Source organism: Balaenoptera borealis, assembly GCF_965194805.1.
Source record: "Balaenoptera borealis genome assembly, chromosome: 8".
In the NCBI taxonomy this organism is placed as follows: Eukaryota; Metazoa; Chordata; class Mammalia; order Artiodactyla; family Balaenopteridae; genus Balaenoptera; species Balaenoptera borealis.
Genome location: NC_138865.1, coordinates 64,680,796 through 64,752,884, shown reverse-complemented (window position 1 = coordinate 64,752,884; position 72,089 = coordinate 64,680,796).

Genomic DNA, 72,089 nt, shown 5'->3' with positions numbered 1-72,089 from the left:
TGGGAAAGCATCTTTTGTCTTCCCAACTTAGCGGTTTTGATATGGAAGTCAGTGCGAGAGCATAAATATCAAACACAACATTGTCATTTTCACAATCTCTTTTGTGACTGTACTTTAGAAAACACCCACAGTAAGACAACTGAAGTGGTTTTTTTTGTTTGTTTGTTTGTTTTGAGCTGCTGGAAGAAAAAGAAACGAAAACTGCCCGAATCCCAAATTCATGCTTAGGAAAAGATATTATTTACAATAATTATACTGCATTTTCCACACATGTTGAAAGACAGATGATGATTTAACATTCAAAAGGGAGAGGAAAAAACCTCATTAGGAATAATTGGTAACACATAAACCCCTCTGTGAATGCAGTTTGGGTTTAATTAAAATGCATATGCAGTGATATATTTCAAAAGAAGAGAAAGTACTGGATATTCAGGACGAAAGGTGTCAGGGATTCTTTTCCCACCCCAGTGAGGGGCTTCATAACATACCTGAGAGAAATATTCCTTGCATGTAGGTAAACATCTGCTATTAGCTAGATAAAGAAGGTAGACAGCAAACAATACCATGTAAATAGAAAGAGATCCATCTGAAAACAATTCTTAGGTATACAGGTAAAGAGATAACATTAGGAGCGACCATCAGAGGGGCAGTGCAAATGGACAGATTTTGGTGAAGAAATACACATAGCTAGAAATATTTTCTGATTTATATTACGAATGCCAGCCTTTCAGGTTATTGGCTAGTGCTCTTACTTTTTTTTTGTATTGTCACAGCTAGTCCCAGTAAGATGGAGTGAAAAGAGAGAGACAGCAAGAGAGAGACAGAGGCAGAGAGAGAATATCTTTCATTGATTCCAAAGAACACAAAAGCATGAAATTTTATTTAAATATTACTTTCCAAAATGAGAAGAAAATTAAATCAAACAGGATATTTAAGAAAATAAAAAGGCAATGTGAAAAATCTCTAAAGTCCACACGATTTCTTAGCATTCCTCAAGAGAGTGTGATATTGGTAGGGAGATAAGAGGACTCCAAAACAAGAATTCACTCACAGTCAGCTTAAGCTGGTTCTTGGCACCCTTAAATCCTCATCATTCTCAAGTGTGCAGAAGGAATGCTTTAAATAACTCGTGAAAATGGCAAAGTAGAATTTCAGATTTCAAAACATTTCAGTGAGAAGCAACCCAAAGGAACAGCTCAAAATCATCATTCTCTAGCAGTATTTCCCCTGAGATCTGTGGCAGTATGGTAGGATACAACCCAAAGCAAATGAGACACATGTACTCCTGCTTTTTAAAGACTGCACCAATTATTACTTCCTTTTTAAATTGTGAAACTAAGTCAAGCGTCCTATTATGGACTGGTAAAACAAAACTCTGAAGATAAATAAACTTATTTTTATAAATAGTAGGACAGTAACAATGTTTACAAGATATCCAATGGTAAGACCCATTTTAATGACAAATTTCTATAGGAAACTTGGTAGTGCTAGAATTATGTTAACTAATCATTAATCTATAAGACATTATAGTTATTCAGTATGCACTTCAGAGACATTATTTATTTATAGGTAGGTTAAAAAATGAAACAAATTGTTGAGATAACGTGTTCACTGCTGTAGGGTAATTTGAGAAAATGGCTATAATCCAAAGTAGTATTGATTATCTAACTTTTCCTAGGTCAGCTGATCTCAGAAAGTGTGACTCCCAAATTCTGTCTGTCATTACAACAGAATTAAGTGGATGAACCTGAGCCTCTATTACAAGTGGGAAATCCATGAGGGAAAGTCCGAACTAACTCATTCTGCGAAGGTAAGTTGAATTTTCACTGTCTGGAATAGAGCCATGGGTCTGAATTCACAGATGCTGTGGTACTGTTATGATTACTCAACTCCCTAGGTTATAGTGGCTCAAATTCCGCCACTGACATTTTAACCTGTGTCCCAACTGTTTTATTTGTCATTTTGCCACCTGTGCACTCAGACCAAAACAGGCGGGATGGCTAGAAGCCATAATATTGATGGCTGAAGTCAAAAAAGTCATGAAATCCCACTGGGCTGCCGGTGGAAAGAGTTCCTATCTCTGAATTCATCTCAAGGAATTAACTGTCTTCTCAATGAAGAGTTTTAACTATACCCTTAAAATATACACTTTCGTACAATAGACTTATTTTTGCTGCCAGTCACTGTTTTAACAAATGCGGTCTCTTTTCATCTGTAAGCAGCATTAACCACCTGAGAAGACACATTTGCTGTAATTCCTTGAACTTTGTATATTTAAGCTTGTGACCTAATCAATGGATTATAGATGCTTACTTAGATAAGATACCTGATCAGATTAGAGCAAAACAATTTCTCTCTGATTCAACACTGTATAATTCGTATCATCATTTTTTAAATAATATATGGTGAATGGAGAAAAATATAAAGGGAAATAAGATTGGGGAGGCCTTATTTTGACTTGTATCTTATGTATGACGTTTTGGAATATATAAACCTCTAATAAGAAAAAGGATCTTGGAGTCTGATCAAAATATGAAAACATTTATGGTTTCTTATATAAGACTAACTAGCAAAGTTGGCTCAGTTGCAACACATACAGTAGGAATAAGGTAAGTGAAATTCATCCTCTACACTATCTTAAGGGTATGTAACAAAATCCAGCAACAGAGAACATCTTGGTAGCGATAAACATTATAACTGCTCCCTGTTAAATTTACTTTTTTTCCCCAGAAAAAATAGAAAGGTATTTTGTAAAAGAGGAAATTTTATGATGAAGGTCTTCTATTACTTTGGGCGGTCTTGAGCAAAGCACCTTACCTCACTGGACCTCAACTTCCATATCTATAAAGCAAAAGAAATTTCCCTGTTTGTCTCTGAGTTTCCTTTTAGCAGGGAGAGCCCTTGATTCCAAGCCGTTGATTCCAAATTTCCAATATAGTATCATACTGCAGAGAAAACAATAAGCACATATAAGATATTAAAATAATACTAATGCTTTATCTCCTTGTGACTTAGCCATTGTCTCTGACAGTGGATACATGGCATTCTGCGTGTATATCATAGATACTTCTAATTGCTACTCCCTGTGACAGAAAATGGAATCTCTTAAGGCTATCTTTAAATTCAATTATTTATCCTTGGTAAATAAAACAGAGGTTGGTATAGGTGGTTATTCTTTGTCAGAAGTAGGTATCAAATCTATCTTTTGGTAAAAAGTCAATGGTCTAGGAACTGGTTCTGCATCCATAGGCTAAACTAAGAGATGGTTTTGTTTCAGTGACACTTAGTATCCTGAATTAAAACTTAGATTACTCTGTATTTGGAATACTTATCAACATACTAACTGCATATAAAATCATGCTGAGAATGTGCAGAGATTTCAGCCAAGACTAATTTTCATTGCATGATTTTTTTCCTTTTTGTCGAAATTCTTTGAAGATTCTAAATTGGCTCTACCTCCTATAGCACAGTTAGCATGTGTTCATGAGGTCAGAAGGGATACCATCCCTAGCCCTGCCCTTCAAAGCTAGTAAATATCAGAGCCAAAATGAAGTTAGCTAAGGTTTGAGTGGTAAAGGGACTGACTGAGATAATCAGTTTGTGTTTGTTGTAAGAAGCAAGTCTAGTATAATTCTCTGAATGGTATACTGGCTAGAAAATAAGTAGCTAGCTTTCTGGAAATTGCAAGCAGGGCTGCATTTGCAAAGCCTGTAATGGGAAAGCGAATGAATAGATTTTTTAATGACACTTTTAATGACCATTTCTGCACAGTTCCATAACCCCCATACCATGAATTTAAGCCAAGGAAAACTGATATTTCTACCTTAAGCAAGCTCTATCACTTTGCTGTATAGCAGAAATTAACACAACATTGTAAATCAACTATACTTCAATTTTAAAAATTGATTAAAAATAAAAAGCTCTACATATTGGCAAAACTCTTCTTGGAACCATGACATCTTTTTGCCCCTTTTGAAAAAGGAAAGAAAAAAGCAACCTACTAGCTGTACTCTAGGAGAATAAATCATGATCTGATTACATAGTTTAGCTGGCAAATAAATTTGTGAATTTTCCAACATTTTTAAAAGTACCTGTGTTGAAGTGCTGAACTCCTGCCCCTGGTGAAGCTTTTAGGGCCTTTTTGAGACACACAGATACAGAGAGAAAATATGTAGAATAATGAGAATCATTTTCATGATATTTAGTGATATCTGCTCTCAGAATTCTATTAATTTAAGAGAATGACTTGCAACTGTTACTGCATTAAGAAACTTGGCAAGCACTAGGGTATAATTATTTCTGCTATAGTACTGACACACACAAAAGAAAGAAAACCATTCATGGAATGTGTGTATGCATTTATGGCTATTCTTATTTATGTTATTGTGCTTTACAGTTCCCAGAAATTTGCCTCCTTTCTTCCTCCATGATGGAGAAGGAAGTATAGCCACATGGCATTGCATTTCTGACAATTGGTATTCTCCTGAAGAGCTAGCCTAAATAGGAGATGCTAATTCCTAGGAAAGCTGATAATGAATTCTTAGCACCTACCTTATGGATATCCCAAAGATGCAGCTTTTCCTTGGCAGTATTCACCAGTGTTTGCTTGGTGGCTAAGCAGGACAATTCTTCACTGTGTGAGACTGTCCTAAGCTGCTTCCCATCTCTCACTCCAGACCTACTAAATGCTAAGAGTCATTGTGGCTCCATATCTAAACACTTTTTATAAACCTCCATTTGAAGATCACTGCAAATAGATGAAACTTTAAGAATGACCCTCAGGTTATCCTGGGGTGGTCTGGGGAAGGGCTGCTATACTAAGCTCTCTCTTTTTCAGTGGAAGCATAGTTGATTTACAATATTGTGTAAGTTTCAGCATATTGTGTACAGCATAGTGATTCAGTATTTTTGCAGATTATGTTCCATTATAGATTATCACAAGATAATAGGTATAATTCCCTGTGCTATACAGTATATCCTTGTTGTTTATTTTATATATTGTAGTTTGTATCTGTTAATCCCATATCCCTAATTTGTCCCTCCCACCTTCCCTCTCCCCTTTGGTAACCACAAACTTGTTTTCTGTATCTGTGAGTTTGTTTCTGTTTTGCATGTATTATATCCATTTGTATTATTTTTTAGATTCCACATATAAGTGATATCATATAGTATTTGTCTTTCTTTGTCTGACTTATTTCACTAAAAATAATATTCTCTAGGTACATCCACGTCACTGCAAATGGCAATATTTCACTTTTTTATGGCTGAGTAATATTCCATTATCTCTAATAATTATGTAGAAGGTGGAAAACTCAGAATGCCTCCTCTCCCTAGGACCTTATGCAATATGCCTTATATTTTTAAAAAGTAATTGCTCTTTGCCTGGTGGGTTATGACTAAGTTAAAGAAAAGCAAAACAATAGCACTATCTTTACTGACCCAGCTGGCTGAATCATCTTACCTTGCTACCTCCAAAGGACTTCCCTAGGAAGAGTAAGATTGAAGAGTTATTCCCAGAATATCTATTCATCAGGACACAGATATATGTTGTCCTGAGGACAAAGAAAGACTAATGTGATGACTCTACTTCCCAAGGTGTTTTTGGAAACTGAGTCAGCAAGCCAGAAGTTAACTAAGGGACACATGGAGACAGGGATCAGTTTAAGCTCAGCTCAGCTCAGCAAACTGAATTGACAACTAGCAAAAATTTAGGTTTTCCAATAAAGTCTGGCATTTAGTTAATAATAATGTACCAGTGTCAGTTTCTTATAGTGCTAGTGGTGTGTATAAATCAGTACATTGTTATTTCTGTGAGATACTGTTTCAGTTTGGTGTTCTACATGTTATATTTTTGGCAAATATATTATAGTTATGTAAGGCATTAACAATGGGGCAAGTTGGATGAGGCATAGACAAGGACTCTGTGCTATATTTGAAACCTTTCTATAAATCTAAATTTGATCTAAAATAGAAGAAATTATTTAAAAAAATACTCTCTACACTTATTCCTTTTATTCACAGTGCCTCATCCCTTCCTCTTCTCACTCATCCCCCAGTCTCCACCCTGCTCCCCAGTTTCCCCTTCTCTCTAGAATTCCAGCTCTACCTGTTTTCCATCTTGGATTGCTGCAGAAGTCTCAAAACCCAACGTCGATTCCCTTCTGAGGGTCTGTTTCTCCTGCGTACTGCAGTTCTAGCCCTCTTTTTCTTGTTTGCTTGCCTTTTTGTATTCTCTCTTGTTTACTGTTTATAAATTGTATAAATAAATTGTACAGGTTTTTATAGTTTCCAAAGCAGCTTCCCATGTACTCTGTCGTTTGATCCTCATAACATCCCAGTGAGTTAGTCATAATTATTAACAAATGGAAATGAAAATAATGTAGGTCCAGAGAGGCTAAATGATGTAAGTGATTGGCCCAAAATCATCCATCATCAACAGCAGAGTTGGGACTTAAATTCAGAAGTCTTGACTCCTTCAATTATATCACATTGCCTAGAAGATAACTAATGATTTTATTTCTGCTTCTACATTTTCCCACTACTTTTTGAAGTTTGGGAGAATTTTGCAAGGAAAAAAATGACTCAGATAATCTAACATTTTTTTTTAAAGGCAGACTGCCCATGCAGCACCTCAGTTAGATGTGCCTGGAGTCTTGAAAGTTTGACCACCCTACATTTCTTCTACAAATGGACCTTGAGAGCTTGTTTGGAGTTTCCAGCAGCAGAGCTCAGCTATTCACATACCCTTGACTGAAAAACGGTCCTCCTCTATTGGGGAAGGTCATTCCCATCAACTGAGTGCACACCTTCATGTGGAACACACATGGAGTGGTGAGGGAGAAAGAGGACATTCGCCTAGTCAGCCAGATCAGCCAAATCAACACTGGTGCTCAGTGGAGTGACACATGTTGCAGCCAGATTACTCTCATATCCAACAGCCTCTTGATACGATGCACAACACAATGACAGGTAGACAAAAATCTTAAATTACTAAAGTTAAAATAAACTCAATCCACTTGAATGCCAAAGTGAGGTCAGATTCTCTCATTGAATGCAATACTCATAAAAGAATAGAATTGGGAAGGCTGTTATCATCATCTAGTTGACCACACACCTCACAGATAAGGAAACTTGTGGCAGAGAAAATATGAATTCACTGAACTATTTTAAAGTTTTCTTGGGCACACAAAAAGACTAATTTGCCAGCCCACCTTGAACATACTTGGTACTGAATTCTGTCCAATAGGATGTAGGCCGAAATGATGTACATCACTTCCAGGCCTGACATGGAATGTCTTACACAATCTTTTACTCTCTCTTTCTTCCCAGTCTGTGCAGCTGGAAGGGAAGGGCTCCTCCATTTCAGAGAACATTGGAAGTGAATGAGAAACCAGCTCTTATTGCATTAAGCCTTTGGGATCATGGGGGTTATATAGCCTAGCTTATCTTAATAAATAAACTGAAGTCCCTAGCTACTGAGTAGCTTGCTTAGGCTTACTCAGATAGTAAACTATTTCCTACTGCTGGTGATATTCTCTATAAATATTTGTCTGTGTCACCATAAACCTAGCCCTAGAAAGATTCCTTTTTTTTCCCTTGATCTAACTGTGGATGAAATCACTCCATTAAAATTTTCAGGAATCCATTGTTACATATATATGTATGTTAATGCATAGGAAAAAGCTTATAAATAGTGGTGGGGAAAGAAATGAGATAGAGCTGAGGGAAAAGGATGAGGGAGGCAAAGGAAATAGAGATGCTTTAACATTACCAACTGTATTATTTAAATATTTTTATAATAAAATGTATTCATGTACTACAGTACTTTTAAAATTTATAAACAGAGAAATTAAACAACTCCCAGGTCAGCAAACTACTTATGCAACTGCTCTGCTCAGTCTTTCAATATCTGTTGAAATCCTACCAACCCTTTAAGGCTTATTCAAATGCTTTCCCCTCTTTGGATGCTTTTCCTAATCCTTTCCAGAGGGAAGGATATTTCCTTCCTCTGAACACCTAAAGAACTCAGTGGTTGCTTATTCACATGGTGCCTTTGTCTTTGTCTTGTATTTTAGTTTCATGGGCACAAATTCTATTTTCTTTTCTTTTTTTTTTTCTTTCTATTTTCTTTATTAGCTGAAACTTTTCTCAAAAGTAGGGATTAGCCTGTTCTTCATGTAACTTGTCAGAAAAATTACACCAAGATAAAAGTCAGGGGATTCTGGGAATGACAGAGTGAGTAGCTTGGCAAATCCTCTCTCCAAAAAACAGTGATAAACTGGAAAAGATTACTAAAAACAACTATTTCAGGACTCTAGGAATATACCATATTTAGAAGCATTATTCAAGAAAAGCTACTGAACCTCAGATAAGAATAGTGGGAATCTGTGATGTTATAACCTGGAGGCACCATCTCTAACTCTACAACCATGATAGTTTTATCAGAATTGACAAATCCATGAAAACCAGCAGCTTGACTGCTAGAGAAGGCTGACATCACTTGGACCTAAGTATGGCAAACCCCAGAAACAGCCCAAGTGCCCATTAGATAAATAGACGAATATGAGGAGGTATATCCACGTATGTAATGGAATACTTTCACTGATAAAACGGAATGATCTATTGACACATGTAGCAACATGGCTGGACCTCAAAATAATTATATTAAGTTAAAAAAAGACAGGCAAAAGAAAAATTCTGTGATTTCATTTACATAAAATTCTAGGAAATGCAAACTGATCTGTCGTGACAGAAAGCAGTTCAGTAGAGATGGGAGTGGAGAAAGGGAATGGAGGGATTCCAAGGGGCATGAGGCAACTTATGTTCACTATTTTGTGATGGTTTCACAGGTATATATATTTGCCAAAACAAGAAATTGTGCACTTGAAATATGTACAATTTGTTGTATGTCAAGTATACCTTAATAACAGGTGTTTTAAAAATTGCCTTACCCCCAAAATTATTGAGTTGCATTGATCCTCCCCCAAATTTATGTCATGTATAGCCTGTAACCCCATTCACCTTTGATATAAAGTTTTAAGCCCCTAAGGGTATGTAAAACCTAGAAGAAACACAGATTTAGAGGAAATAGACTCACTGCACTTAAGAAATAGTGTTTCCATGATTTATACCTGTAAAAATGGAGTGTTAGAACTAGAGCTGAAACATCTAGTCTAGCCTTTCATAATATACGTGAGGAAACTGCACACATGCAGAGAGAGAAAGGGACCTGGCTGAGGTCAATTGTCAGCCAAGTGAGGACTTAAAGACATGCTTCTTTGCTGTAAGATAATGGAAAACACAGGAATTTAATGTTGACTTTATCATTAGGAGAACCACGTGACAAGAATGACAATAAAAATATCAATTCTTCCTCAACTCTGATTGACTTGCAAAAAATGCAAGCCAAGCCAAACCTGTATTTTGAGATGTTATCTTTCACTTAAACATTCTTTCCCTTTTTCATTCTGATTGTTTTCATATAGTTTAAATCTTTGCAGAAGGTTCTTTGAATCTCTGACAGCCGAAACCAGCTGTGTTTGCTAGTGAGGGTGGAGACAGAAACAGTATTTACTAGCAAAACCTAAATCAGACTTGAGGAGGGAAAAAAAATCAATTGGCAGCAATGGAAAGAAGAGTATTGGTAATCTAGAACAGTTTTAAAACTCTAACACTGACTTTACACTGGGCTGAGGAGGTCTGAATTCACACCTCCAAGAGGGGAGGGGTCATTGCATGTATATTTCTAAAGGAGAGCTAAAAAGAGGCACACGGAGGAAGGCCTCCCCTTGCTCTGAAACTGAGGCATCAATAATGGTGCTGTCTTTTCTTCCATGGCACAGTGGGAAGGTCATAAGCACTGAAGTCAGACAAAACTGAACTCAACTCCTAAGTCCTCCACTTGTGGATAATTTTCTCTCTATTTCATGGTTTCCTTGTCTGTAAAATGGAGGTAATACAGTGTCTACTTTATAGTGGAATTGCTATATAGTTTAGAAATAATATATGTAAGTTCCATTTTACAGTGCCAGACTAAACATAAGTGATGTGTGGGCACTCAATAAGTAATAACTGTTACTATTTATTATTTTTAAATTTAACACATAACCAAGAGAAAAAGATACTGCTGGGAGGAGGAATATACCAACTGCATTTGGCAATTCTTTTTAATCACATGGGAGCTGCTGATATTTGCCCCTCAGCTTCCAGCTGTTTCCTTCTGTTATACCTGATGCAGTATAAGAAAATTTCTCTGCAGGTTTCTTCAGAGGCAGCCAGCACTTAGGTTGAGAATCTTTTCTTTAGTTGGGTGAGAAATGGTTTTCCTCCTTTCATGCCTAGAAGGACACACTGCTCTCTCAAACAACAGGGAAGAATTTAGCTGACTTTCAGACCTTGATTAATTCATTTAATTAATTTTTCCTTCATAAATTAATAATAAATTTTACACAGGTATAGTTATTCCCTCAATTGTGTTTCCCTAGCCCTTTATAAATAGTTTTGGCATGGCAATTATCACAATGTGTTATGGATGTTAGCTTATGCTGCTACTAGTATATGTATCCACAGCTGAATTTTCAGTTTCTCAAGGACCAGGAATATATTTTTCCTTTGTATGTTCACAGCATATAATTGTGACTGCACATAGTCGAAATTCTATAAATGTTTGTGGAGTGGAATATCAGAAATCTCATACTAGATCAAATCAGTTTATTTCTCCTTAACAGTATTAGAAGTATCTAAAATTTCCCAGTTTTTATGTCTAAAATACTATGACAAACATAGGGCTCCAATGGCTTCCCTTAATTAAATAAAGCAGATTTTGGAAAATGACTTACTGAGTTTGATTTTAAGCTTGAAAGAGTATATTTGTTTCTTTGAGGAAGTATAAGCAAAGATGTGTTAGGATGACAGAAATGATAGAATACTACACAGTTAAATAGTATGTCAGATGTGTGTATGTGGAGAGGGTACAAATCCCCAAAAGTTAGTTTGAGGAAACTGAAGAACTGGCAATAATAATTAATCTATCACTTGCAAATCACGTATTATTCCCAAATAGAGCCAGGCTCTATTCAGACGCAACTTTGTCAAGCAGATATTTGATTACATAGCAACCCATCTGAGGATCTCATAAAAATTAGTTGTGTGTATTTTAATGAAGTGTGTCTTCTTAAGGGTTCCTTTCAATTGGAACTTCATAAAACAGAAGAAGTTTAGCTAAAGAAGGCCTGAATCTACCCACTGGGGTCCTGTAATAAATCAGTAGTTAACTTTTGTGTAACTAGTTTAGTGAGGAGTCTGAATTTGTTAGGTACACAGGAATAAAATGATTTTATTCTGCTAGTAAGAGCTACTAAATGTATTCAGTCAAAGCCTCCTTTCCAGCTGGTGGAAGATTCCCTTAACAACCTCTCATCCAATTCTTTTTCTTTTTGTGTTTCTTTCAATTAGTAGAGGACCCTCATTTTAGATCTTTAAGACTCTGTTGTGTTCCTTTTAATACTTCATTAAAAGACATTTGCAGTTTGGGACTCTTCTCTTTCTCTTCCGCATCTCCCATCTCCTCATCAGCACAAGCCAAATGCAAGCCTCAGTGTCTTGTTGCATGGGTGAGATTCTGGGCTCCCCTTCACCTTTCCCTCCCCTGCATGGTCTGCTTGGAGTAGGAGTGCAGAATGAGGGACTTAGAAGGCAGTGCTTCCTTCAGTATGACTCCCAGTGTCAGATACTATTGGAAAACTACTCCTCCAATATAAAGGTTGAAGAAGCTAAAATCTTTCCTACATCTCTTGCAGCTGCAATGTCAAAGTGATCCAGTTTTGGCTAATGAGATAAAAGTGTGCTATGGAGCTTCTGAGAACACTTTTATTTTCTTGATAAAAGGAACAGACTTAGATTCTTTCTCACCCCCAGACTTCTTCCTTCCTTAAATGCAGACTGGATGCCTAGGGTTGAGACAGCCACCTTGCAGCCATGAGGGAAAGGCTGAGAGAATTTCAGAATTGTTACAATACAGAACCAAGGCCAGCAGCAACTTCCCATCTGATGATATCTTATTATATGAGAAAAATAAATCTCTATTTGTTAAGGCCACTGAAAAGTAGGCTTTGCATTACTTGCAGCCAAACACATTTCTAACAAATACACTGCCCTGGGTTATACTGCAGTTACTTCCTTGATTGGCCATACCTCTGACCTAGCTGTCCCCCATGGGCTTTGGATAGAAAGAGTGGCATTGCTAATTAACCCTGCTCTTGCCTTTCTGAGTATTTTAGCAATGCCCCTGGGTATTGGTGGCCCCTTGAGATGTTTGTCCATATCTGCCAGCCAATTTCCGGCTGGTAGCATCATGCCTCATTCCTCATTCCTCTATTGTCTATGCTATTCTCTATGACTCTATGATGTTTCCCACATCTTATGCACTTTCAGCAACCTCCCTACCCTGGAGCCTGCAGGCACTGGAGAATCCCATTTTCTATACCTCTGGAGCACATAGAATGGAGACAGTCAATCCTGGCCCACTCTACACCATCTCTCCCGTGTTCTGATGGAAAACAGGCGATAAACAAGATCCAGAAGCTAAGTAGACGTTCAGGCTGCTGGATAAACATGAGTGTTCCTGCACTTACATGAGTGATTTTCCTGGGACCTTCCTCACACTCTTCCATCCCCAACAGGGAAGTTAGGGAAAGGAGTATCCTTTCTTCATGAACATTGCACTGCCCTCTCCTTACCTGCCCGGGACCTCCACATCTCTCACTCAGCCCTCTTCTTCCATCTACCAGAGTAGGAAGGAAGGAAAGATGAGATGGACAGCCGTGGCAGTTTTGGTGAACTGGCATCTATCAGCAAACCCTGTCAGGAGGGGCCCGGCCCCATAAAAATGATGGTTTCTAAAGTTATAATGTGCACAACTTAGTGGTTTCTGTTTCAGCTGTGTGCCTTAGTCTCCAATTCTGAAACTCAGTACCTTATACCATCATAAGTATTCACAGTATATTATATATTTTTTGCACTTGGATCCTGGATAATTCTCTGCTTCTACTTCCAATACTTCTTCAGATTGTACTGCATTTATCTTATATCAGAAATGACCTGTTAGATGTCCAGTTTGCAAGATGGTAGAGTAGAAGGACGTGCTCTCACTCCCTCTTGCGAGAGCACCGGAATCACAACTAACTGCTGGACAATCATCAACAGGAAGACACTGGAACTCCCCAAAAAAGATACCCCACATCAAAAGACAAAGGAGAAGCCACAATGAGATGGTAGGAGGGGTGCAATCACAATAAAATCAAATCCCATAACTGCTGGTTGGGTGACTCACAAACTAGAGAACACTTATACCACAGAAGTCCACCCACTGGAATGAAGGTTCTGAGCCCCACATCAGGCTTCCCAACCTGGGGGTCTGGCAACGGGAAGAGGAATTCCTAGAGAATCAGACTTTGAAGGCGAGCGGGATTTGATTGCAGGACTTCGACAGGACTGGGGGAAACAGAGACTCCACTCTTGGAGGGCACACACAAAGTAGTGTGTGCATCGGGACCCAGGGGAAGGAGCAGTGACCCCAGGGGAGACTGAACCAGACCTACCTGCTAGTGTTGTAGGGTCTCCTGCAGAGGCGGGGAGGGGGATGAATTGGGAGATTGGGATTGACATATATACACTAATATGTATAAAATGGATAAATAATAAGAACCTGCTGTATAAAAAAATAAAATAAAATTCAAAAAAAAAGGAATGACCTGCTAATTAAAATTCAAACGTCTCACTCAACTTGTCTTCAGTTGCTTGAAGTTCATTTTTGAGTGCACATAGTCTTCGTGCTTTACAGAGGGACTGTTATTCAATTGTAGGTCTTTTGCCCTGCTCCTGCCAGCTATATCGTGAACCCACAAAATGCTACTTCATTGCATACATGCTTTTCTGTTGTCTGCTATGAAAAGTCTTCTGTAACATGCCCACTGCAGCCTCAGGAAGCATATTTATAGACCTCCTTGTCTTCAGGTATTTAAAAGATATATTTCAGGATACATGCAGCCTGAAAGACTCTCTGACTTGAGGTTCTTTCTCAGTTTATTTGTGTTTAGTGTGTTTGCTGGATTTCCTCCTCTCTTACACACTGCTTCCATGCAACTGTTGGGTGGAATTAAGAGTGTGCCTCTTTCAGCCTTGCTGAGGGTTTGCTGGGAACAATTTCACGCCCACTTATGTTTCCTCCACTTATACCAGTTAATCTTTTCACTCATAAACCAGTCAGACAGCAAACACAAGAATTCAGATGACAGCAAACAATGAGAAAAAAACTTTTTTTCCATGAAAAAAAAAAAAAGAATTGGTGAATTCAGTTAGGACTACAATTGAGTACTTGAGCCATCCCAATAACTTGAAAGCAGTTTTTCACAACTTTGACCATTTTCAAGCTCCTTTTGAACTGTTTTCTAGGCACAGTATTGGATGTATGTTTACTCCCCACCAGGAGATTATAGCTCATCAAGAATTCAAGGGGTTTCCCTGGTGGTGCAGTGGTTGAGAATCCGCCTGCCAATGCAGGGGACACAGGTTCGCGCCCTGGTCCGGGAAGATCCTACATGCTGCGGAGCAGCTAAGCCCGTGTGCCACAACTACTGAGCCTGTGCTCTAGAGCCCACGAGCCACAACTACTGAGCCTGCGTGCCACAACTACTGAAGCCCGCGTGCCTAGAGCCTGTGCTCCACAACAAGAGAAGCTACCACAATGAGAAGCCTGCGCACCGCAACAAAGAGTAGCCCCCGCTTGCTGCAACTAGAGAAAGCCCACGTGCAGCAGCAAAGACCCAACGCAGCCAAAAATAAATAAATGAATAAATTTTTTAAAAAAATTTTAAAAAAATTACCAATGACATCCAGAAATTCTAGTCATCAATATGAATATGTTTCACATTCTTCAATAAGAAATATAAAGAAAGTAGCAGGAACTTCTTTTGAATTTAGAAAAGTTTTATTTCCTCTGTTATGTAAAACAAGACCTGATCATAAAATCTAAATCTTACCCAGGCCATTCAGCTGTTTGCTTAGACGACAATGGTGAATAAATATTTGTCTCATGTTCAGAAATGCTGGATTTGATGCTCTAGTCACATGGGAATAGTTGTTTTTATTCTTTTATTTTTCCCTTTTTCAGTGTGAATAATTACTTGTTAATTTTTCTGTTTTCTCCTTCTCCTTTAAGGCAGAACTCACTTATACTAGTAACATACTTTGTGGTAGTGTTTTTTCTCCCTAAGCTTTTGATGTGAATACACCAAAGGGACAAGAGTCCTGAGTGAGGTTTGCTGACAAAGAAGTCAATGACAAAGCAAATGTTTCTGGTGTCACACACACTATGGTTTGTGAGTCATTATGGCTTCCCAAATTTGTATTTTGGTTGATCCAGTCTAGACAGCTTGACTGTCTCACTCACTGACAGAGCTAGCCATGGTTTATGTGGCTCCTAGAGTATTTGCCTGCCTTCTTTATGCTCTCTGAAATCTTACTCTAATATGTTCATTTCTTCCTTTAAGGACTTTTAGCTTCATTGCTCTGAGTAGGAGTGATACCGTTAGTATTTCTAGTCTTTTCTTCAGGTCATCTATGATAGTAGGAAAGCATACCACACAAGTCTTTAAAGGAGACCTTGGGTGTGGGAGGTGATGCTTAATGGGAAGATTGGATGCCACTAAAGTGGATTTGATTTCTTCATTATTTTGCCCAAATCAGATGATGATTGGAGTAAGAGACATATAAATGTTGTGTCTGATCTCTCTGATTTGTATATATAGAATACAAAGGAAAAACCTGACAAGGCAACACTATAAAGCAAGTCCCTAAGAAGAAGTCACTTGGTGAACATAAAAGATCAGAGGATTTAATCTTACCTGACAACCCATAGAAGCAGAATAATTGAATCTCTCCCCTGCTTGGTTCATCCACTTTCCTTATCTGCCTTCCATAGTCTTCTCTTAGCCTTGACTTGGCCAATGGCTATTTTCTAAGGTGAGCACTAAAGAATTGAGTCTATAACACTAATTGCTCAAAAAGTTCACTAATACATTCTGACACATGTCTATTTAAAACTATATGTATTTACAAAAGCATGGAAAACATCCAATAGAGGTTAATGAGATGAGGTTTTTAAAGTGTGTTACATTCTCTGGAAGAAAGATGTCTGGTGAAAGCTCCACATGGTTTACTTCTTTGACTTCACCTTCTTTTCATTTTAACTTGCTCCCGCCTGATAAATATCAGCAATTCCCTACTCATGCCTTCAGTTTTACCGCTCTGTTGGGACATTTGCAAAGCAGCTGTGTAATGGACCAAAGTCAGGGAGAAACTAATGTTCACCTGATAGCTTTTTTCATGTTGAAGGTACCTCCGGGCTTCTATTTGTTTCCCTATCCATTGTGCAGGGTTAAAATAATAGGAGTATACTTTCAAATGCTTAAATTATTCTAAGGATTGATTTCTATTCTGTTTGGGAGAAAATACTGGTGATTGTTGACAAGAGTTGAAATCTAACTGTGGCACAGTCCCTTTAACATTGTGTGTTTAGAAATCTTTGTTTTATTCATGCTCAAGTCCAAATACAGTTATCCAGACCAAAAATAAGGCAGAAACTGCTGGTATTTGTGCTTTGAGAGAGACTGTGAAAGCTCATCCCTGACTCATTATCCTTCCTCTCCCAATTGTCAGGTTGTCTGAAGTCCCACCATGATTTGTTCCTTTGGTTCCTTTTTGGCTAACTGGTTTTCAAGAGTTTCCAATTAAAATGCAACTGCTCTTGGGAGGATTAGATATTAAGTTTTTTTTTTTTTTTTAAACATCTTTATTGAAGTATAATTGCCTTACAATGGTGTGTTAGCTTCTTCTTTATAACAAAGTGAATCAGTTATACATATACAATATGTTCCCATATCTCTTCCCTCTTGCATCTCCCTCCCTCCCACCCTCCCCATCCCACCCTTCTAGGTGGTCACAAAGCACCGAGCTGATCTCCCTGTGCTATGCGGCTGCTTCCCACTAGCTATCTATTTTACATTTGGTAGTGTATATATGTCCATGACACTCTCTCACCCTGTCACATCTCACCCCACCCCCTCCCCATATCCTCAAGTCCATTCTCTAGTAGGTCTGTGTCTTTATTCCCGTCTTGCCACTAGATTCTTCATGGCCTTTTTTTTTTTTTTTCCTTAGATTCCGTATATATGTGTTAGCATACTGTATTTGTTTTTCTCTTTCTGACTTACTTCACTCTGTATGACAGACTCTAACTCCATCCACCTCATTACAAATACCTCCATTTCATTTCTTTTTATGGCTGAGTAATATTCCATTGTATATATGTGCCACATCTTCTTTATCCATTCATCTGTCGATGGACATTTAGGTTGCTTCCATGTCCTGGCTATTGTAAATAGAGCTGCAATGAACATTGTGGTACATGACTCTTTTTGAACTATGGTTTTCTCAGGGTATATGCCCAGTAGTGGGATTGCTGGATCGTATGGTAGTTCTATTTGTAGTTTTTTAAGGAACCTCCATACTGTTCTCCATAGTGGCTGTATCAATTTACATTCCCACCAACAGTGCAAGAGAGTTCCCTTTCCTCCACACCCTCTCCAGCATTTATTGTTTCTAGATTTTTTGATGATGGCCATTCTGACAGGTGTGAGATGATATCTCATTGTAGTTTTGATTTGCATTTCTCTAATGATTAATGATGTTGAGCATTCTTTCATGTGTCTGTTGGCAATCTGTATATCTTCTTTGGAGAAATGTCTATTTAGGTCTTCTGCCCATTTTTGGATTGGGTTGTTCGTTTTTTTGTTATTGAGCTGCATGAGCTGCTTGTAAATCTTGGAGATTAATCCTTTGTCAGTTGTTTGATTTGCAAATATTTTCTCCCATTCTGAGGGTTGTCTTTTGGTCTTGTTTATGGTTTCCTTTGCTGTGCAAAAGCTTTTAAGTTTCATTAGGTCCCATTTGTTTATTTGTGTTCTTATTTCCATTTCTCTGGGAGCTGGGTCAAAAAGAATCTTGCTGTGATGTATGTCATAGAGTATTCTGCCTATGTTTTCCTCTAAGAGTTTGATAGTGTCTGGTCTTACACTTAGGTCTTTAATCCATTTTGAGTTTATTTTTGTGCATGGTGTCAGGGAGTGTTCTAATTTCATACTTTTACATGTATCTGTCCAATTTTCCCAGCACCACTTATTGAAGAGGCTGTCTTTTCTCCACTGTATATGCTTGCCTCCTTTATCAAAGATAAGGTGACCATATGTCCGTGGGTTTATCTCTGGGCTTTCTATCCTGTTCCATTGATCTATATTTCTGTTTTTGTGCCAGTACCAAACTGTCTTGATTACTGTAGCTTTGTAATATAGTCTGAAGTCAGGGACCCTGATTCCCCCAGCTCCATTTTTCGTTCTCAAGATTGCTTTGGCTATTCGGGGTCTTTTGTGTTTCCATACAAATTGTGAAATTTTTTGTTCTAGTTCTGTGAAAAATGCCAGTGGTAGTTTGATAGGGATTGCATTGAATCTGTAGATTGCTTTGGGTAGTAGAGTCATTTTCACAATGTTGATTCTTCCAATCCAGGAACATGGTATATCTTTCCATCTATTTGTATCATCTTTAATTTCTTTCATCAGTGTCTTATAATTTTCTGCATACAGGTCTTTTGTCTCCTTAGGTAGGTTTATTCCTAGATATTTTATTCTTTTTGTTGCAATGGTAAACGGGAATGTTTTCTTAATTTCACTTTCAGATTTTTCGTCATTAGTGTATAGAAATGCAAGAGATTTCTGTGCATTAATTTTGTATCCTGCTACTTTACCAAATTCATTGATTAGCTCTAGGAGTTTTCTGGTAGCATCTTTAGGATTCTCTATGTATAGTATCATGTCATCTGCAAACAGTGACAGCTTTACTTCTTCTTTTCCGATTTGGATTCCTTTTATTTCTTTGTCTTCTCTGATTGCTGTGGCTAACACTTCCAAAACTATGTTGAATAATAGTGGTGAGAGTGGGCAACCTTGTCTTGTTCCTGATCTTAGTGGAAATGGTTTCAGTTTTTCACCATTGAGGACAATGTTGGCTGTGGGTTTGTCATATATGGCCTTTATTATGTTGAGGAAAGTTCCCTCTATGCCTACTTTCTGCAGGGCTTTTATCATAAATGGGTGCTGAATTTTGTCGAAAGCTTTCTCTGCATCTATTGAGATGATCATATGGTTTTTCTCCTTCAATTTGTTAATATGGTGTATCACATTGATTGATTTGCGTATATTGAAGAATCCTTGCATTCCTGGGATAAACCCCACTTGATCATGGTGTATGATCCTTTTAATGTGCTGTTGGATTCTGTTTGCAAGTATTTTGTTGAGGATTTTTGCATCTATGTTCATCAGTGATATTGGCCTGTAGTTTTCTTTCTTTGTGACATCTTTGTCTGGTGTTGGTATCAGGGTGATGGTGGCCTCGTAGAATGAGTTTGGGAGTGTTCCTCCCTCTGCAATATTTTGGAAGAGTTTGAGAAGGATAGGTGTTAGCTCTTCTCTAAATGTTTGATAGAATTCACCTGTGAAGCCATCTGGTCCTGGGCTTTTGTTTGTTGGAAGGTTTTTAATCACAGTTTCAATTTCAGTGCTTGTGATTGGTCTGTTCATATTTTCTATTTCTTCCTGGTTCAGTCTCGGCAGTTTGTGCATTTCTAAGAATCTGTCCATTTCTTCCAGGTTGTCCATTTTATTGGCATAGAGTTGCTTGTAGTAATCTCTCATGATCTTTTGTATTTCTGCAGTATCAGTGGTTACTTCTCCTTTTTCATTTCTAATTCTATTGATTTGAGTCTTCTCCCTTTTTCTCTTGATGAGTCTGGCTAATGGTTTATCAATTTTGTTTATCTTCTCAAAGAACCAGCTTTTAGTTTTATTGATTTTTGCTATTGTTTCCTTCATTTCTTTTTCATTTATTTCTGACCTGATCTTTATGATTTCTTTCCTTCTGCTAGCTTTGGGGTTTTTTTGTTCTTCTTTCTCTAATTGCTTTAGGTGCAAGGTTAGGTTGTTTATTCGAGATGTTTCCTGTTTCTTGAGGTAGGCTTGTATTGCTATAAACTTCCCTCTTAGCACTGCTTTTGCTGCGTCCCATAGGTTTTGGGTCGTCGTATCTCCATTGTCATTTGTTTCTAGGTATTTTTTGATTTCCCCTTTGATTTCTTCAGTGATCACTTCGTTATTAAGTAGTGTATTGTGTAGCCTCCATGTGTTTGTATTTTTTACAGATCTTTTCCTGTAATTGATATCTAGTCTCATAGCGTTGTGGTTGGAAAAGATACTTGATACAATTTCAATTTTCTTAAATTTACCAAGGCTTGATTTGTGACCCAAGATATGATCTATCCTGGAGAATGTTCCATGCGCACTTGAGAAAAATGTGTATTCTGTTGTTTTTGGGTGGAATGTCCTATAAATATCAATTAAGTCCATCTTGTTTAATGTATCATTTAAAGCTTGTGTTTCCTTATTTATTTTCATTTTGGATGATCTGTCCATTGGTGAAAGTGGGGTGTTAAAGTCCCCTACTATGATTGTGTTGCTGTCGATTTCCCCTTTTATGGCTGTTAGTATTTGCCTTATGTATTGAGGTGCTCCTATGTTGGGTGCATAAATATTTACAATTGTTATACCTTCCTCTTGGATCGATCCCTTGATCATTATATAGTGTCCTTCTTTGTCTCTTATAATATTCTTTATTTTAAAGTCTATTTTGTCTGATATGAGAATTGCTACTCCAGCTTTCTTTTGATTTCCATTTGCATGGAATATCTTTTTCCATCCCCTCACTTTCAGTCTGTATGTCTCTCTAGGTCTGAAGTGGGTCTCTTGTAGACAGCATATATATGGGTCTTGTTTTTGTATCCATTCAGCCAGCCTGTGTCTTTTGGTGGGAGCATTTAATCCATTTACATTCAAGGTAATTATCGATATGTATGTTCCTATTCCCATTTTCTTAAATGTTTTGGGTTTGTTATTGTAGGTGTTTTCCTTCTCTTGTGTTTCTTGCCTAGAGAAGTTCCTTTAGCATTTGTTGTAAAGCTGGTTTGGTGTTGCTGAACTCTCTCAGCTTTTGCTTGTCTGTAAAGGTTTTAATTTCTCCATCGAATCTGAATGAGATCCTTGCTGGGTAGAGTAATCTTGGTTGTAGGTTTTTCTCCTTCATCACTTTAAGTATATCCTGCCACTCCCTTCTGGCTTGCAGAGTTTCTGCTGAAAGATCAGATGTTAACCTTATGGGGATTCCCTTGTGTGTTATTTGTTGTTTTTCCCTTGCTGCTTTTAATATGTTTTCTTTATATTTAATTTTTGACAGTTTGATTAATATGTGTCTTGGCGTGTTTCTCCTTGGGTTTATCCTGTATGGGACTCTCTGTGCTTCCTGGACTTGATTAACTATTTCCTTTCCCATATTAGGGAAGTTTTCAACTATAATCTCTTCAAATATTTTCTCAGTCCCTTTCTTTTTCTCTTCTTCTTCTGGGACCCCTATAATTCGAATGTTGGTGCGTTTAATGTTGTCCCAGAGGTCTCTGAGACTGTCCTCAGTTCTTTTCATTCTTTTTTCTTTATCCTGCTCTGCAGTAGTTATTTCCACCATTTTATCTTCCAGGTCACTTATCCTTTCTTCTGCCTCAGTTATTCTGCTATTGATCCCATCTAGAGTATTTTTAATTTCATTTATTGTGTTTTTCATCGTTGCTTGGTTCCTCTTTAGTTCTTCTACGTCCTTGTTAAATGTTTCTTGCATTTTGTCTATTCTATTTCCAAGATTTTGGATCATCCTTACTATCATTATTCTGAATTCTTTTTCAGGTAGACTACCTATTTCCTCTTCATTTGTTAGGTCTGGTGTGTTTTGACCCTGCTCCTTCATCTGCTGTGTGTTTTTCTGTCATCTCATTTTGCTTATCTTACTGTGTTTGGGGGTCTCCTTTTCACAGGCTGCAGGTTCGTAGTTCCCGTTGTTTTTGGTATCTGTCCCCAGTGGGTAAGGTTGGTTCAGTGGATTGTGTAGGCTTCCTGGTGGAGGGGACTATTGCCTGAGCTCTGGTGGATGAGGTTGAATCTTGTCTTTCTGGTGGGCACGTCCACGTCTGGTGGTGTGTTTTGGGGTGTCTGTGGCCTTATGATTTTAGGCAGCCTCCCTGCTAATGGATGGGGCTGTGTTCCTGTCTTGCTAGTTGTTTGGCATAGGGTGTCAAGCACTGTAGCTTGCTGGTCGTTGAGTGAAGCTGGTTCTTGATGTTGAGATGGAGATCTCTGAGAGATTTTTGCCGTTTGGTATTATGTGGAGCTGGTAGGTCTCTTGTGGACCAGTGTCCTGAAGTTGGCTCTCCCACCTCAGAGGCACAGCCCTGATGCCTGGCTGGAGCACCAAGAGCCTTTCATCCACACAGCTCAGAATATAAGGGAGAAAAAAATAGAAAGAAAGAAAGAGGAAAAAATAAAATAAAATAAAGCTATTATAATAAAAAATAAGAAAAAAATTATTAAGAGTAAATGTATTCAGAAAAAATTTTTTTTTAATTTTTAAAAATAGATTTATTAATTTTTTATAGTAAAAAATAAGAAAAAAATTTTTAAGAAAAAAATTTATTAAGAAAAAAATTTTAATTTTTTAAAATAAAAAATATGAAAAAACTTATTAAAAATTTTTTAATTTCTAAAAATAGAATATACGGAAAAAATTATTAAGAAAACATATATTAGGAAAAAAAAATTTTTTTAAGTAAAAAAAAAAAAAAAATGGACGGACCTAACCCTAGGACTAATGGTGAAAGCAAAGCTATACAGACAAAATCTCACCCAGAAGCATACACATATACACTCACAAAAAAAGGAAAAGGGGAAATTAATATATCCTGCTCCTAAAGTCCACCTTTTGAATTTGGGATGATTCGTTGTCTATTCAGGTATTCAACAGATGCAGGCACATCAAGTTGTTTGTGGAGCTTTAATCCGCTGCTTCTGAGGCTGCTGGGAGAGATTTCCCTTTCTCTTCTTTGTTCATACAGCTCCCAGTGTTCAGCTTTGGATTTGGACCCGCCTCTGCATGTATGTCGCCTGAGGGCGTCTATTCCCCGCCCAGACAGAACGGGGTTAAAGGAGCAGCTGCTTAGGGGGCTCTGGCTCACTCAGGCTGGGGGAGGGAGCAGTACGGAGGAGGCGGGGCGAGCCTGCGGCGTCAGAGGCATCGTGACGTTGCAGCAGCCTGAGGCGCGCTGTGTGTTCTCCCGGGGAAGTTGTCCCCGGATCATGGGAGCCTGGCAGTGGCGAGCTGCACCGGCTCCCGGGAGGGGCGGTGTGGAGAGCGACCCGTGCTCGCACACAGGCTTCTTGTTGGCGGCAGCAGCAGCCTTAGCGTCTCCTACCAGTTTCTGGGGTCCGCGCTGATGGCCGCGGCCCGCGCCCGCCTCTGGAGTTAGTCCAGGCGGCGCTCTGAATCCCCCCTCCTTGCGCGCCGCGAATCAAAGAGGCAAGAAAAAGTCTCTTGCCTCTTCGGCGGCTGCAGAACTCCTCTCCGGCTCCCTCCCGGCTCGCCGCGGCACGCCAACCCCTTCAGGCTGTGTTCACGCCGCCAACCCCAGTCCTCTCCCTGCGATCCGACCGAAGCCCGTGCCTCAGCTCCCAGCCCCGCCCGCCCCGGCGGGTGAGCAGACAAGCCTCTCGGGCTGGTGAGCGCTGCTCGGCGCTGAGCCTCTGTGCGGGAATCTCTCCGTTTTTCCCTCTGCGCCCCTGTTGCTGTGGGATCCGCGCTGATAGCCGCGGCTCGCACCCGTCTCTGGATTTCGTTTAGGCAGCGCTCTGAATCCCCTCTCCTTGCGCGCCGCGAAACAAAGAGGCAAGAAAAAGTCTCTTGCCTCTTCGGCAGCTGCAGACTTTTTCCCCGACTCCCTCCCGGCTAGTACCAAAGCCCGAGCCTCAGCTCCCAGCCCCCGCCCGCCCCGGCGGGTGAGCAGACAAGCCTCTCGGGCTGGTGAGTGCTGGTTGGCGCCAAGCCTCTGTGCGGGAGTCTCTCCGCTTTGCCCTCCGCACCCCTGTGGCTGCGCTCTCCTCCGCGGCTCCGAAGCTTCCCCCCTCTGCCACCCGCAGTCTCTGCCCGCAAAGGGGCTTCCTAGTGCCTGGAAACCTTTCCTCCTTCACGGCTCCCTCCCACTGGCGCAGGTCCCATCCCTATTCTTTTGTCTCTGTTATTTCTTTTTTCTTTTACCCTACCCAAGTACGTGGGGATTTTCTTGCCTTTTGGGAGGTCTGACGTCCTCTGCCAGCGTTCAGAGGGTGTTCTGCAGGAGCAGTTCCACGCGCAGATGCACTTCCACTGTATCTGTGGGAAGGAAGGTGATCTCCGCGTCCTACTCTTCCGCCATCCTGCCCCTACTCCCATTAAGTTTTTAATATTAGATACCTTACCAAGGCCTTGAGAGGTTGAGACCTAACCTTGTCATGTGAGACTGAGGGTGAACAGGAGAAGAGTGGTGGAAACAGAAGTTTGAAGTTGCCAGATTCATGTTTTAAAGGTGCCACTTTCAAGTTTTGACACCTCACGAAATTGTTGAGAGCTCATCCAGCTTTCAGTATCTTCACACAAACTAATATATTTACTGGTTCAAAAATAATCCATATGTGAATTCTTTGATTAATTCATTTATTTCAGTTTGATTTAATTCTCTAAATATTTGTTAGGTTTATTCTATGTGCCAATGAGCATGCTGAGTTCTAAGAAGATAAGATAAGGGAGACAGGTATCCTGCCCACAAGAAAATCACACATAGAAGAGACAGACATTCGAAAAACCTAATATTAACTTATAAGGCAGACCAAGGTAAATGCCAAATAGAGATAGTGACAGCAAGCTATGGAGAGGGGGAAAAAGCTGTTTATTCTTTGGCAGATCAGAAAGACACTCACAGAAGTGATGGCATTTGATTTCAGCTCTGATTGATTAGTAGTTAGAGAATGAGGGGAAGTATATTCCAGGCTGAGGCAACAACATGGAGGTAAGAACTGTAGGTTTAAAAGTCTGCAGTCTCTTGAGAATGATCTTTTATCTGGTATGGCTTCAGTTTTGGGTATATGGAAAGATGTAGTGGAAGAGATCATTCATTCAATCAACAATTGTTGGTTGTTTTTACCCATAAAATGATACAGTATACGTAACAAGTAAGTTACAAAGCAGTAGACACACACACACACACACACACACACACACACACAGGACAATCTTCTTTCCTTACAACTTTCTATACCACAGCAGATATTTCCCTTCATCTTTGGAGCTTCTAGAAGTAGAAAGGACAGAAAAATGAGTAGGTGGATAAGGGTGACCTAGAATGGGCTCACGACTGGGGCCCAGTGTGCTCCACAGAGAAAATCATGGGAGGTAGCTGAATCAATGGCCTCAGAACTTCCCTACCCTCTCTGAGGGGAGTCTTAGAAAAGTTCCAGGGAGATGCACATCAAAGTATAGGTGTTACTAAGCCAAAACTGTCTCCAGTCAGTTAATACAAATATAACACTGCCCTACTATATTGGGCTCAATGCTGGGGACAGAATGGTAAATAGAGACTAGAGTCATGATAGGGAGAAGCATATGCAAACCAATAACAGTAGTGAGCAAGAGCAATAATTAAAACACAGGGTACTCTACCAGCTCAAAGAGTCTTTCCTTCTGCTTTCAGAGGCCAGGAAAATTTTCCTAGGAATGCTGATAGGCAAACTGAGTTTTGAAGGATGAATCAGGTTTTTTCACAGCCACGAAGAAGGGGAGGACATTGCATACACTCTTATCACAACACCGCATACCTGCAAAAACAGACATTGGATGGCTTATACAGTACAAGGAACTGCAAGTATTTCAGAACAGCTGAAGTGATAGAAAATAGAGAGGTGTGAAGACACAAATAAGGATAAGAGATAGGTAGTGGTCAAATCATGAAGGACTGTATATGACCAGCAAAGGAGTCTAAATTTTATTGTATAGGAAATGGGTTTCATTAGGTGGTTTTAAGTAGTCAGGCATTTGTGTGAGCCGGGTTAACTTTTAGAAAGCACTCACTAGCATCTTGCGGAGGATGGACTGAAGAAATCACTTTAAGGAGATAAGTATGAGTCTACCTGAACCAATGGAGTGTCAAAGGAAACTTTAAAAGGGTCAGATGCAAGAAACATTTGAGAGGTAGAATACATGGAACTGAGGACCGATCAGATGGTGGAGAAAGTTTGAAGAATAGAGAGCGGTTTAGAATGGCTAATCTTTTTAAACTTAAAAACATAGAAAACCAACTTCTAGATATACCTCTGAACTTATATTTTTCTAAGAGGGCTTGTGTGTGGTTCAGTTTTTTACTTCTCCACCTCATCTTGAATCTCACCTTCTAGTTTAGCATTTCTCTACTTCCTCCCAAAGAGGTAGAAAAAGTAAGTCCATCCCCACTGTATGCCAATTTGGGTAGTACCAGAGAAGTTTATTTTAAATGTATACAAACTCAGTATATGTCGGTTAGCGTCCCTGAGGAAAGCAGCAAGAAAATTCAGTAGGTCAGTAGAGGGATTTTAAACCAAGGAACTAATTATACAGGTCTTGCACGACCAGAGCAAACATCAACAATAGCAGGAAATCACTGCTGCCCCTGTAAGGCTGAAGGAACAAGAAGAAAGTGTCTAGTCCACTTACTTGGAGAACTGTGATGGGGAGCTTCCCTGCAAAGGGATAGACGCCCCATCTGGTGCTGGCACGAGGCGGGACATTAAGCCACTGCTGACGAAGCCACCCAAAGCAAAGAGAGGGAGGAAGAAACATCCTGGATATTCCCTTTGTTTCAGCTTCTCATATCCTGCCAGGGCCTCCTTCTGAATCTGCTTGTTGAGAGGGAAGCTGGGAAATGTAGTTTCCAGGAATCAGGCTCCTGTATAAAGCTAAGAGGGAGAGGTCAAGGGATATATCTCAGAGCAAGTAGATAACTGGCACATACACAGATGTGTTCATTTACCAGTCAATGTAGAAATATAGTTCACACATGAAAACAGACTTATAGATTATATGAGCTCAGATAGAGAAGATATATTCTTTTTCTCCAGATACTGTCAGATATTGCCAGGCAAGTGTAAATATTTTATTCATATTTCTTAGTATTTATCTGCTACATAAATTCAGAAGAGGAACAGAGTTTCAAAATTTTATATAATTCTTGTGAATCAGTTAGTAGTTATCTCACTTTCTCCATAATATAATCCAATATTTACTCACTCCTTTTAATCTAAATTGTTGCATGGACTCATTCCCTGTATTATGTAAGTGCTGATGGACTAATAGTCTCTCTTTCTTTACTTATACCCCTGAGTACCCAGCACAGGGCTCTGCACATGGGGGTATTGAATAAATACTGTTCTCTAATGAATTCATAGAAGTAGAGCTTGCAAGGTGACAGTTTATTTTATTTCTTGTTTCCACTTACTTTTCTTTCCACCGCAATTCTCAGTAACCTTAGAAATGTATTCAGTGTGAAGAGTTTTAACGCTAGGTTAATTTGTGGCAAGATGAATGTTTTTCCTTCATCAAGCTACATTTACTTTAAAGTCCATAAAATAGTTTTATTCATGTTGCTGTTAATTGCAGAACTCTTGGTAATCTGCCAAGGATAATGACGTTTGCCACTTTTGATCAGTGCTCTGCTATAGAACAACTTGTTCAGACCCTTGCTGAGAAAAGAAAAAACTTATTAAACAGATTACACCTCATTCATCGTATGTCGAGTACCAAACTGAGCTGAGATCAGAGAGTGTGATAATGTCATGATTCATCTTTTATCTCAGAAATAAAGAAACACTCAAATACATCATGACTGGGAAGTTCTTCTTTACCCATGTATTTTTTTCTCAACGTTCTAGCAGCTCATCTTAAACCAACCATGAACTTAACTGAATATTTCCTATGCCTTTTACTTCCATTTGAACTTAAGGGTAATAGCTAAATCCAGAGTCACAGATTCATAAAGGACTCAGGAAGATAACTTAGAGGAGTGAAGCAGGCTGTGGCAAACAGAACAACACATGCCCTTTCTAAAGAAAGCAACTGCTTCTCAGTATCATTCCACACTTAGGCAACAAATTACACCTGCTGTATACCAGACCCTGTTCTAAGTACTGGGAATATAGCAGTGAATAGACAAAACTCCATGCCCTATTGGGGTTTTATCTTTTAGTAGTAAGAGACAGATAACAAACAAATAAGTGAATACATAATAAGCTAAATGATGACAAGTGCTGAGGAATTGAGCAAAGTAGGGTAAAGGTATATCAGATGCTGGGGAAGGGAAATTTGCAGTTAGGGTAGAAAGTGAATTACCTGTAGCCATCAAGGATATTTGAAAGGGAAGGATAAATCTTTCAGGCAGAGAGAATACTGAGTTCAAAGGGTCCTAAAGCAGTTATTCTCAGGTTTTTCTGGACATTGGAAACACCTGTGCATCTTAAAAAATCACTGATACCTGGTTCCTACTCCCAGACCTTCTGATTTAATTAGCTTGAGGTCCAACCTGAGCCTCAGGAGTTTCAAAATCTCCCCAGGTAACTCCAATATGCAGCAAAGTGTGGGAACCCCTGCCCTAAGGCATCAGCCAGTTATTTCACATAGAATTACAAGATTACAGTGAACTTTTAAAGAATGGTCAGCAATCCAGTTTGGTTTTTTTTAACTTTAAATATAGGTCTTTTCATTTTTTTCTTTATAAATCTTACAAGCCAGTGAAACTACCTCTGAACCAAATTTAGCCTGTGGGCTACTAGTTTTCAATTTCTGACTTGACAGAGTGAATCCATAGATTGCCCAAAAGATAAGAATATTCCCTGTATGTCAGGGTGCAACACAAAAATATGACAGCTTTAAAAGGGACAGGTGTGTGTGTGGAGGAAGGCCCAGCCTATACCCACCACAGCCCTGAATTAACAGTGGAGCACCGCCACTTGACCTTGCCCCAGGGCTGTGCCTCTGCCCTCTGCTATCTCTGCCCCATCTTCTCAACTCAGTTTGACTTGGGTCTCAAGCAGGCATTTGTTTTGGCTGTTTGACTTTATGTGTCTTTGGTGTCACTGACAAAATTGGCCCCACTGGACTCAGTTGCATAATTGGTAGCATCTACCATTTATACCCTACCTGAAAAAAATCAGATTGCAAAAGAGCAACGTGCAGTAGAACGTCATTTTAAATAATATGTTCATATAGATATCTTAATAGATAGATACAACAGTCTGAACAGATATACCGAATGTTATATTTATCTCTGAAAGGCAGAATATGAGTGGTTGAACTTCATTGCTGTCAATACTAAGTGTGACTTTTTAAATGAGCTTATGTTACTTTTAGAATCCAGAACATTTTCACATATTTGGCACTCCTAGATAGAAAGGAATTGTGTCTTAGTCATTTTATGTAGATCTAGATACATCTAGAGAGAAAGAGAGAGAGAGAGGGAAACCTGACACTTGACTCATTGTAGGTGCCAGATAAATAAATGTAAAATGAATTAAAGGAATTAAGAGGCATAAGTTTTAAGCACAAACTTTTTATTTGTATTTAAGTGCATTTTAAGCACAAGCATGTGCCAGGGTTCAGTGAAAATTTTCTTGTTTTTAACTGTGTTCAAAGCAAGCCACTCTCCCAGACACAAAAATGGGGGAAGGGATAAAAGAGGGTGTGTGTGGTAGAGATGGACCAGGGCATGGACATTCTCAGTGGTTTCTCCACTTTTTTTCCCAAAATTCAAGTTTGTACCACTGCCCTTTGTCCTGGTGGACTGCCCACCCCCACGTACTTTAGCTTATTCTAAACTATAGCTCTGACAATGAGATATCATTGAAAAATACAAACATGGTCTATTTTTGCATAATTCAAAGATGTGTTACTTTTTAAAATGTTAATTTATTACTTATATCCTGTCTATTTGGGAAGTGGGAATTTAGGCAGCAGATTTACATTTTGTGATAAACATTGGCTATAGGATATGGCATTGCCTTTTAACCATATCAACATTATCTGGATAGAAAAGAAGTTGTAGACAAGAGGTGTGATGATTGTTCAGTACAGAGTCCCAGCTTGTTAGAGCCAGGGATGTCCTTAGGATTTTCCTTGCCTAGTGATTCACAAACTTTATCTTAGCAGTGGGACCATTTTTTTTTTCCACCAGGAGAAATCTGACTGCAGTGTCACTGCATAAAACATATAAATGCAGCATGGCTTTAAAGTAGAGGCCTGAGACTTCTTGTTTCTTGAGGTAACCTGAAGGACTGTCTTAGAACCCTAGGATTCCTCTGAGCAGTTTTAATATCTGCTGAGCTAGTCTAAGGTTCACATTCTACAGATACTGAAACTGAGCCTCAGAAAGGCTGTGACTTATATTATACTGTCAAGTTAATGTGCAGAAAAACCACCTCTTGAATGTTTAATAGTGATGATGAGTGGATTCTTAATGACCTTATCCAGTTTGTGGATTAGTCTTGCCATCTGTTTCATCTATTCTTCTCTAAGGCTGTCTGCCCTGTGGCTATTTCACACTCATTAATAGCTCCATCAGTGATCTAGTAAAGGGAAAAGAAGATGGAAAACTCAAATCCCTTATTAGATCTTATCTAGAAGAGGAAAGATTGAAACTAATGAACATGGCAGGATTGTGTGTCAGCTCTGGTTGGGTCAGGAATGCTGTCAACCCTGTTCCTGGTCTGTTTCAATACTTCTTTCTGTAGGCATGTGTTTCCCCTCATCCCAATGTTAGCCAGACTTCCCTCCTGACCAAATATGAAACTTAGGAAAGTTTCCTGCCCAAAGCAAAGACTAAGTTCAATATCAAACTCAGTATTACTTAGATTGAGACTGAATGATAACTGGCACCAGACTCCATCTTGGTTCTCTCTCCTCTTATTTACAAATTTTGATGGTTTCAGTATCCTGCTCTCCAGCTGCTCTTTCTGAATTTTGATACAATTGTTTTCTCTATTTCAGTTTTTTTAGGAGCTTGGTTTTGGCCTCCTATCACAACTTGGTCTCCATCATCAGCTTCCAGGCTCAGCTTTCTGGGACTGACCTGTTTTACCCTGAGGGAATGGCCTCTGGGTTCCTGGCTTGACTCCCTAACCCTAGAGCATGACTACCCATTGCCCCTGCTATGAGCCCAGTGAGAATTTAGTGGTGCCTCATCTTTGCAGAGTTCCTACTTTGCTGCTACTGAATTAGGACCAGTGGTCCTAGCTTAGAGCTGCAGGCTTAGAAATGAAACCAGCAGCCCTACCCACCTAACATCAGCTTTGTGAGTTGAAAATGGCAATCTCAAGATGAGTAGGCTACACTACCTACTAAAGACTACCACTGCTTTAAATATAAGTCTACATCAGGACACAAACTGGAAAGGGAAGAGACACTTAATAAAACTGAGTATCAGCTGTGTACAAAACATTCTGCTAGACACTTTTCCACATGCATATTCCTTGAGTCAACTCATTCCTTCCTTCACTTAAATTCATATGTTTACACACATATATACATTCAGACATATAATTCATATTATATATATTAAATGTATATAGTTTATATATATATATATATATATATATATATATATATATATATATATATATATATATATGAATTAGTTTGAATCTACTTTTAGCTGCTCTGCTGTAACAGAGACAAATAACCTTGGCTTAAATAAGAAGTTTTCCTCTTTCAAAATTTAGGCCTCAAAATTGTACACATTTCCTGTTATTGCCAGTTATTAACTGGGATACTTGTGTGATCCTCTCTCCTGGAAGACCCTGAGAAGTAGTATTGTTTTACTGACACTGAACTTTTCATAGTACACCATAGTCTGCTGCCATATATAAAGAGTCATTTAACTTGTCTTACCCCAAATAGCTCTCTCTCACTCAAGCATAGCCAATACATTTCTTCTTTTCCTTTGGTAGATTGTATGCTCTTTGAAAGTGGGAATTGTGTCTTCTATAATTTACCTCAAAAGGTCTTTGGATGTGTAGATGGTGGCTATTAGCTATTTGCTGTTACCACAAAGGACGGAACAAAGGAGAAATAGCTTCAAGGGAAAGTAAATTATCAGATAAGTTGGTCAGACATTGAAGATGTTTATTGGGGAAACTCACTGAATCTTCTTCCTTGAAAATATTTTAAATAGAGTATAAAACTATGTGCCCAGACTGGTTTGGAAGTAGTTATAAAGACTGGGTATAAGTGCCTACATTTTGAAATAAATGATTTTCTATAATTTGAATTAGTTCAACTGTGCTATTTACCCCTCCATTAGCCAAGAACACATAATGCTGTTTATAAAACGTCATTGCACTTTTCTGAGCTTAGACCTCTTCATTCTCTATTCTCTTGGGGTGAACTGATGAGAGTCCTCCATCATGATCCACACACATTATACCATTTTTATGAACACATTCATTTGGTTAACACATATTGAAGGCTTACTATACCCAGGCATAGGTATTAACTGCAGAACTGTGAAGAGAGGAGAATTATCCTCGATGGTGAGACTGGTGGCTGGTGGACACTGGTGACATAAACAGCCCCTCTACCTGCCAAAACTAAATGAGCCACACAGCCTGTGAAGTTCAAGCAAATGAATCCCATACGTTTTTTTTTTTACCTGAGAAAATCTCAAATTCCCTATATTCCCACACCCTAGTGGCTTTAGGAGTTGGAGGCTAAGAAGTGTTATTGAGATACTGTTATATTAAAAACCCAACTCTGAATGCCTATCCTATATTTTTCTTATACTCATCTACATGTCCGAGTGCCCAGATTCTTCCCTTCAGTGGGGGTTTTCTAGGTAGAGTCTGATTCCCCAAAGTCATAATAAAATGCATGTTTTGTCTCCTTTCCTCCATCTCATCAACCAGGGAAGAGTGGAAGTGCAGTGGGACAGATACTCAGAAGCATGAGGGGCTTGGTCTTTATGCACATTCTCAAAGATAAGTGCAGGCCCTCATGTCCTGTCTCCCTGACTTAACATACCTTCACCTGAAGGGGGAGTGGAGAGCAACATCACCACTGAGGATCCTAAGACATTTCTTTTTTTTTTTTTTTCTTTTTTTTTCACACACACACACACTGTATTTTATTTTTACAAGAGATAAATAGACTGACACCAAGCATTGTACATGGATGACCACAACAAAAGCAACAATGATTGCAATTACCAAACATGAAACACACTCATACTATGCTAAGACATTTCTAAGTCTCCAGTTTTATGATTGATTCCATTTTTAACACCTATATGCCGAGAACTAAACCAAATGCCTCTTAAACCTACCTTTAATCTTTACAACCACCATAGAAAGCATTCTCTTTATCCTTCGGAGGAAAAACTGAGATTCAGAGAATCAAATCTTATTAGTTAGAGTGGGCTATCTGCTAACATATAAAGACCTAGAAACTAAAGAAAGAAGTTGGTGCTTGTTCTGTTACTCTGCCAGGAGACACAATAATTCCACAGAGAGCCAGCTTTTGGCATTCAGCAGCATCTAAAGTATCAGTGGGTAAAACAACCTGCAGGTGGGGAACTCCTGACTGTGCTTTCTTGAAAAAAAATCTGTGTACTCTTCTGAAAGACCTGTGGTCTCCAACCATATCACTTCTGTAATTCCTCAAGTGCCCAGGAAGCCCTGAAGATGTTCATGAAGGAATACAACTCTAGCTAGAAGACCCCAGCTAGGGAAATGGTTAACCCATCAGAAAAGAAGCTAAGTCAGTCATGGCAATAGACCAAAAGCAATGAGCCACACAGCATAGAAGGTAGAAAAGAAATGTGTTTAAGACGATTATAAGGACCCACTCTGGGGATTTCTGGGGTGGTCCAGTGGTTAAGACTCTGTGCTCCCAATGCAGGGGGCCCGGGTTCAACCCCTGGTCAGGGAACTAGATTCCATATGCTGCAATTAAGACCCAGCACAGCCAAATAAATAAATATTAAAAAAAAAAAGGACCCACTCAAACAAATTTTTCATCCAGAAACATTAAGACAGTCTTGGGAGACATAGTGGGATTTCAAGGGAAAAATATTTGACTCTTGTGGGATATCATGCTCGACTTGTTGTTTTCTTTCTATGTAAGTTTCACGTTAAATTCTGGTATGTTTATTAGTGGGTATCAGTTCAATATATTGTCTGGAGGCAAAAGTTCTTCAGGTTTGGGAAAGAGCATGGAACAAAAGAAATGAGTCATATCTGTAAAATAACCAGAGCCCCAGGTGTAATGGGCCTCATAGCTACCAGTGTTGCAAGTATATAAATACCATAGGAGCATCTAAAACCAATTTATAAGAATTAATTTCCAGAAGTATGTAGTATGGGAGAGTAAGACCTCTGAAACACGCTTCTTATTTTATGTTTATAAAGTCCAACTGCCTCTTAAGTCAATACGATAAGATTTATTTACAGGGAAAACTCTCAATTGGTAATTTTATGGTATCTTTTTTTTTCCTCTCTAAAATTATTTTTGTATTTGTCTATATCTGTATAGGAAATACATCTGTGTTTCTCTGTTTTTCCTATGCCTTTATCCATTTTGTGCTATTAAGTTTCTTCGAGGACCAGAGTGACATCTTACTTCCTAACACCTGGTAGTTGTATTGCCCTCAGCATGCAACTATGCAGATGGAGACGAGCCCGCAATAACCCCAGCTACACAGAGTATATGGCTGTCTTCCCGGCAAGGAATGCCCAAACTTTTCCCCAAAATGGTTCAGTTTGTCTTTAATTAAAACTTAAAGCATGAGCTTCTTGGCTCTGGCAAGGGCTCTCAAATGAGAACCTGCCTCACACAGATTTGTCTCCCTGCAATCTGCCTCACAGCAGGCCCCTTAGATGGCTGCCATTGGCTTCTGGGATGAGAGAAAGCTTGCAAGCTCACAGAGCCACAAAGAAAGGCAGTTAATGGCCAGAAGTACCTGCAGCTCCTTTCAGTTCATTAACTAAAGCTAACTTGGGAATCATTATTGGAGGGAGACTAATTTGGCAGCTGTCAGCATGGAGGACATAGATACCACGATGACTGCAGGCCACGTGGACCCAAGGCCCCACACCCATCAGCTATTCTTTTTCTCTCCCACACCTCAAAGGTCAGCCACAGCTCATGAATAAAGTTTCTCCTTGTCTTTACCCACACTTACCTTTTGTTCCAAAGTAGACCTGCATTCTGATCTAAAACTCTCATAGGATCTTTAAGAACGTTAACAAGCCAACTAGCCTGTTAACTAACAATTATTTATTATTCCCACACTCTGTCAAAATTTGTTAGGAGAAAAAAAATTTCAAATGATACAAGTGAACTTATGTATACAAAACAGAAATAGACCCACAGACATAAAAACAAACTTATGGTTACCAAAGGGGAAAGGGTGGGGGAATAATTAGGAGTTTGGGATTAACATATACACATTACTATATATAAAATAGATAACCAAGAAGGACCTACTGTATAGCACAGGGAACTATACTCAATATTTTGTAAAAACCTATAAGGGAAAAGAATCTGAAAGAGAATAAAAATATATATATATAACTGAATCACTTTGCTGTACACCTGAAACTAACACATTGTAAATCAACTATAACTCAATAAAAAAATTTTTTTTAAGTATTTAGGGGTATAAAAGAAGTAAAAGATATTATTTTTATCCACAAAGAGCTTTCAACCTAGTTGTTGAAGTAAGCACATAATGGATAAGTTAGCATTATACTCAAAAGTATGAAATTTATATCTATGAATTTTTTTAAATGATATGTGAAATTACATGGGGAAGTTCAATAAAATTTTGGAATATTGTGTGATGCACAGAGTAAACTAAGAACAAGAACAGTTCAAGAAAGGAAATATACTCAAATGGTCTTATTACTATTTTGTCCTCTTTCAGATTAACTAAAAAGAGTTGATTAAAATATTTGATGCATGTACAAGAAGTAGACATTTACATTACAAATGTGTCCTGAATTCTTTCACTAATTTATTTAATTCGTATCAGTTGTTCCCAACTTATCAGTAGAAGAGCATAAGAGATTCTCAGATATTGTAGAATCTGTAATTCCATATACCTACATAATAATGTTTGCAGGCAGAATAAGCACCTTATTATTGAAACATATTCAGTGATGTTGCTATAATTAATGAATTGTAACTCATTAAGGAGTGTTATTGAACCCGTAATAGCTCTTTGTAATTTTTTTTCTGTCATGGGACTATTTTTACAACTGCTATATATGAAGTGTTAGATTTTACCCAAATTCTGACTTTTGGAAATTCATTGATAATTTTCTTAAAGCTTTACCTCCTCAAGTACAGAATTCTATTCTGAACAGTTCCAACTTGTAAGTTTCAGGTAGTTAGTGCTGAGAAATATTTTCTTTTTTTTTCTTTTTTAATTTTTTTATTGAAGTATAGTTGATTTACAATGTGAATGTATAGAAATATTTTCTTTTTTAAGTTAATTGGCTTATTAGGTGGCTATGTGGAGCCATTTTGATAGCAGGAAAAAATTTACTCTTTCATGAAAATCTCTGTTCTCACTGGTGAGGCTTTCTCACTGCTCAGAAGGATACCATCATCGATTGTGGCCTCTTAGTTGTTTTTAAGGTTTTTAAGCTTTTCAGCTTGTTAGACACTATTAAGAAGTGCCTAATAATAACAGCTACCATATACATCTATATCATCTATCACCTACCATATTATCTAATTTAATCCTTTCTCAATCCTTTGATATTAATTACTTTTTATCTATACGTTATGGATGAGTCTTGGAATTAACTAATAATATCTGGCCAAGGCAGAATCTGAACACAGGTATAACTGACTCCAGAAACCACATAGTTTTCACTATACTAAAAGGTACCTTGAGACTGTTTGGGCCTGCAATCTAAACCCAGTATGTCTCTGCCATTCATATAGGGATGGAAAATGCATAGATTTATGCAAAAGAAGAAAAATGTATTATTGTATTCAGGACCTATATCAGGCATGATTCTTTCTCCTATCTTCCTAGCCAAGACTTTGTTTCCTGCATTTATTCTTTCATTTCTAGAGCACATCTATGTGCCGGGCATGGGAATACAATGAGGAGGAGCAGCAGGCATTTCCTGCCCTCGCCCTCGTGTGACTTGGACATGAATGGAAGTCAGTGAAAAGGCAGTTCTGATATAGGTGTGATAACGGCTAATTTGAGATAAGCTCAGGCTACAGTATAAGGAAGAAGAACCTAACCCAGCCTGGGGAAGAGGTGGGAGTCAGTCATTAAGAAATGAGTAGGTCTACATATTTTTACCTTTTAGAAAAGTCCTGGGAGTGGCTGAGAAAGTTAAAGCATCTAATTGAGTCTTTTCATTGAAATAAAAAATAACTATTCCACATAATCTATGCTTTTTACTTTTACCACCATCAAAGCAGTCTTAAATTAAAGCACATTAGTGCATCTTTTGTGGCGCTCTAATACTTTGGATATATCTGCAGAAGTCTCTAACCTGCGGCATGCACGGTGATGGCTGCAAACGTTATGCTCGTTATTACAATCTCCAGTCCACACTCACAGCCAGCATCACTGGCCAGGCCCCGGTATCTCCTGCCCAAGCCATGACAAAAGCCCCTGAACTGGTTTCCTTGTCATCTGACTTTTACTTTTCCAGTGCACTTTATGTCCAGTAGAGTCATCTTCCAAAAAACACATTTCTTTGCATTGCTTCTCTATTTAACAGGCTGACTCTTATCCAAAATGAAAGTCCAAACTCCTTATTAACATGGTCCTCAAGGACCTTCACAATCTGGTCCCAAAACACCAGTTCAAGTTTGATGACCCAGTACTTCCTACCATATGTCCTATGCTCTGGCCTCTCATTGCTCTTTGATCATAGCTTCCTTCCTCTCTATCTGACCAACACACTCTCCCTTAAAGGCTTCTCCTCTGACTTCCGCAGAGCCAAGATGGTCACATTTTTCTTTATGTCACCATGAGTCCTGGTGCTACCTTTATCATAGGACATATATCTCTTTGTTACAACCACATGACTCCACGTCTGTCTTCACTGCTAGACTGTGAGTTCCTCCAGGGTGGAAAATAAATATTGTCCACATTGTCTGTAATTGTGACCAAAGTGCTTAGCACAGCACCAGTCTTATAGGTGATACCTTATAAATACTTGTCATTTATTCATGAGTCAGTATTTACTGAGCAATTTCTATGAAACCTTCTGTTATGCCTAGTCTGTTACATGTATTATTTCTGTTTTTCCTTAAAACCTATCCCTTGATAAGGCACTACAAATATTCCTCATTTTACAGATCAGGAAACTGAGGCTTAGATTTGGTAAATAATTTGCCCAAAGTTAAACTGAAGGAAAGTGGCAGATATGAACTGGTCTCTTAAAAACTACAGTAAATTGTTGGATGAATGAATGAATGAATGAATTGGAAAAGGCAGCATGTTGCTGTTGATTAACTCTCTGATAAAACTAGAAATTGTGATAAGCCTGCTCTCTTAAATGTTTTGTTAGGTCTCCTCTCATAATAAACTTCTAAAATAATTTAGGTAGGGCTTTAAAGTATGTCTGTCTTGTCTCTGGGGAAGTTGCAATGTCTGGGATTTCTTGTTAGTCCTAAGTAGGGATAAATGATTCACACCTTGGAAATTAAAAAAAAAAAATGTATATATCAACATAAAGTTGTAATCTGAGCAAGCACTTGAGAGTTCATTGCAGACAAGTAATGAGTAAGACATTTAAGGAGAGAAGTAACATGCAGAATGTAATTTAGAGAATGGCTAGCTAGACAGAGAACATTTAATAATCATAGGTTTTTAAAGGGAGCAATGTCCTTAGAGATCCGAAAGTATGACTATAAGGTACAAACCAAGAGCCAAGAGTCAGAATCCTGTAGTCTTCTTGCCGTGTGACTGGTCAATTTTTCACTTTCTCCAGGCTCCTCTTTCCTCAGAGGCAAAATCAAATTCAGTGAAATTCAACAGGTCTTTATAGACTGGAAATCAGGTCCAAGAAGTTGGCTCACCTGGTCTTGAAGTCTTTCTCACTTCTCACAACCAGTGACTCTGAACTTCTCACTTCACTTCTTAGATGAGGACCTGGAGTCCCAAGAGTGAGGTGTTTTGCCAAGGTTACATGACTAAATAATAACAGAAGACAGGTCATTATTACGAACTGTCATTTTATACCACGAATGTACTGTGGGCTAACTGCCCTCCCCCGCCACACACACACACACACACACACACACATATTGAGTGTAAATTTGTAGGGATTCATCACCCATTATCCTCAACAATGTCCGGAATCATCTCTGCATAATTTAAGAAATGTGGAATATTTGGTAAAATTTCAAAAAGAACCTTAGGAAATGAGAAAATGGTGTCATAATATTACCCACTAAAACAAATGAAAGTTCCATTTTTCTTCAAGAGAAAAAAGCCAGAAATAACTCAAGTTGAATTCCAGTTCTGTTGCATACTAGCTACGTGGCCTTTTCCTCTGTGAGTATCAATTTCCTCATGTCTACAATGAGACGAGATGTTTTGGCTCTCAAATAAGACAGTGTATGTGAAAGTCCTCTGTAAACATTTAAAGCACTACAAAAATATCCACTGCTATTAACTGAAGGTACTTTGCTGAGAGAGGTTGTTATAGTTCTCCATCTTTTCCCAAGACAGAGAAATTGCATTAAGTAGAAGAATTTCATCTTGACTAAAGAAAAAAAATCACCCTTCTGATAATAAGAGCTATTAGATTTTGGAGGGATGGGAGGGGCGTACAATAAAGGTATGTTAAAGCAATATGTTGTCAGAGAATTTTAAGACAAAATGTATAGTATAGTTTTTTCTTTGAAGCAGCAAGAAGGAATAGATAATCTCTGATAAGGAATATCCGATAGCAACAAAATCCATGTGTGATATTCTATGACTGTGTTTCATCAATTTCTTTTGTTTGAAATGAGAAAGAGAAAGAAAGTTTGGTAAATACCAGGTTCAAATACTTTATAACTGCCAGGAGTCATTGTATAGGATGGGGTGGTCACATGTATTTATTCTTTTCCATTTTTGGGAAGATTTTTCATGTGGTCAGGAAAATAGTTTGATCTTTCCTGCACACCTAGGTTCTCTGGCTGAAGGCAAGGACCTTCCAAGCAGGTTATTCTGAAATGGGAAAAGAAACAACCGAGAAAGTCGAGATGGCTCTGCTCCTGACAGCAAGCACACTTAGAGTGTTTAAAACTATATCGCCTTTATTTTCTTCTAAGAGCAATTTGGGGAATGGCGAGTTGACATTTGCAAGAGGTTAAAAGAAAAAGAAAATTGTTACCCTGCTGTGAATTTCTTCGTGTGCCTGTTTTATGTTTCCAAATAACAGCCTGCGGGTTTATTCAATATAATTGTGAACTGTATTTATAAAAGGTTAAGAGAGAGAATTTTCTTAATTTAAAAAGCATGTGAAGGACCCAAGACATGGGCAGCATTTTTAAGTGCAAACTCTGCTCTTTCAGCACTTCATATTGGTCCATTATATATAAACTGTTTCACCAAGCCATACACAATATGTACGTTTTGTATATGTTAATGGCATTAAGATAAAGTGAAAGAGCAGGACAGTTCCATTCGGTCAACTTTTCTTTGCAAGAGGACTCTGAGACCACCCAGCATTGTGGATTGTCATTTGCCAAAGAACGACTGAGATCTGTCTGCTTATTATCAGGAGAGATTATTCATCTTTGAGTGCTCAGTAGCTGAGTAGTAGTCACAGCATTGGCACCTGGAAGATGGTCAATAAATTTCTCTTGAATTGAAATGAATTGAATAAAATTATGGCTTTGGTCACCCACATGGAAAAATGTGGAAAGCCAGCTGTGTCTCTTAAACAAAGTTTGGCTCGTATTTAATAACGAAGGAGCTTGAGCAGTCTCCCTGGTTCAAAGCACAGTCATTGCCAAGGTGGACTCTCTGCCTATCCACGTATTAACTGCTTAACTTTGGTAAGTTACCACACCCTCAGGTTCCTCACTGGTAAGATAGAAATTGTTAGAATACTTACCTGATTGAGTTGTTGTGAGGATTAAATGAGATAACCCATGCAAAGCTCTTAGAAGAGTGTCTACCCCATAGCAAGTGCACAATAAATTGTGGCTGAAAGTATTACTCCTAGATAATGTCTTAGCTAAATAATCCCAAGTGTGAATGTGAATAACTATAAACAAGTATATATTCACTCTTACTACAAATGCTTATGTGGCAAGCATGGTTCTTTCCACAACAGAAATAGAGGTGACAAGACAAGTAATAAATAGAATATGCCATGAAGAAAAGCAAAGAGGGAGATGTAGTAGAGACTGGCTGGAATGGGGAGTTGGGGTGTGGGGACTGGGATTGGGGTGCATTGAAGACCCTCTGAGGGGTGACATTTGAGCAGAGAAGAGGAGAGACTCCAAGCAGCAGTGGGATCCAGGGAATAAGCCTTCCACAGAGAGAGAAGAGCAAGTGGAAAGGCCTTGGATTTTTCAAGGAATAGAAAGATTAACGTTGTAATGCGGGATTTTTCAACCTCAGCATCATTGACGTCTTGGGCTGGATTCTTTGTTGTGAGGGCTGTCCCATCCCATCCATGGTAGGATGTTCAGCATCATCCCTGGCCTCTACCCAACACATGCCAGGAGCACCCACTCCCCTCAAATTGTGACAACAAAAGACATCTCCAGACGTTACCACATGTCCCCTGAAGGGCAAAATTGTCCTTCTCCCTTCCCTGTGGAGAACCTGTGGGCTAGTGAATGAAGAGTAGTTTTATATGGAATAAAAAGTTATAGGAGAGATCTTGGTAGTTCTTTGTAACTAACACTTCTGAGGCTTTATTGACTAATCATTTGACCTCATCGTCCACCTCCTGGCCAGAATATAATGACTGAACATGCAAAAAATTGAAGCTGCAACTTCCTAGGCCTCCAACTTTAAGGGTCAGTTTCAATTCTACTAAGCCCCAAGGCTTGTGTTTTTATTTATCTACAAAGAATGTGAAGCAATGTTATGTAGCTTTTGTTTCATCATGTGAAATATGTAATGTTGAACTATAATCCTAATAGGATAATAAGTTTTTAGAATGAAAGTGTTTCCTTAAAGTAACAAAAGTTAACACATGATGTATCACCTTAAGTAAGCACTGTATTCATTTTACCTGAAAATTAATTGAAAATAGCTAACTCTTTTGTGTGGTCAATGGTGAAAGGTTTGCCTGCAGCTTAGATTTGGCATATTTATCTAAAGTGCATAGATGTGAGTTAGGTTACTAGGGTGGGAGAGAGCTAGTAACAAAGCATACCAATAGTAAACCTCCTGAAATGCTTTCCAGTCTTCATACAATATTAGCAAATAATTTATTCTTTAGAGTATATGTGAGTTACAACTCCTGACACCACATGGTTGAGAGGCGTTTTTATTTGCTACAAAATTAATAGTTCAACAAGACATCTCTGATGCTGCCATTTTTATGAGAATAACCAAAAAGAAACTAGGTTCAGAATGGGTATAATCTTAATCAAGATCAACTCTAAAGTGACCCCAATGATTTTAGATTTCTCTTCATCTTTAAACCATTATTTCTTATTTGGACATGGCAACAAATATGCTAGAAATGGCTTTCTTGGAGTATTTATGTTCTGGGCAGAAAATGCTCTCATATTTTCTAGATATAGAGGGAAGTAGAAAAAGACCCTGGAAGCTAGTCTTAAGGAATACAGTTAGGGAGTTTGGTGATGAGTTTTCTTGTTTCTTTCCCAAGTTGTACGATTTTGCATATCTAAAATTATTTATCTGTAAAATTTTCCTGGATTAGAATTAGCAGCTGGTTTTAATCCCATTGTGAGGTGGTAGAATACTCAAGAATCCAAGATATGATAGAACTAAGTCAAGACTCTGGAGACCTCTTTCTTTAAGTCATAGTTAGAAACCTGTCCAGTTTACTCAGATTCTTCCCTCTAGGACATGCTAATATCTCAGATGCTATGACTTATACTGGGTCACTCAGAAGTCATTCAACAGATAATTTCTTCTTGGCACACGTATCAGGTATTTGAAATTTTTACCCATCATCATTCAACCCATATGCTTCAGAATAACAGCTAAAAATAATCCTTTACTAACAATGTCTTTTACCTTTGGGAATCGATTTCTTCAGAAGTGGAAATTTCAAGAGAGGAAGAATAATTGAACCCAAGAATAGACTGCCATGGGAATCTCTCCATTCCCAGAGACCATAAAGGAAAGAATATGAAACCATCTGCCGGATGGGCTAGACACAGCCCTCTCTGGGCTGGGTGGTCTCTTGGGCTCCCTTTCAGCTCTAGGCATCTATGATTTTTTGCAGAAGAAAAATGAATGCCACAGTTTTTTTTTTTTTTTAGTACTGTGAATCCATGCCTTTCTTTTAAAAATCTTTATGGTTTTGTGAAATTACAAAGTTAACACATGCTTATTTTAAAAGAATAGAACAGTTCATGGTTGGATGAGGGCCCTCTTCTGGATCCCTGACTCCTCATTGTATCCTCACATGGTGGAAAGGGTTAGGGAGCTCTGTGGGATCTCTTTTATAAGAGCCCTAATCCCATTCATGAGGGCTCCACCCTCATGACCTAATCACCTCCCAAAGGCCCCACCTTCTAAATCCATCATACTGAGCATTAGGATTCCAACATATATATTTGGGGTGGGGTGGGGGGAGGCACAAACATGCAGCCCATAGCAGACCATCATAAGGAACAATGTAGCCATTATAAATCTGCAAACTTATTAAAATGTCTATCAAGTTAGTTTTTCTTTCTCTTTCATTCACTATAGATGTTTATGTCAGAGCAAATCTGACCTTCTTTTCTGTGAATCAAGTGGGTAGGTAACTTTCCTGCGCAGTAGATCCAGTATTTTGAAAGACAACTATGTTTGCGCGTTAAGATGCAAGTGATTTGCTCCAGAGCCAGAAATGTACCACTAGCATCAGGACAAGGGACAGTGTCATTATCATGCCTGTGTGGTGATTGGATAGAGGCCAGTATTGATCATCTTCTAGAACAGCCTAGGAGTTCCTTAAAAAATGACTGAACAGCAATGAGTAGTGCCCTCACATTTGCATTTTCTGTTTCATGTTTCTAATGCTCAAAATACAATTTACTTAAATAATACTTCTTAGCGTCTCAGTGGCATCCATAGCAACATCCATTTGCTTTTCTTATTATCAGAGTTACTTTGTTCTCTTTCTCTCTGCTCATCCTCATCTTACCTATGAACTAAAAACTCCTTTCTCTTTTCTCAAGTTGGATGCCATCTAAGTTTCACCTGACAATTGCCAGAACAAGAAGATAAAAACACAAGAGAAAGAAACATTTATCAGTGAAACAAACCAACTAGTGATACATTAAAAAAAAAAAAATCTTTTTACAACTTGGCCAGCCTACTTTAGCACAAGAATTACCCTGAGGCACTCTCAGCTGTAGCATCAATTAGGCCCTGAAAATATGTCAGATGTCCTTGTAACCTCTTATCTGGGTGTGCAGTCTGGTGTACCTAGCCTTTGAAGTATACTGCAGTGATGACTAGCTCAATACCTTAGGCTTTTCGAGAGAGTCTGAACTGACACCCTGTCCTATGCCCACTCCTCCCCGTAAGCACACAGCTCTTTCTCCATATAGAGCAGAGGGAAGCCACATCATCCTGAACAGTTCTCAGAGATGGAATAGTCATTTCTTCAGTCCTAATGTTCTGTGTGTGCATTTCCCTCACTACGCGATGCAGAACTGAAACCTCATGCTTAATACAATGGACAGAAAAAGACTATATGCAGTTAATTTCCCTTTATATCAGACATTCATTTAAGTGCACTGAATATAAAGCAATTGCTCCTGTTCACTGCAGTCTCATTTTTAAATAGTTGGCAAATGGAAACATCAACAGGAAAGAAGACAGAATTTTTATGTGAGAGCTGATAGCTTGGGGTTTTTTTGTTTTGTTTTGTGTCAACATTTGATCTCAACTGCTGATTGATTTTCAATGGTGAGCTCATTAAAATCAAGATTGCAATTGTTATTTCAGGTTGCTGGGGGAGCAGGGGCTGAGGTCAACTGTATCATGTTCTTTCATACCTCACAGCCCAGGAAGTAGAGAAGCCTGTGACTTCCTTCTCTTCCTTGCATGCTCCCCACTCTATCATTTCACTCCTCAAATTGCTTGACCTTTGAGGTGTTTGGCCACCTTTCACTAAGGTAAAATAAGGATGAAAATAGTTGGTTTAAGAAATAAGGAGTCCCATACATGTATTCATCAGGATCTTGTCAGGAGACAGAAACCACACCAGTTATTTCAATGGAGAGGATTTAATGTAAAGAAACATTAATTAGAATTGAATAGACAAAAATGGAATAATATGGTTTCATGAGAGTGGAATTGCAGGAAGCAGCTACCACTGCCTAGAGGTGGAGGCACAAAGAGGAGAGTTTGGAATCATGAAAACTTAGAAGCTTAGAGGATCAGCCCCATGTAGCTGAGACTCACATCTACTCTAAGTGGTGCTGCGTAGTTGGTGGTAGAGAGTCTGAGCTTGCAGGAGGGATCCTACAGAGTTGGGACTCAAATCTCTGAGCCAGATGTGTGGCTGGCTGCTGTTGATGTCTCTGAGGGGCATAATAAGACTGGCTTGTGCGTATTAGAAACACTACCATGATCAACAGCTTCTACTGGAATTCACAGAAAGCAAACAGGAAAACGCAAGTCCCTTCTTTCTTCTCCTACCTGTAAGTGTCCATCCACATTCTTTATTGATAAACTGTAACAGGGACCCAGCTGGCAAAGGAGAAACATGACTTTCAGATTTTCAGTCCTAGTATCACTAAAGCAGGGGAGAGAGGGGTGGATTTGAAGCTGAGGGACAATAGCTTAATTCCAGCCAAAATATGTTATCACTATATGGAATCACATTTTCTTTCTTAGTCTTTTTTGTTCTTACAAAAACCAATAAACTTTCCTTCCATCCTCTTCCTTCCATCAGTGTAAACTTCACTGCTTACACTCTCTGCCTTTGCATTTTGCTGTCTTTTCAAAGCTTTGAAAAGTGATTGGTTGTAGGGTAAAGTTTGCTTTATTCCTCTGGCTACAGAAAAGAAAAAAAAATTTAGGGTGCTTGCATCACTTAGTGGTGTGGCCAACTGACTGTTTATCTCGTAAAAATCTAGCATTATGTTGATGGTAAAACATATGGGAATGTGGGAAACATTTTAGCCCCTTCGGATCCAGGCTTAAGATAGGATTCTCAGACTCAACTTTCCATCTTTTGCTGGCCCCAGGCACAGTCTTCTCCCTATGCCCCCAACCTTACCCCTCATTGCTATGTTGATATTTGCAGTTGCCTTTAGGGTAATCTCACCTGTTTTTGCACAAGCTTGAAAAGATTACTACTACCTTTATTTAACCTCACTTTTTTAGTCACTTAGAGGTTATTCTTATTTAGCTCTAGCAATTCATTAAAAAGCCTACTTTGTCCAAATCTAGTATAGTTTTGTAATGGAAGGACCATCAGAGTATTTAATCTATACATTACTGCCTGGAGGTGATAACTTTTGATAGATGGGCTTTTCGTGTATTCTCATGCTATAAGTGACATTATTTTTGAGGAGTAAATAATTGGTGTATCTCTGCCATCTGGCCTTTCATAGGGAAGCACAGCCTCAACACTATAAAGTGAATTATCCATGGCTTAAAAAAAAGGCAGTGGTTTCTATTCATCAATACATTCTAGCAAAGACTCAGACTTCAAGGACTACTTAATCTTCACTCTTCTCTATTTCTGCTGATCAATCTCTTGCCTTTATCTAGTAGGGCAGGAAATCTTTCAGTAATTGTAGCATTTCATGTACTTGTAAAACATTTTAGAAACTGAGTAGCTCTAAGAAGGCTTATAGCTCTTCCTTTGTTTTTGCAGTAGTCCCATCTTACATTTCTGTGATGAATGTCTAAAGCAATAATGAAAGAATATAACACTAAGTTCCTGGCTCACATTTCTCTCCCTCTCTCTAGCCTCACTTAGATATCATCATGGATACCTTATATTATTTTCTAGGGACTGCTCACAATGATTCATCATGAAAATGTACTGTCATGCCTAGAATCTGAGCATCTTGTCCTGGAATCTGTGCCAGGAAATATATGCTAGTGACAGAAATACCAAGCTAACTATGCTTAATGTTGGTGGGTGAGAGATATTACCAGCACATTTTGATAAGCTTGGGCAAGAGCAAGCTTTACAAATTTCATCCCTTTAACAAAGATCCTAGGGCATTGAATGATTGTAGTCCCCAGCATAAGTGATATATAAGAGACTTAATCACAAAACACTTTCAATAGCTACTGATTACATGATTACTTTTTGAATTGTCTTCCCAATCCATGAGCCATTCTCTCTTTCCTGAGAACTAAGTCACCACCAACACCACCACTTATCTACTAACAGGGTCCTGGAAGCCATGTTTGCCCTATAGGACCTTGACTGCAAAGAATTGGCCCATGGTTGATTACCTGATCAAATCGGAGCCAGTCAAAGTCTCTTTTTGGGAACTGGAATTGGGAGACAAAAGGATTAGACATTGAAAGCTTAATAAAGTTAAAAGCAGAGATGTAGAAACGAAGTCCACAAAATGCTACTAGCATAGTCCAGAGTTGCCCGAGTCCCCGGCCTTCGGGAAGACCTGATTATTTTTCTTTTTCTTAGACAACACAAGATAAATAGTGTGATGGCCATAAAGATGTGCCACCTACATCCCCCTTCAAGAAAGGGCTTGCTCCCCTAACTTCTGAGAATGTTGTCAGTGCCTTCAGGATTTGCCTTGGCTGCAGAGAGCGGCCTCACCCAAAGTTTGCCCTTTCCAGGATGGCCCATATCCCTTTCTGATCACAGTGCGTGGATAATTTCTCTTTCTAACCATATCTGCTTTCATTCCCCCCCCCCCAACGCCAGCCACACACACACACACACACACACACACACACACACACACACACTTTGCTAGAATACCTAAGACATTTCCTGTGTGCCAAATTCCACCTCAGTATCTCCTTCTGGAGAACCCAACCTGTAATACTCAGTAGATGACCAACAATTTCCTGTTTATTCTTAAACTAAATTGAGTTGGTTCTGTTGCTTGCAACCAAGAGTGTTAATGAAGACATTCAGTATTGATGCGGTGGGCAACACAGATGATCAGCAGGGATGTGTAAGAACTTTGAGAACACCTGGAGTGTTTGGATGCTGAATGTTTAAAAAATTTTCCCTTTGAACAGGAAATGATTTCTAGGTTCAATTGAAGTGGTACAATCCAGTTGGAATTACATTGGCTCTTCTTTATAACCCCTCACTCTTTGGAGAACACTTTCAAAAAGAATAATAACTATTTTGTTTAGCTTTATAAACCTTCCATTTAACACAGTTACTACAACTTAGAAAATGCTCAGTATTTCCTGAATAAACAAATAAAATCTTGCTACCATTTCATTTAGTGAGACTGTTTTAACAGAATAGGGTCAGCCACACTGATTTTTAGTGATAACATTTTGTACCAACTATTTCATGATTCACATCCCGTTGTTGCCTCTTACTCCTATTCCTTTCTGCTCTGCTCCTTTCTGTTGACCCACCTGTTCACGGTTCCTCTCCTCTCTTATCTTTCTTCTGTCACACCTAGAATCTTTGTTACATGGTAAACACACCCTCCATAACCTCAGTCTTCTTCCTGAATACTGCTTTGATCTCCCCTCAGGATATCACTGCCCCTCGCAGCTCTCCGCCCCTTACTCTGACTGTTCAGACAGAGGCATCTCTTATATGTAACAAAGATATTCATGTTGATTGGTATCATGTGATCTTTATTAATCACAAAATTAATGTCATATCATGTCAGACTCACCAAGGTGACAGACTTAGAACGTTTCTGGTATTCGTAATTCTAGCTTTGCATCCAAGAGAATGCTCAGCTCTGGATGAAGTAGGTATCACTATTGGGAAGAACATCCATTCCAATGATCCAAAGATGATTTCAACAATGGTATATCAGTCAGGGGAATTTGAAAAGGAAAACAGAAGCAACTCTTCGTATTCCAAGTGTGAGGGTTTTAACAAAGGAGGTTAGTCTTATCAGTTATTGAGAAACACAGAGGAATAAAGGACAGGGAGTACCAGAGAGCCTCTTGGTCCTGAAGCGGACGATTCTCAACAGCTTACTTATAAGCCACTGCAGATCTTAAGAATTTCTGGGAAATTTTTTATGTAGTCTACAAGAGTAAAATGGATGGTTTTGCAGGATTAGCTGGAAATTTGCTTTAATCCCATAAATCTGCCTGCAGCATACTGGCCTCTCTTTTTCTAACACCTTCCAGCTCTTCTGCAAGTGTTCTTATGGGCTGACTGGAACCTGGAACAATAAGGGGAAGGGGATTCTAGGAAATGTAGTTCCCAGCTTCTGCACTGCAATGCAGCAGTGAATTCCAAGGAGCCAGCAGTGACATCAAATTGCCAAGGGAGTACTCAGCACATTTCCCACTGGGCCTTAGGAAAACTGAACACATTCACAAACTAAAAGAGGCATCAACTTAGCCATAGTTTGCCCAGGCCAAAAGTTCATGTTTCATTCCTTTCTTTAACCAGGTTACATAGAAGAAATGGGTTTGGGGTTCCAGAGTGTAAAACCCACTCCAACAAACATCATGTTGCCAGAATTAAGCAATTAATTTACGCAATGTGAGACTTGATAAAAAGCAATTTTTTTCTCCTAAAATATCCCCATTCCCTTTTTGGAATGTTATATAGCATGTGCCACTCCTCAATCTTTCTACTATTTCTGAATTGCACTAAAACATTAATTAAATGAATGCAGCAATCAATCCTGGCGGGGTTTTCCCTTGCAATAGAGCAGAAGTTAATTTATTTCTACTTAATTACCTCGTTTCAGCCTTGCCATGTTTATTAATAATGAATATCTGTTCCTTTTATAATGGCATTGATCACCAATTTCCACTGCCACTGAGGAGATTTGACATGACAAATGTCCAGGGCTGGAGGTTCAGAGTTATTGTTTAACTTGATATACTTACAGCATAATCAATATTTTAGGCAATCCATAGTACAAAAGTATCAAACAAGTTAGAGATACAGTATAAGAGCAGAATTTTCATTCCCTCTTTCGGCTTGTTTTGTTGAACCCTGAAATCCAACTTAACTTTCATGAACTTGGAAAACTAATACATTTACATTGTGTGACTTTCCCTCCCCCGTTCCTTCTCTAGGTCCTGTTTCATGCAATGAATGTCACCAAGACTAACTGACCCATTTTCAGGTTAGGAGAAATAACCTCAATTGACGTTTCTAGCCATCTTTTTAACGATGTTAAATGGTTAGAAACAGGTGAGATGAAAGACATTTACTGCTTGCTGTGAGTGAGTGGTGTAAACGGTATTGATCTGTTATGAAGGGTTTACAGTAGAGAAACATTCAGGGCACTCTTTAAAGTGTGAATACCTATTTGATTTATTTTTTACCTATATCCAAACATTTGTAATACTATTTTACTCTTTTGTTTGGCTTTTTCCCTTCTCCTCCTTTTTATGTTTTGCCACAAGCCATACCCAGCCAGATCTGGCCTATGAAGTTGTTTGGGTTTCATTTTTAAAGGCTAAAATGATAAAAATAAAAAATAAAAGGAAAAAGAAAGGCTAGTGGACATGCATCTAAATTTATAGTTGTCATAAGAAATAAAACTTCACAACTCATGCCAAGAAGCAAGGCCAAGGAAGAACTCCTCTTCAGGGAGCTCTCTTACCACCTCCCCTCTACCCCATTATAAAGTAAAAATGTCCTTCTCTAATCTGGTTTATCTCGAAATACTCAGAAAAACAGCACATAGGTCACACAGATGTAGGTGTTCATTCTCTCTGTTTGATAAAAGCTTTAATTGGCCAAGAGAGAAAACTAGGGTAGGGATCTCTCAGGAAATGAGAGCGTGAATAAGGACCAATAGGACAGAAAATATAGTCAAGTTGGCAGATCTGAGAAGGCATGAGGTAAAAGAAGACTATTTTCCTTCTATTCTGTCAGATCAACAGAAGCTGAGGCAGAATTCAAATGCCACATTCCCATTTAGATAAAGATAAAGAAAAAAAAAAGAACTACAATGGCCAATATTTTAAGAGAAAACTCTCATAACAGCATCTAATGAATTTCAGAAACTAAGACTACTTTTGTAGATAAATAATTTCTGAAGTAACATAAGGGATATTGTATCTTGTTGTAAAACATAAAAAATGCAGAGATAAATATCACTTTCTAACTCCCACTCCTCTTACTAGAGGTAACCTCTGTTAATCATTCCATGTATAACTCTTTAGTTCTGTTTTAAATGGTATCATTTTATGTATCCTTGTGATTTGCTCTTTTTACTTAGAATGTCTTGAAGCTTTTTCCATGATAGACATATATCATTCCTCTAAAGAATTACACAGCCATAGTTATGTGCGTATCAGTTTCAGGCTTCCTTTGTGATTAATGTCTAGTCTATTTTCCACATATTTTTGCCATTAAAAATAATTATTCAAGTAACATTTTGGGACATAGTTTTCTGTGCGTATATGAGAGTGTTTCTATGTGAGAGATTCTTAGAAATGGAACACCTGAGTAAATGTTTTATGTATTTTCAATTTTGGAAGATGGTGGCAAATTCCTTCAAGTGGGTTTTTAAATTCTGTGTTAGCAGAAAAATATATCCCAGTGCTGTTCCCACCATTCTCACAAACACAGGATAGAGTCAAATTAAAAACTTTTTTTGCCCATGTGAATGACAAAAAAATTGATTGGTATTGTAATTTGTATTTCCCAATGAGGGAAACATAATTTTAATATATCTTGGAGATTTTAAAATATGCTTTTAAAATATGCTTAATGAGATTTAATTTTAAAATGTTTATTAGTCACATACATATCTCTTTCAAGAATTTCTTAGTTATAGACTTAGCACATTTTTCTGTTTTGTTGGATGTGAATTTCCTAAATTAAAAGTACATATTTTCCAAATAATTTTATGAATATTCCATTATTTCTCTGCTGATTTGAACTGCTACTTTCATCATGAACTGTTTCTGACTACTCATTTGTTCATCAATCTGTTGTCTATTTTCTAGTTAACTACTGTAAGTATTTAAGAATTCTGTTGAATTTTTAAATGTTAATTTTGCATGCAGACACCACTTAAATGAATTCTCATTATTTTTCAGATGATTCTCTTGGATTTTCTAAGTAGAAAATGACAGGCTAGTTTCTTTTTTTGCAATATTTATACCTCTATTATTTTATCTTATTGCATTGATGAAGGCTTCCAGCTACATTCAATAGTAGAGATAATGATGTTTTGCCTTTTTCCTCCTTTCTGTGGAAATGGTTCTATTATTAGCTCATTGAGTAAGGTGTTTGTGAGTTTCTAGCACTTAATCTGGTCAAGGACTTTTTTTTTTGTGATTCCTAGAAGGATGTTGTTTGATAACTATCTGAAATGCATGTTGACTATTACTTGATGCTTTTCAACATGTACTGAGATCATTACATAAATATTTTTAAAAAGGTTCATTTTGTGATTTACATGAAAAAAACCTCCCTAATCCTGATACATTCTAGCAATTTTTTGACGATTCATAACTTGGTAATAATTTATTATTCTTTTATTATAATGTTATATTCAATTTGCTAATACTTATTTAGAAATTTTGAATGTATGTTTGTAATTCAGAGTGACTTATAGTTTGTATGTATGCCTGTGTTTGCAAATGTTTATATATTTTTGGTATGAGGACTATGCTGACATCTTAAAATTATTCATGAAAATTTCCTTCTTTTCACATCTTTTCACAAATGGTGTTTCACGAATCAGATTGTCATATCATCTCTTTGTGCACTTGTTAACAATACAAATTCCCTGGCATTTTCCCTGAAGCTTGCAATTTAGTAAATCTTAAATAAAACCCCGGAATAAGTGTTTTAACAAAATCTCTAAAGATTCTTATTAGGAATTCCCCGGCGGTCCAGTGGTTAGAACTCTGTGCTTCCACTGCAGAGGGCCTGGGTTCAATCCCTGGTTGGGGAACTAAGATCTCACAAGCCATACGGCGTGGCCAATAATAATAATAATAATAATGATTCTTATTAGTTGACAAATTTTGGAAATATTTAAAGTTTGGCAATTTTCATCTATAATTTCAGCCAGATAGATTGAAAATTTATATTTAGATCTTCTCTCACCCCAAACTCCAGTAATATGGCCTTGCTGAAAAAGAGTTAAAGCAGCAACCCATAAGGACAAAGAGAAAGGAAAAGAAGACATAGCAACACAATTTTGTAGCTATAAAACAAGATAGTGTGTGAGTGATAATTAATTTATCAGTCCTAGGAAGCTAAATCCTAAGACAACAAAGGGGAAGGCAGAGAAGCAAATTATATCACAGAAATCCTCAAAGGCCCAGGAATAGGCAACAAATCAGTTGTGGAAGAGAGAGACCGAGATGGGGTTATCATAACTAAATCTCCTCCTTAATGTTCTCACATTCCTGTCTCTAACAAAAGAGACAGGAGGGCAAAATCCTTAGGATGATGGTGCAGGGAAATCTCAAGAAGACAGCTGTGCTTATGATTTAGCAGGTCTAAATCATAAACAGTCCATATTGGAGTAGGTCAGAAAGCTCCCAATGAGGCATCATTAGGAATATCAAAGTAATAGAAAATATGTTTCAGTGTATTGAGAGGAGGTTTACACAAATAATAGAGAGTTTGGAGTTCCTTGAATGATAAGTACATAGAAAGCAAACAAAAAACCAAATACTAACTGCAGGAAATACTAACTGTTGATCAGAAAAAAATTAATGATAAATGACCATATGACTCAGCTCTTAAAAGAGAATAACATGATCATAATAATATAAACATGAAATATTGAAGTAATCGAATTGCAAAATTTCCTTTGCAAGGAGAAAGGCAAATGTGAGAAATTAAGAGATGATACCTAAACTTGAGAATCAAGAAGCTGCAGTGTCAGCATGACATTTAGGAATATGAAAGCAAATACCATATTATTGACTGATCATATGATTGAATTACCAATTGAATAATTGAATGTTTTAATCTGCAGAAGCAGGAAGAGATGACAGTAGGTCAGGGCACTGCTTTTAAAAAAACTACTTGTTTTATAAAGAAGAAGATGTAGAATTATTTGTATTTAAATTATGTAAGTGTAAAAAATCAATAGAAATAAAAGCTAAAGTTGAAAAATTAAACTTTTTAAAAAATTCTGGTCTAATAGACACTCTAGGAATGTACATTTTACAGCAAGAGAGAAAGAAGAGGAGGAAGTTGAGAAATATAGTAAGAGTTAACCTAGCTCTGTACAAGATTGCCAAAGCAATCTTGAGAAAGGAGAACAGAGGTGGAGGAATCACACTTCCTGCTTTCAAACTATATTAGAAAGCTATGGTAATGAAAACAGTATAGTATTGGCATAAAAACAGACATATAGAATAATGGAACAGGATCAAGGATCAGAAATAAACCCATGCATATGTAGTCAATAAATTTTAAACAAAGGAGACAAGAATATACAAAGAGGAAAGGATAGTCTCTTCAATAAATGGTGCTGGGTCACATGCAAAAGAATGGAACTAGAGTCCTACCTTACATCATACACAAAAATCAATTCAGCTTGAATCTTGAACATCAGACTTGAAACCGTAAATTCCTAGAAGAAAACCTAGTGGGGGAAAGCTCCTTGACATTGGTCTTAACGATTATGCTTTGGATTTTGATACTCAAATACCCAAAGCAAAGGCAACAGAAGCAAAATAAATAAGAGAACCTACATCAAATTAAAAAGCTTCTGCTCAGCAAACAATCAAAAGTATAAAATGGTAACCTAATTTGCAAATTAGCCATATGATAAGGGGTTAATATCCAAAATGTATAAGGAACTCATACAACTCAATAGCAAATAAATAAATAAATAAATGGATAGGTAGGTAGATAACCCAATTAAAAAATGGGCAAAGGACCTGAATAAACATTTTACCAAAGAAGACACACAAAAGGCCTAAAAAGGTACTCAACATCACTAGTTATCAGGAGATTGCAAATCAAAGCCACAATGACTTATTTCACTTAGTATAACATAGAAGACCCTCCCCCCCCCAAACACAATAAGATGTCACCTCACACCTGTTAGGATGACTATTCTCAAAAAAGACAAGAGATCACAAATGCTGAGGAGGATGTGGAGAAAATGGAACCCTTTGACACTGTTGGTGGGAATGTAAACTGATACCCATTATGAAAAACAGTATGGAGGTTCCGGAGGAAATTAAAAATAGATTTACCCCTTTGAAGATTGTAAATAAATAAATTTTTAAAATATAGAGTTACTATATGACCCAGCAATTCCATTTTTTTGGTATATATTCAAAGGAAACAAAACCATTATCTAAAAAAGATATGTGTACTCCCATGTTCATTGCAGCATCATTCACAATAGCCAAGTTATAGAACCAATCTAAGTGTTGTTGATGGATGAATAGATCAATAAATTGTTATATATACATATAAAATTCAGCCTTACAAAAGAAAGAATTCCTGCCATTTGTAACTACATGGATGAATCTGGAGGGCACTAAGCTAAGTGAAATAAGCCTGACAGAAAAAGACAAATATTGCATACTGCATTGTATCACTTATATGTGCAATCTGAAAAAAAAAAAAAAAGAGAGTAAGAAAGTTGAACTCAATGAAACAGAGAGTAGAAAAGTGGTTGCCAGGGGATAGGGGGTGGGGGAAATAGGGAGAGATTGGTAAAAGGGTACAAACTTTAACATATTTCTGCTTTAATGTTTATTTTTCCTTCCTTCTGCTAACTTTGGGCTTAATTTATTTTTCTTGTTCCTTAAGGTATAAAGTTAAGTTGTTTGAGATCTTTCTATTTTCTTAATGTATGCCTTCATTGTTATGAACTTTCCTCTTAGAACTATTTTTTCTGCATCCTGTAAGTTGTAGTATGTTGTTTTTCCATTTTTGTTCATTCTAAGATACTTTTTAATTTCCTTATCCTTTCTTCTTTGATGCACTGGTTGTTCAGGAGTGTATTGTTTAATTTTCATGTATTTGTAGATTTTCTAGTTTTCTTTTTTTATTGATTTCTAGTTTCATACCATTGTGGTCCAAAAACATACTCTGTATGATTTAAGTCTTCTTAAATATGCTAAGACTTATTTTGTGGCCTGATATATAATCTATCTAGAAAATACTTAATGTGCACTTGAGATGAATGTGTATTCTGCTGTTATTGGATAGGGTGTTCTCTATATGTCTGTTAGGCTTATTTGCTCTATAATGTTGTTCAAATCCACTGTTTCCATCCTGATTTTCTGTCTGGATGATCTGTCCATTATTGAGAGTGAAACAATTGTAGCTTGGTACCAACTTTAATAGTTGATATTACAGATCCTAACTATTATTATATAGCTGTATACTTCTTTTAGTTCAATTAGTATTTGCTCAATATATTTAGGTGCTTTGATGTTTGGTGTATAAATATTTGATATAACTATCTTCTTGATGGATTGACCTCTTTAATCATTATATAATGACTTTCTTTTTCATTTTTTGTACCATTTTTAAAGTCTTTTTCTGATATGAGTTTTAGCTATCCCAGCTTTTTGTTGTTGTTGTTACTGTTGCTTAAAATATCTTTTTCCATCCCTTCAATCTCAGTCTATGTGTGTTTTTAAAGCTAAAGTGACTCTCTGGTAGACAGCATACTATTTAATCTTTTTTTTTATACATTCAGCTATTCTATATCTTTTGACTAGAGAACTTTAACCATTTACATTTACAAAGTAAATGTAAAAGAAGCCAATCTGAAAAAGTTAAACACTGTATGTTTTTTACTGTATGACATCTGAAAAAGGCGAAAGACCAGTGTTTGGCAGGGGTTGGGCAAAGGGGGGGATGAATACGTAGAGCACAGAGGATTTTTAGGTTAGTAAAAATACTCTGTATGAGACAATAATGATGAATACATGTCATTGTATATTTGTCCAAAGCCCTAGAATGTACAGCACCAAGAGTGAACTGTAATGTAAACTATGTACTTTGGATGATTATGATGTGTCAGTGTAGGTTCATTAATTGTAAAAAAATGTATATCACTCTGGTTGGGAATGTTGATAATAAAGGAGGCTACGCATGTGTGAAGGCAGGGTATATATGAGAAATCTCTGTACCTACCCATTAGTTTTGCTCTGAACCTTAAACCGCACTATAAAGTCAAAATTAAAAAAAAAAAAAAAATCATAGGTGCTCTTTGTAGAATGGTTAGAAGACACAAATTATATAGAAAGTATAAAAACAAACTGTATAAAGAAATGACCATTACCATTATTTTAATATGTTATCTTCCCCACTTTTTTTTTTAATGCTCCTTGTGGACTTTGAAGTAAGATATGCATGATTTGAATACTAACCCAAATACTACTGTCTGTGGATCTTGAGTGACTTGTTGAACTTCCCTGAGCCTCTTTTTCCTCCTCTGTAAAATGAAAATACTACTCAGCGATCTAAATTTTATCACACATGTTTATCATCAATTAAATCCCCAATTAGATTAGGCCAACTCCTATTTGTGTTTAAAGACTCCACTTAAATGTAACTTACCCCAGGAAGCTGTATTTGAAAAGACTCAGTGACACACGTATGATCAATATATGAACAGACAGTGAAGCAATCAGAGCCCCTAACACAGTGCTTGACTCATGCCTGTGTTTGATACATGCAAATTACTACTATTATTATTATTTCAAGATTATATTGTATACACAGTTTTACGTCTTGCCTTATTTTTATTTAAATGCTCGAAAGTATTTCCCCATCTTATTATGAAGTGAAACAAATTAAAGAATTTTAAAAAGGAAAATGAAGTATAAATGGAGATTTTTTTTCTCCATCTTTGAAACCTGGTTTCAGAATTTTAATATGGAGTCACTCTCTCAGTGTTTGAGAACATCATTCTTAGGCTTGGAGAACCTAGAAATAAAGAATCTCTAATCGGAAGGCATCATAGGTCTTCATTAGTCTAACTCACTCCCATCGAGAAATCCTTTGGGTAGTGTTATTAACAAATGATCACTTGGGCCAGATGTGGCTGCTTCCAGTGACAGGGACCTCACTACTAGCTATTTTTGCTAGAGGAACTATGCTCTCTTCTGTACCTTTTGAAAGGACTACAGCTGTGTGTGATTCCAATGTAAACTGACAATAAAAGAGATGAATTACCATAACTGGCTGTTTCAGTTAGGAAGATTAAATAGCCTTTTATTGCAGATGTTTGCCAAGGAAAATGCTCCCCAGTGGAAGACTCTAAGCAGTTAAGATAGATTTGATGAGGGTTTTAATTGCTGTTATGTAAGTGGTAATGGAAAGGTTTTATTAAATGTCACACAAGAGTCAATCGATAGTTTAAAAGAGAAAAGCTTCTCTCTAATGTAGACCTCAGGCTTTTCCAACAGTCGTTTATCAGCAGGGGCAGTTCTATCAGCAACCACAAATATTTATCAAGTACCCAGTGTGCATATGGCAATATCATAAATGTGTCGGGGACTGTTGGGGATTAGAAAAAATAAGCCTATGCTGCAGAGGATTGAATGATTTGAAGCAAGCAAATAGCTACCATGGAAACCAAAATAAATATAGATATATGCATTTGTATAGACATGTATATGCATTCTACTAAAAAGTAATTCAATATACAACATCAAGAGTCAGAATAAGAGATATATTAAAATTGAATATTTATAAAAATAGCATTTTCTTTTCAAAATAGTTTACCACAAAGATTTTTGTTCCTTTATTTGTTTTCCTAGTATTATAATGGAAAAAGCATTTGGTTGGAAGACAGAACACTTGGGTTCTAGTCTATCACTACCTACCTATAACTGGGGCACTTCTTTAACTTCTCTGGGTCTGAGTGTTCATCTGTAACATGCAGCTTTGGATAAAGTTCTGAGGACTTTTGCTAGCTCTAAGATTTATTGATTCTATGAAGGACTAAGCAACCTCGGTATAGGCATATAATAATTTGTGTTTTAAAATTATTTTACACAATTTTTAGTACTCCATTCATTGCATAAAGTACATGCATACTAAGATGAGAATTCTGTTTCTCACAAAATGCATATATTTTAAAACTAAAATAGAAACTTGATCAGTAGATCATAGTTGGTATTTCCCAGATCCCCAAACTTCTGCAAGATTATCTAAAACAATTTTTATCAAATTCAGCATACTGTCAAGCTTGTCTCTTTCTATTGGTGTCACACTCTCCTAACTACTCAGTGGGCTATGTTGATAAGTAAAAAGCACATTTGCTTTTGAAAAAGAGCTGATCCTTCTTAAAATGGGTGATGGTAGAACATGAATCATTCTGTGCCATTTTGTAGTTTTGTGTGATCTATCACAACTGAATCAGAAACGACTTCTGTAAAAAAGTGGCTGATTTTGAGAGGTTATTGGATTTAGAGTGGGAATGCCTGCATTCAAGTCCCAACTCTACTATTCTTTTTTTTTTTTTTTTCTACCATTCTTTAGCTCTGTGACCTTAAGAACACTATTTCCCTCTCTGAGTCTCTTTACCCAATTTAAAGGGCATGAGTCTTTGTATTGGGCTGGCCAAAAAGTTCGTTCGGATTTTTCCATAACATCTTTTGGAAAATCCGAATGAACTTTTGGGCCGACCCAATATTGAAAGTGAGATAATCTACAGATGTCTATACTACAAGTAATCATACCTTTGGAGGTTATTACTTTTGTGATTTTAGACAGACATTTCAGATTTTTTTCTAGGCTCAAAAGGATTTGTTGAGCTCTTATTCCATGCTAGGCATTATGCTAGTCAATTTCATTAAGAACCTCTCATTTAATCCGGAAGAGCTGCAACCAGATTAAAGATTGAACTGATATAAAATAATTTATGAGGATTTGGTGAAAGTGAAAGTGATGGTTAGTGGGTTACTGCTTTTGAGGAGGAACCTGCTATAGCTTCCCACTTTCAGTATTTGCCGTGGATAGCAGCTTTGGAAACGAAAAAATGCTGTGCATGGATTAACTCAGTTTAGTTGCTAGGAATACAGTAAAGTGTCACTGCATTTTCAACATTCTCTCTAGCCCCCAAGATCTAGCATGTACCTAAAAGCCACCTACCAGCAGCTATGTTTATACAGGTTAGAGGGCTGCGTTAAAGTCATTTTCAATGGAAAGGATGTCAGAACCAGCAGGAAATGCACAAAGTTAGTAAAGAATAGCCTGAAATGTGCTTCTGGATCAATTATTTAACAAACGCAGTTTACTTCCTCTTCAGAGTATAATAAACATGGTAATTCTTTTCTGAAAGATGACTATAAATGAAGGGAAAATTATGAATATGCCTACTATGTGCCAGGCACTTTATTAGAAACAAAGCAATTTATATACAGTATTTAATTCTGTCCCCTCAGCAATCCTAAAAAGTGGTTATTCCTAATGTCTCATTCACAGGTGAAGGAACTAAGGCTTAGGAAAATAAGTCACACAGCTGAAATAGTGGCATTTAAACCTACGTCTCCATTGTAATCCCAAACCCAAGACTATTTCTGGGCATGCTTTCAGGTTCCCAGTAGACGGATGACTTCTCATCTATCCACTGGCTCACTATCATTTTGGTTCTACTCTATGAGTAGGAAAGGAGTTCCTGTAAAGGGACTCTGGAATGTTCTCATCTCGAGTGTATTGCTTTCTGTAAACACACGTTTAGAATTTCATTGGAATTTGGCTTAAAGCTGGTTTCCTCTGTTAAAAAATTCCCCAAGAAGGACCAACAATCTGTTACCAGCCTCAGGATGTGTGGTACATTAGATCATTGTTCCCCTTTTCTTCATGCCCTCCCTGTAGAATTGTATATCCATACCCTTTGCCGTGTGACCTTGAAGTTCTTCCCTTTAAAAGTAGAGTTTCTTTCCATAAGCTTGATGTCAAGTTTGGCCATGAAACTTTCTTTGACCAATGGAATGTGGAAGAAGTGACAGTGTGCCAGTTCTAGGCCAAGACCCTCAAAGGCATGGAATATTCCCATATGTCCTGTTTTACTCCTACCTGTCACCACAAGGAGAACATGCCTGGGTTTCTGCTGGTCCAAAGAGGATGAGAGAAATGTGGAGCAGACCTGAACCCAAGCTGCAGCCTAAAGCAGAGCTGCCTGTGGACCCAGAATAAATGGTTTTTAATGGAAGCCACTGAGATTTGGGATGTAATATAGCATTATCATCACAATAGTTAAATAGTAATGTGAATGAATGAATTGGGTTCTGTTTAAAGGAAAGTTTTGGTAGGAAAGAGAGTAAAGAGAGCAGGATTCTGGCTGTCTTCTGGTAAAGGAAGTGGAGAAAAAGTCAGAGAAGATGATTAGTGTAGGAAAAAGCAGAAGAAGAAGGCTCCCAAAATGACAAAATGCATATCAGGTCTTTGGAGACTGGTGGGTCAGAGAACAGGGACCTATTGTGTGACTTGGTGCCTCCTTGAGACCTTTATGACAAAAGATGAACATCCTCTGGTATAAAGACAATTGGGAGTGACAGAGGCTTTGAAATATGTAGGCAAACTCTGGAACTGGTAACTCACACTTCATGTTCAGAGGCAAAAAGAATTTAATAGATTAGAGAACCTCCACATTTAATCTCCTGCTCTCTAGCTAAAATTATGGTGCTGTTGGGTAAAGCAGGATGTCTGAAAATTATCTGTGGCAAGTTTTGTGTTTAAAGAGAAGGTTCCAAAAGAGGGGGAAATAGTGTGGTTTTTTTTCCTTCTGAAATGACTTTATTTCTGTAGTGCTCTAATAAGCATGCTTTCCTTGATGGACTAATGGCTGCCTGCATTATGTGTGTTTGTTTCTCTACTGCTCTTCAGAGCTACAATAGCACTTCAGAGAATGGCTGTGATGTAACTGCCATTACACAGATGTTATTTGGTCAGACGCCACTCATCTCTCTGGCTCCTAAACATCTCATCTCCATAACATCACACATTGTCATTCAGGTGGGAAGAAGCAGAACTTCTGAAGCTCATTTCTTTTTCCAAAACCTGCTTCTTAAAAAAATGACAACAAGTGCTGCCTTCCTTGGGAAGAAAAAAACAAACTCTATGGAGAGAAACATAATATTCCATTTGCAGAGGACTGACTAAATTAATCTTCTGTTATCTACATGAAGAACTACCAGGCCACCATGAAATATGATAATGTTTATCTATATTTACTGATTTGAAAATATATACATTTCCAATTGATTAGTTTAAAAAGCTCATTGATAAACAGCATATGTAGTATGATTTTTATTATACAATAATGTGTGTGTATATATGGGTAGAAAAGAATATAAATTAATAATATTCAAAGCCAACAGCCTTAAAGGGGCCAAGATTTTATTAGTGGTTACACCTGAGTGATAGGATTTTATCAGATTTAAACTTGTATCTTATACTTTCTCTAATCTTCTTTTTGCAATGCGTACTGCTTTCTGTAGTGAAAGAAATAAATATTTTACTTTCAAAAAATAACTGAAGGGCATGTCTGTAACTTTTTATGAAATTTCATAAGTATTTTACCTTACTCAAAATAATGTAAAGCTGCTCTTTCCCTTCATAAATGACTAGAGTAGAGGTAAGTTTTTATAAATGGACTAGGATGATTTGTAGAGCTTTGGAAAGGCCACTAGACACCTGCTACTTAAGCATGATAGACACTGTAAAATGTGCTTTGTTGGGTTAAATTTAAATACCTTTCCTTGGAAAGGTGAAAATACAGTTAATCATTCATTCAACAAATATATATTCAACATCCAGAGCAAGGTACTGTTCTTCGTACTGGAAGAATAATAACACTCTATATTTGCTTTCTAATATTCATTCTATGCATTATCATTTATTTTCCTCATGGTATGAGGTGAACCAGGCCAAAGTATGATCACTTTTCCGATGAATGAACCAAGGCTCAGATAGTGAAATGACTTGTGTACATCGGCAGAGCACCACCTCTCTCCAGATTTAGCTGCCTTATCGCTGGTCTCTCAGTCCCGTGTTCTTGGCACTCCAAACTTCATCAAAGCAATGGGAGTCTCTTTTATTTTTATATTATTTTCCTATCTAACTGTAGTTGCCTTTTGAACTCAGCTTTCCACTTAAGGGATGTTGCTGTCTAAACAACTGGGAACAGTCACCTGGAATTGGATAAGATTTTCAGATGGATTACACTGGCAAAATCTGACTGGTCATTAATATTTTATGAATGAGTTTATAAGAGTGTCTTGACAGCAAGCTGCGAGCAGGTAGAGGAAGAGGGCAGAAAGCAGGACACCAGGATGGCGGATAGGAGCAGTAATCTCCTGGAAGCCAGTGGCAGCATGGGTGACGCGGATTCTGAAGTAACCACGTTTGTTGATTCTCCATCATCCAGTCCATCCCAGAGATTAGTGTAAACTGGTCCATGCAACCCCTTTCCCTTGCCCAGTAATTTGTTTAGGAAGTAACAAGCAACCCAATTCTGACAAGTAAGACATGAGAGAAAAATCTACTTGGAGCCTCATCTATCAAGTAGACACAAAGAAGTTTCCCTAATTCTTCCTCTCAATGTTTCTGTGAAGGAAGGTAAAACATGGAACTGCTGCAGCCATTTTATGACCAAGAGAAACTAACTTGAGGTCATAGTTCATGGAAGGAATTTGGTGATGGCCTGGATGAGCCACTGAATCAGTAAGCCTTGAACTCTGAGTTGTTTACATCCTGTTATATGAGATAACTCATTTCCTCATAGCTGAAGCCCATCACACTTACGGTGTTCTGATATTTGCTGCTGAAACTTTCAAACTGATGTAGGTTCCTAGGAGAGGAAAGTGGAGTTATAAGAGGGCAAAGTAGGAAGGCCCTGATAATAAAAACTCTTATTTCAATTTTTCCCAGAAATGACCCTTCATGGCAATACATTGCAACATAGAACAGTGTAGATTAGAGCTTCTCAAACAATGTAGATTCTCTAGGGAAGTGTGTTAAAATTCAGATTCAGATTCAGTAACTAGCTTCCAAGTGATACTGGTGTTGCTGGTCTAGAGCAAGATTGTAGAGAACAAGGAATTGGATGTTGAAACCATACATATTGATTTAAGCTCTAAAAGCCTTCTCATCATATGAAGGTAGTACTTCATAAATTTTAAATCACTATATAAAACCTATTAGTGATGAGGATGATGATGATGATGATGATTAGGGTGATGATGATGCCAATGACGAAAATGGTCACTGCATCTACATAAAGATGATGGGAATAGTGAGGTGAATAAGAACATGGAATCTGGAATTAGCTAAATAGGACCAAATCCTGGCTGTACCTCCTATTAACTGCATGACCTCAGATAAATTACTTAACATCTTTCAGTTTCCTTATTAGCAATATGGATGTGTTAATGATACCAACCTTATAGAGCTATTCTGGAGATTGAATGAGGTAATAAATACACACGGTGCTTAGAGGTACCTGGTAAATAGTCAGTGTTCTACTAGTAGCAGCAGCAGCAGCAGCAGTAGTAGTAGTAGTAGTAATATCTTGTGCATAAAGTTTCCCTTTGATTATCTTACTTTTGTTGTGACCAAACTCCTCTCTGCATTGAAACTTTTCTTTGAGTGTTCTCTACTGTTTCTCCTAAAATGAAACTTGGTTTCACCCTAGTAATCCCACTTCTGTTCACTGATCCTTGATAGCCAGCATGGAAAAAGGCATAACCCAAGAGTCTTACTATAAGCTGGTTAAGGCCACATATAAAATCTAGAAGAGTATTAAAACAGTCCTTATTTGGGGATTACACTGGCTCATTCCAACCCCATCTGGAACCACAGAAGGGAGGACATTCTGACCCACCCAGCACTGAATGACAATTCTGTAGACAGCAGAAAAACTGTACCCGTTGGACTTTTCCTATCATCTCTTCCCCTTTATCTGTTCCCATTGTTTTCCTCATCTTCTCTCCTCTACAAATGAAATACCAGAACTTAGCGCTTCCAAACCTGACTTCCATATCTATCACTTTGCTCACCTCACGCCTCTTGAGGTTTTTCATGATCCCCCCCATGCATCAGGTTCCTTCTGGCTTTTTTGGATCCTCAAATGCCCTCTAACTCAGCTATTTCAATACTACTCTCCCGGTTGCTTTAGGACTTCCTACTCCCTTGCTCTTCAGTAATGCTCTTTCTGTCAATCCCCAACCTGGGCCACAACCGTAATTCTGTTTCTCTACTCTTAAGTTCTGAGCTTCACTGGAGAAACTTAAATAACAACCAAACCAAGACACTGATTAGAATCAGTATCAAATGGACCCTTGTCAATTCCCTGTCACATTCCCCACACTAGCTGTTTCAAACGTTTTCCCACATTTTTCAGGCCTCTGACATGATTCCTTTTTCTTAGAGCAGTGTTTCTTTAATATTAATGTACAAATGCATCTCCTGGGAACCTTGTTAAAATGAAATGTCAACAATTGATGCTGAAATTGTTGGTTTAGAAACCAGTCTTTTGAGTAGGAATGTCTTAGTTTTCATCCACTTATGCTTTCTCTGGAACTTTGGTCAAAAAACTATTTTCCTTTTGTCTTACATCTTCAATTTCTTCTTCACAATCTCCCTCCCCTAGACCCACAAGCATAGTCAAGTCTAGCAAATATAAACTTTTATTAACTCCACTATTCCTTAAAGTAGTATTTCTCAAAATGTGTTCTATGGAACAATAATTTTTCATTAGTATTTCATAGTATTCCATGCAAAAAAGTGGATTCTATGTCAAATACGTTTGGAAATGCTAGATAAAACATAGTGCAAAAATTTCTTTAGACAGTGTTTTCTACATGTAATTCCTTAAGCACCAACTCTGGAATTAGTTTAGTAAATATGATTCTAGAACTCTGTCTGACTTACTTCACTCAGTGTGACAATCTCTAGGTCCATCCAATTTGCTGCAAATGGCATTATTTCTTTCTTTTTTATGGCTGAGTAGTATTCCATTGTGTATATGTACCACATCTTCTTTACTCACTCCTCTGTCGATGGACATTTAGGTTGCTTCCATGTCTTGGCTATTGTAAATAGTGCTGCATTGAACATTGGGGTGCAGGTATCTTTTCAAATTACAGTTTTCTCCAGATATATGCTTAGGAGTGGGATTGCTGGATCATATGGTAGCCCTACATTTAGTTTTTTAAGGAACCCTCTATACTGTTCTCCATAATGGTTATACCAATTTACATTCCCACCAACAGTGTAGGAGGGTTCCCTTTTCTCTACACCCTCTGCAGCATTTATTGTTTGTAGGTTTTTGATGATCGCTATTCTGACTGGTGTGAGGTGATACCTCATTATAATTTGATTTGCATTTCTCTAATAATTAGTAATGTTGAACATCTTTTCATGTGCTTTTTGGCCATCTGTATGTCTTCTTTGGAGAAATGTCTATTTAGATCTTCCACCCATTTTTTGACTGGGCTGTTTCTTTTTTTGATATTGAGCTGCATGAGCTGTTTGTATATTTTGGGGATTAATCCCTTGTCAGTCATATGGTATTACTTATATGTGGAATCTAAAAAAAATGGTACAAGTGAACTTATTTACACAACAGAAATAGAGTCACAGATGGAGAAAACAAACTTGTGATTACTGGGGGGAAAGTGGGGGGCGAGGGATAAATTGAGAGATTGGGATTGACATATACACACTACTATATATAAAATGCATAACTAATAAGGACCTACTGTAGAGCACAGGGGACTCTCCTCAATGCTGTGTAATGACCTATATGGGAATAGAATCTAAAAAAGATTGGATATATGTATATGTATATCTGATTCACTTTGCTGTACAGCAGAAACTAACACAACATTGTAAATCAACTATACTCCAATAAAACTTAAAAAAAAAAAAAGAGGAGTGCAAAAAATACTATTCTAGAACTACCATCTCAATTGACCTTTCTTTTCAAGGCACAACTTCTCCAAACCATAGTGTACATAGATTGCCTCAAGTCCATCAGCACCTATTGAGTCAGGAAGCCCTTGCTTGTCAGCTTTTGCTCACTCTTCAAATGAAACTGTTCCTTCAAATAAAATGATCACATTCCCTTTTACTAACCGATTTTTTAAAATTACATATTCCTGTATGTAACACATACATATAGGGGAAAGTAAGAAAGTAAAAATTATCCATAATCTCATTACCCGTATATAACCATGGTTAACATTGTTTTACATATCCTTCCAACCTTCTGTCCACATATGTATGTTAATGAATATACACGCATACCATATGCTTATATATGTACATAATATATGTGTATATATATATATTCATGCACTATGTACAAATATATGTATATATCTGTATGTGTGGGTATATATATAATATATATAAGTATGTACATGTATATATACACACATATAGACATACAAATGTATTGTGCGTCTGAATAGTATATATTGAGTAACAAGTTAAACAGTTTTTCTCTTAACAGTGGCTATCACAATTCCTTTAAGGCATAGAATAGTTCCTACTTTTGAAAATTACTTTAGTAAGTGCTTGGAGTAGAAGGTGAGCTCCTGAGGGGGGAGGAAGCTGCTTTCCCTAACAGAGGGGAAAGTATTTGTCCTTTTCTTGAGACTTTGGGAAGGGTCATAGTGATGAGAGGGGAAAGGGAAGAGGAGTTGTGGGTAGCACAAAACTCTGTGCTGTGTGGTATTATTCTCTCTTGAGCCTTCAAACATTTAAGAATGCCTGAGCAGCTTCGTTTTGTAGCAGCTGGTGGAGGAACTGAGTTTCTTGTTTAGCTTCACACGGCACAGCACCCGGTACAGATAGTACATGAGGGTACAAGAGCCCAGACACAGAGAAGGATATGAAGACAAAATCACCCAAGTTACTACATGTGTATCTTGGGAAAGATTTAAATATCCATAGATATTAGAGTCGGAGGTTTAAAGGCAAGATTACTTATATATTTGAAAACAAATGAGCAGCCACCCCTAACACTGGGAAGATAAAGTATATATTTTAGTATTATATGACTTATTGTATATTCCTTTGCAAAAAATGATATCAAACACTATAATATGTTTCATATCCTGAAAACCAGGTTTTCAATTTTATTGGATGGACCAGCCATTGATTTTTCAGCAACCTAGTCTTAATACGCAAATGCAATTTTATATAAGTGGTTTTGATAAAACCGTTAAAAATCTGACCATATCATATCAGCTTTAATAAGTTTGATTCTTGGGTTCAATAACACTGATAATATGTTAATCTTAGGCCTTGTGGTGATGCCTCAGCATTAGAGTCCAGCTCTCTCTAACCTATTCCAATCTTTTCATCCTCATCTTTTCCTATCCATCCCTTCCTCTCCTACCTCCCCTAAAGAGATTGCAAAACCACATACACCATAAGCTCCAGGCACACTCAAGTACTTAGCAACTCCAAAATGGCAAAGCCTTTCAATACCCCTGTGTTCTTGTTGTCTGGAATACCCATCTCCTCAGTATCCAACTGTCTGTTTGAAGAAGTCTTTCTTCAATCTCTCCATGCAAATTGGATGGTTCAATTTTCTCAGCTTTCCAAGCATTTTATTTATATCTTTATTATAGCAGTTATCATGTTATCTTTTGATTATTCGTTTACATGCATTCTTCTGGCCTGGAGGTGGGAGGGGAGATAATTCAGTATTATAAAATACGAACACATTCTGAATCTATTTATGATTACTAATAACCATAATGCCAAAGCTAATGTGATGATTATAATATGCTAGTACATGTAGCAATAGAACTCTGCCCCGACTATTACGCCTGCACAAATGTGCTTAGGCTTTCTCTCTCTCTTGCTTTCTTCTTAATTAACATTTGGATAATGCTCTAAGGTCTATTATGCCATACATTTTCCTCTCAAACACAGTGGATCTCCAACATGAACTTGCATATTAAGGACCTGGGTATTTAGTTAAAGTACAGATTCTGATGCAGTAGATCTGGAGTGAATCCTGAGAGTATGCATTTCTAATATACTCCCCAAAGAGACCAACACAAGTGACCTTTAAGTCCTAGAAAACATGTGTCCATTGTTGTGAACTAAATGAGTGCTAAGGCCTGGCAGAAAATTTATACATGAAGAATTTATATCTCAGATGAGGCTTGGGTTCTAAAATCAGCCAACACTACATATAGTTAAAATTATATTTGAAAATATCATAGGAAATTGCCGTGGTGGAGAAGGGCACAATAAGCGCACAGTTTTCTCAGTAAGTTCAGTATATCTTTAGGTTGATCCTTCAGTGTTTGACAACTGACGAAGGATCAGTGAAATGCACATAATTAACTGGTTCTATCCAGACTGTGCACCCAAGCCTTACAGTCCAAGATTCTCTATGTTTGGCTAATATTTAAAACCGGAAAAACAATTTTGATCAACATGGTGTGGAGAGTTTATTCACTGTCTTGTCTGCAGAAATTTGATAATTCTTTGGTTTGAGTACCAGGTGAAGGAGTCAATTTACAGGTCGAGATCATGTGGCATAAAAATAAATAAATAGTTAAACAGATAAATATCTTAAAACACTAGAATTATAATGCTTACTCTCTGAGAAGCATGTGTGAACTAAGCCTGCTGTGGGAAAAATATCTTCTAACCTCCCATCTCATGTTCATTCTTGGGTATAGGTTCACTGAGCAGAATGGCAATCAGAACTCACGCTACGTTAATTGTTGTAGTCCTCTCTTCCTTTTTCTAATTTTGACCAAAAGGGTATAGTTAAATATGTATAAATTATATGCTTGTAGTCCCAGTATTCTCGTGATATTGATGCCAAATACATGTAAGCTTTTTATGTATTCCTGCCATCTATAGATTGAGATTATAAATTCAGGATTTCTCAAACAGACAGCCTGTAAGCCAAGGCCTGCAAAGCAGTGGAGTGGAATATGGAAAGCCTGTCATAGACTATTGAAAATGAAATAAATGTATTTCTGCTGAAATCCATAATCCTGTCATTTTCAGTTCCCAAAGATAAGCCAATATAGGAAAGTACATGATTTTTTCATAATTCCTTATCCTTTTTATGGACTATTTTCTGTTAAAAGAACTGGATAGCTATTCAACCTTTATTGTCATTTGGTTCCTGTTCTCTCTTTAGGGTGTAGTTGATCATGAGTATTAGGCACTTCTAGAATGTTCATTTTACCTTTACAAATAACAGTGAAATTGAAAATTTTTATGCCACTCTAATGGAGCCCAATGAACTTTTCAGGCATGTGATTAAAGACTAGGCAATAATCAATTTTCCTATAATCTATTTCCATACTTATCCCTTGCTTTCTCTACCAGATATATTGCTCTACCAAATCAATAGAATTTTTGTAAAAGAACGTACTTCTAAAATAAAATGCATTAGTCCCTCTTACTTCCTAATCTCAGAGTCAGACTGGACTGACAACCTGTTCTTAATGTCTCTGAGCAAGCTAATCCTGCCTCCTACCTAAGGGTGCTGGGGAGATGATTGAAAATATTGAGATATAAAAACACACTGGAGCTATAATAAACAACTCAGCAATATGCCTTCTAAGGTGGACAGATTCTTGGTAGGCAGTCCTAGTTATTGCAGTCTCTTTTAGGTGTTCTAATGCACTCGGCTGAATTATGCACCACACTGCTTCTGAATGACACAGCCATTTCTGACTCCATTAATATGGAAGATTTCAGCCAAATGCTCTTAAACGATAGCTTCTCTTTATTTGTAATTTCAGACTCTATTGATTTCCTTCTGTTCCCTTCATTATGATTTCAATTGATTACCTTGGCAACTGCAATAACAATGATTGCACTTGACACTGTCTGAGACTCTTGAGATGGTATTTGAATAGGAATGGTATAATTTGGGGGAAAGTGCCTGCAAGAACCTGTCATTAACAGTACACTTACACTTTACTTTTATTGACTTTCCTCTCTTTTGAGTAGGCCCTTGTCACAGAGTTGGCTGTTAACAGGGCTACAGTAGTAGCTGAGATTTCTGCAGCTCTTCAGAGGGTAAACTATTCTTATTATCAAAGAGAGTGGTACGGGCTTGCATATATATACACACACATATACACATGAAAATATAGTGTGTGTGTGTGTGTGTGTGTGTAGCTGTTGTCATTTTGCCAATGCTGCTGGCTCTGTGACTTGCCATTCAGGTCAGCATACCAGCTGTGATGGGCATTTTGTGGTGATCGAACTTTTAGGGCATCAGACCTTAGATTAAAGGCTCCAGCCAAGATTTAATAATATATTCTGAACAATGTCTTTATTAGGCTTTTAAGAAAAAAGAAACAAACAAACTTGCTTTATGCCATTGTCACACCACAGAATTTAAAATTCAGAGGCTCCACTGTGGATTGCAAACTGTGAATTTTATGCAAGCTCTTAGGTCTCCACTTTTGCTCAGTTGGCCCTTCCTGAAAGAGTGTTTTCTCTATGAGATTCTTGGAGAATAACAGCTATGCAATGGGAAGGCGTCTATGTCACACTCTTCTATGTTTCTTTCTTCCAGTGTTGTTTTAAATAAGTAGCCACCCATTTATCCTGTTGATAATAGCACAAGGCTTCTGAAAGGAGGAGATTTTTGCCAAGTTGCAGGGCTCTACAAGAATTTAGGAATACTAAGTTTCAGCAATTTCTGCTGAGAGGCCCATGTTCTGTTCGTTCTTTGGAAAAGACATAACACTCTGATTTCCACCAGAATGTTTGGCTTATTTCTCTGAGATTTGCCAGGCAGCCTTA